General features: G+C 32.1%; 6 protein-coding genes across 11 annotated transcripts; 4 read left to right on the forward strand and 2 right to left on the reverse strand.

Annotated features, from left to right (window-relative positions):
- Window positions 1-892: 892 nt before the first annotated feature.
- Window positions 893-1,521, forward strand: LOC114185876. The gene has a single exon (XM_028073817.1). It carries the CDS (start codon window positions 992-994, stop codon window positions 1,403-1,405), a length of 414 nt encoding a protein of 137 aa, XP_027929618.1. The 5' UTR covers window positions 893-991; the 3' UTR covers window positions 1,406-1,521.
- Window positions 1,522-5,760: 4,239 nt separating this feature from the next.
- LOC114186092 (nuclear transcription factor Y subunit C-3-like) lies at window positions 5,761-9,497 on the forward strand. Of its 2 annotated transcripts, none has more exons than XM_028074110.1 (12): window positions 5,761-5,867; window positions 5,981-6,088; window positions 6,180-6,278; window positions 6,362-6,481; window positions 6,984-7,094; window positions 7,179-7,301; window positions 7,499-7,556; window positions 7,694-7,764; window positions 7,903-8,118; window positions 8,318-8,431; window positions 9,002-9,103; window positions 9,225-9,497. In XM_028074110.1, exons 1-12 carry the CDS (start codon window positions 5,769-5,771, stop codon window positions 9,225-9,227), a joined length of 1,224 nt encoding a protein of 407 aa, XP_027929911.1. In that variant the 5' UTR covers window positions 5,761-5,768; the 3' UTR covers window positions 9,228-9,497. The 2 variants fall into 2 exon arrangements, with proteins under 2 accessions (XP_027929911.1, XP_027929912.1); XM_028074111.1 differs by having other exon boundaries at window positions 8,321-8,431.
- A 17,998-nt stretch (window positions 9,498-27,495) lies between these two features.
- On the reverse strand, window positions 27,496-30,432 carry LOC114185604 (protein DETOXIFICATION 9-like). Its single transcript, XM_028073437.1, has 8 exons — window positions 30,380-30,432; window positions 30,039-30,288; window positions 29,149-29,693; window positions 28,965-29,051; window positions 28,816-28,872; window positions 28,491-28,729; window positions 28,175-28,380; window positions 27,496-27,752 (listed from the first exon to the last, which is right to left on the reverse strand). Exons 2-8 carry the CDS (start codon window positions 30,279-30,281, stop codon window positions 27,690-27,692), a joined length of 1,440 nt encoding a protein of 479 aa, XP_027929238.1. The 5' UTR covers window positions 30,282-30,288; window positions 30,380-30,432; the 3' UTR covers window positions 27,496-27,689.
- Window positions 30,433-32,189: 1,757 nt separating this feature from the next.
- LOC114185930 (protein DETOXIFICATION 14-like) lies at window positions 32,190-36,318 on the reverse strand. Its single transcript, XM_028073898.1, has 7 exons — window positions 36,096-36,318; window positions 33,697-34,241; window positions 33,508-33,594; window positions 33,342-33,398; window positions 33,010-33,248; window positions 32,524-32,729; window positions 32,190-32,425 (listed from the first exon to the last, which is right to left on the reverse strand). The coding sequence occupies exons 1-7, from the start codon at window positions 36,303-36,305 to the stop codon at window positions 32,348-32,350; spliced, it is 1,422 nt and encodes a 473-aa protein (XP_027929699.1). The 5' UTR covers window positions 36,306-36,318; the 3' UTR covers window positions 32,190-32,347.
- Window positions 36,319-38,385: 2,067 nt separating this feature from the next.
- On the forward strand, window positions 38,386-41,865 carry LOC114183756. Of its 2 annotated transcripts, none has more exons than XM_028070884.1 (7): window positions 38,386-38,470; window positions 38,602-38,793; window positions 39,030-39,080; window positions 39,761-39,996; window positions 41,084-41,197; window positions 41,309-41,368; window positions 41,443-41,865. In XM_028070884.1, the coding sequence occupies exons 2-7, from the start codon at window positions 38,613-38,615 to the stop codon at window positions 41,521-41,523; spliced, it is 723 nt and encodes a 240-aa protein (XP_027926685.1). In that variant the 5' UTR covers window positions 38,386-38,470; window positions 38,602-38,612; the 3' UTR covers window positions 41,524-41,865. The 2 variants fall into 2 exon arrangements, with proteins under 2 accessions (XP_027926685.1, XP_027926686.1); XM_028070885.1 differs by having other exon boundaries at window positions 38,389-38,476.
- Window positions 41,866-42,324: 459 nt separating this feature from the next.
- On the forward strand, window positions 42,325-54,596 carry LOC114185359 (DNA ligase 6). Of its 4 annotated transcripts, none has more exons than XM_028073034.1 (19): window positions 42,332-44,890; window positions 45,026-45,143; window positions 45,270-45,351; window positions 46,237-46,330; window positions 46,444-46,540; window positions 46,743-46,845; window positions 46,957-47,085; window positions 49,070-49,117; window positions 49,567-49,664; window positions 49,817-49,882; window positions 50,594-50,753; window positions 50,852-50,959; window positions 51,408-51,457; window positions 51,783-51,817; window positions 51,923-51,984; window positions 52,064-52,225; window positions 52,302-52,390; window positions 53,304-53,403; window positions 53,990-54,596. In XM_028073034.1, the coding sequence occupies exons 1-19, from the start codon at window positions 42,598-42,600 to the stop codon at window positions 54,293-54,295; spliced, it is 4,200 nt and encodes a 1,399-aa protein (XP_027928835.1). In that variant the 5' UTR covers window positions 42,332-42,597; the 3' UTR covers window positions 54,296-54,596. The 4 variants fall into 4 exon arrangements, 2 of the variants coding, with proteins under 2 accessions (XP_027928835.1, XP_027928834.1); XM_028073033.1 differs by having other exon boundaries at window positions 42,333-44,890; window positions 46,237-46,339; XR_003604784.1 differs by lacking the exons at window positions 53,304-53,403; window positions 53,990-54,596 and having other exon boundaries at window positions 42,325-44,890; window positions 46,237-46,339; window positions 52,074-52,225.
- The last annotated feature ends 271 nt before the right edge of the window (window positions 54,597-54,867 follow it).

The raw sequence follows: 54,867 nt of genomic DNA on the forward strand, positions 1-54,867 counted from the left end.
ATATTCATATCCAAACTTCTAGATGCACCATTTTTTTATTTTATTTTAAAGTATAGCATCCATACTTTTCTTAATTTGATTCCATTTCCACGTGATTACGATCCCTGTGTTGCACGCTACACGAACCATGAATCAAAAATAAATTCATGCATTAATAAATACTATTATTTTCTTTTTCTTTCACTATACTCAATTCTATATTTGTTACACCAATTAATATTATATATATTTGGTTTTGAAATAATAAACACAGCTTAATCAAATAATCCATAACATCATTTTTTTCCTATACGTACAATTTTCTTTCTAAGGTCATATAATTAAATATTTATAGTTAGAAATAATAATTATGATTTTAATGTTAATATGGTTATATATTACAGCTTTTATCTAAAAAATATATAAAAGGATTTTCTGTGTTCACAATTCAAAATTTCAATTTTATCCTTTAATATATAATTATTTATTAAATTTTTTAAGATTGACTGTTATTTTTACAAATTCTTTATCAAATCGTTTTTTTTTCTCTTTTTTTTATTTATCATCTGTTATTTTTTTATCTTTTCTGATATATTTTATTTTATTTTTAATAAATATAATTTTATTTTATATATTAACTTAATAATATTACAATATCATCATCTACTAATATAATATCATATATACGTAAAAAATATATAACCACAATTGCGATAGTAGTGTTGATTATGTCTTAAGACAATTTCATAAAGGTAGAAGGAGAAATCATTTGTTGGAAGAAAAAAAAACAATATTAGAACGAGATTATATGTTGTTCAATGTTCATGTTGACTTCCATAATCAAACCCACCATTTCTGGTCAAATTGTAGTTTCTTGACTTTTTCTTTGAAAACCCAATTAATCCTTTAAATACCGGAACAAGGTGCAGTTTCCAACACAAATCCAAAAAATCACTTTGGTAAGAGAAGTTATCATCATCATCTTCTTCTTCAACCTCTGCAACACTCACACATGGAAACAGATTCACTATTGCCTAAGCCAACATACGGTGGCATAAAGAGGTACTTCAGAAGACGGCGGTACCAACGCCTCGACAGCGGTGGCGCCGCCACCTTCACCGGTGAAAGGAAAACGAAGATGATTAGGTTAAGAAGAAGCCCACACCGGCAATGGAGGATGAAGGCAGTTCCAAAGCTGACATGGATGGTTAGGTCACCTTTGAAGATGTTTGCAAAGCTCAAAAATGCTTACATGAAGTTCATGTTGAAATCTATGAACACCGACAACATGTTTGGAAACAAAAACACTCTGAAGATTGATCGACAAACTTCTAAGGTTCGCAAGAATGATGCGTTCGAGGCGAGGCTCATTTTCGAGATTTCCAAGGCCTTGGTTGCGTCTCATGAATTATATCCCATGAAATAATCCTTTATTTTCTTTTTGCTTTTTAGATTTTTTTTTTTCTTCCTAAATTTCTTGTGTGATTACAGAAAATGTTGAAGAATCACCAAAAATTTGTATTTTATTTCTTGTTATTTTGACTCTCCGTCGATTGTTAATATTCATTAGTTATATACTAATGACTATCAAAGTTAAAAGTAGTTTTATGTGAATTATCAAACTTATATTTATTTATAGAAGCTAGTTTGATTTAATAGTTTTTACTTATGCAAATGGTTAAATTCCGGTTTTAATAATAATCGTAAACCAAATTATCAGATATAGTTTTTTTTTTTTGTATACTTTTCCTGAGCATGATATGGTTGATTTCATTTACTCTTGGTTTTGAAATATACATTTCAGAATTGTCAAATGCAATTTCATTTGACCAGAACATTAAAAAAAAATCCATTAAAAAAATAGTTACCCTTTGATAGATTATTCTAGAAAAAATAATTAAAATCTTTATGATAAAGAAATTGAGAAATAAATATTGCTAAAGTTTTGAATTTCGTGCCGTCACACGTATACAACCACACCCATGCAACATTTAGGTCAATTGTCTTTGTTGACTTTCTACCTCTGAGCAAATTCCTTTGAAATTTAAACGGTGTTATTTAGCTTTTACTTCATCGTGAATAAATGGAGATATATTAATTGATTTTGAGTCTAAGTAGGAATAACAAATTGAGTACAATATAATAAAAAAACATTTACAAATTTATTATTTTAAGATTTTAGATATCATATCAAATTGTAATTTATATATATATATATATATATATATATATATAAGTACGATTATATAGATATTCTCTCCTCTCAAACATTTCAACAAAGATATCAAAATCAATGTGTATCTTATTAAGATAAACAACAACATTGTTATTAAATTATTAAAAAAAATTAACAAAATCATGTCCTTTAAATAAGAAAATTTGTAAGATCATGCTTTTATTATCTCAAATTAAATGCTGAATTAAATTATTTAAAAAATGGAAAGTTAAATATTTTATCCTTCATTATTTATAAATATTTTATTATTATTATTATATGAAATTATTATTATTTTAAGACTTCTTTACTTCTCTTCGTTTTATCTTTAAGTTTTGATGAAGATTTTCTCTCTTTTTTTATTTGAACACTACAATAAAATGTCTCATTAACAATCAATTTTAGTGATCTAAAATTATTAGTCATTATAATAACTAATTTAGATATTAATTTAAAAAATAAAAATTTATTGATTACTAAAATAGTTATTACTATGAATAAATAATTATAATTGATTTCTAAATATAGCTAACAACGTTCGAGCTACCAAAGAAAATTAGTCACGTTAGCTATCAAGGTTTTTCTATTAAAGAAAATTGTTTATAAATTAGTGTCTAATTAATTAGTAATCAATTATAATTTTTTATTCATAATAGTGTTATTTTAGTAACTAATAATTTTTTTATTGTGTAAATTGATATCCAAATTGGTTGTTATAGTGACTAACAACATTTGATTATTAGAATTGATCATTAATGAGACATTTTCTTGTAGTGAAACTTCACTTTATAAGAAGTGATGAAGTTTTTATATCATTTCTATTTGATTATAATCTTAATTTGAATTAGTTTTTTTATTATAAAATTAATTAATTTATTTGGCTCATGTAAAGGTTTTAAAATTTGCATGTCGAAGTTGAGGAATATGAAAAATATGTTAATCTAAATCCATAGTTTGCTTTTTAAGTTAAGACATCTTACGACCATCTAGAAAATTTTGAAGTATTTTCGACTCATTTTCTTTTCTAGAGTACATTCCATGTAAAGCTAGGTTAATTATTATTTTAAAAGTATAAAAGTAATTGATTGGATGAAAGAAGTGAAATTCATGTGAGATTCAAACTTGGGTTATAATAAATATTGAGTTGAGTAGCGTTGAGTTTAATTTGAAATGTGTTTGGATTGAAAACTCGTTTAAAACTGAAGTTATATGAATAAACTTTATTTATACAGATAATTTTTTTTTAAAATTATCTAAAACACCCTTTTAACATTAACCCACTTAAAAATCTATACTCCTAAAATGAAGGATACCGAATATCTAAATTTGATTAAAGAAATTACAGAATCAAATATGGACACCCAAAAAAAAAAAATATATATATATATATATATATATATATATATATATATATATATATATATATTTCAGATGTCGAAATTCAATTATATAATTTTCTTAATCGGATTTTTACATCTGATACTTTTAGTTTTAAGCATGAAGATTTCTAAACGGGTAAAGTTAAAATTGTATTTTTGATATTTTTTGAAAAATTTTGGGTGTCGAAGAAATTGGGGGAGGTGCATGGAGAAATAGCCTTGATTGGTTCAACTGAAAAATTGACCGGATTCTCGTATTGGAAAGCCTGTAAAAGAATTAAAAAGATGTAAGTTTAGTCAAAATTAATAAATTTGACAGTAAGAGATATACTCTTGATTTAATTTTTTCTAAAAATTACATTTAATGCTCATTCATTATATAAAAAATGTCAGAGCATGTTCCTGAGATAAATTAGTATGAAGTTTTTCCATGTTAACCACTGAATTTGAACTTGAGCTTCTTGAATATGTAATTTAACAAGAGAAAAAATAGTTTTATTATATTGTTCTTACTGTTTCAAATAAATTATTTCACATACATTATGTCACTTCAAAGTAGACCCTACTTTGTAGTTCCACATGATACTGTAATCATATATAAAAGAATTATTATTTAACTTTTAATTAATGATTTTATATGAAACATATATAGTATGATTTTTTTATGTTAATTTTTATCTAATTGACTACTTGAATTTTTATTTATTTTAACGTGTTATTTAATACACTGTCTTATATAATATTAAAACATTTATTCAATTATCAGTTATTTGACCGTAATTAAACTGGTAAACAGTAATAATTACATCATGTATTAACGACTGATTTAATTTTCAAAATATTAATTTTTGTAATTAATAATTGTGTGGACTAACTCAAGTTTCTAAAGATACGAAGTCTCATTCTCTCACTCCATTCACACTACTAAAATATCAATTTATAATTAAGGAAAACTATTTCCTTCTTCCATTCATACTAATCACAATTTTAATATTCTAAAAATAAATAAATTTATTGTTATTGGTTTTATTTGGCAAAGATTTTCACCTATTTTTAAATTTTTTTACTAGCTAAAAAACTTGTTTGATCTTATTCATTTGTTAAATAAATATTTTGTAATAGTTTCTAATGTATTTTTTTAAACAATACTTACTAAATTCTACTGCAGATAAGTTATTTGTTTCCTTTTTTCTATTATTTTTAGCATTTTCATTTTTTGTATTGTACAGTTTATTTTAACTATCATATTATTTATAACATTTATTTTATTGATTCAGTTTTGTATTTAAAAAAAAGTATATTTTTATTTCATTTTATAGAATGGTTTTATGTTTTAATCACCACACTAATTAATATAACCAAAATATTATATCTACTTAAACTTGATTCAAAGTACAGTAAGACATAATATAAAATTAATAATACAATATATATAAAAAATATAATAATGGAAACTAAAAAAATTGTTATTGAATAATTCATCCACACACACACACAAAATCAAGAGTTAAAAAACTTTTTGAAAACAAGATTATAAACAGTTCAAAAGGTACTTTAAAGATTAAAAAAATATATATGTGGAAAAATATCATATTTTGTATATTTTTTATTTTTTATTTTCAATTACTCAAACCAAACTTGTTCTAAACACTTATAATTCAATATATTAGTTTAATAACAGTTGGCTGCCTACTATTTTTTTCAAGTTATAGGTAACTTTTTTTAGCTAGTTTTGCGAAACAAAACTATTATAGTTTATAAAAAGTCATTAACTTATTTTCCTTCTAATTTATTCTTAAATTAATTACTCTCCGCGTCTTAAATAAAATAATGTATTTATTTAAAAATGTTAAAATATTTTAATGCATGTGAAGCAACTTCAAATATAGACATTAATCCTTTAAATGAATCACTGTTGGCAAACTTCTGTACACCTGCCAATAATATTAGATGTGCTTACACATTCACACTTAGGAAAATAAATATCATTAATTAATGTTTTATCAAATAATAAATGTTTAATCAAGACAATACAATTTACATGCATTTAATATTTATGTCCTTTTTTAAACCCAAGACTTATATTCACCTTTGCTTCTTCTTTTTTCTTCACTTTACGTACTTTTTTTTTTCTTTTTCAAAATTATAATTCACAATTTTATTTAAAGAATTTATAAGTGATTTTCACTCCACAAATGAATTTCACCAGTAATTCAGCTTCACCAAACATGTTACCCAATTCTGTGTTGAGACCTTCTTGTTCAATGTCTCGGTATCTTCAAGAAGATAGAGAGGTTAAGTGATTCCATTATATACTCTTGTGACGTGTTTGTATGTATATATCAAACGCGCTTATTTTATTGAGAAGTGATTTTTCCGTTTACGTTGATGATTATGAATTAAACAGGTAAGCAATTTCAATCTGCAACCATTGGATTGCAATAACAATTCAGTTCCATCAAATTCCATGTCCATGAACCCTTATATGATGTCTCAATTTCGTCAAGACAGAGAGGTTAAGTGATTCCATTCATAATCTATTTTCTGGTTCCAAACACGTTCTTATTCCCTAAAAAATCACTTTTCTTGGTCGCAAAATTAAGCAGAGAAGCAGCAGCAGCAATTTAGTTCCATCAAGTTTGCTAACAAATTCCATTCAGAATCCCATTTATCCAATGTTTGAGTACTGTCAACAAGATAGAGAGGTGAAGTGATTATAATTAAATGCTTTAGTCACCCATTTTATTTTCTCAAAAAAGAAAATAAATTATTTTAACAAATTTCTCAGGCAAACAATTTGATTCTACCATTGGATTTCAATAATAATTTAGCTTCATCGAATATGGTATCAAATTTCATGTCAAATCCCTTTCATTCAATGCCTCAATATAACGAAGAACATAGACAGGTAAAGTCATTTCTTCTAAACCCCAATTATTCACTTTTCACTTGATTTTCACTATGTTCATAACCCCCTTTGCTTTCAACAAAAATTTATAGTTTTTTCGTAAGTGAAGAGAAAAATTTCATATATTGAATCCATAAAAAACTTCAAAATTGTGTCCTAAGATTGTAAGTATTCATGGCCTTAATCTTTTCAAAGTTTTTTGTTTTGATTTTTTAGAATATTTGTCGGGTGGAAAATGTGCACATATTATAAATCAAGACGCTTGAATTTATTTATTTATTTTAAATGGATTAGTTATTGCTTAACTCAATTTTACGACACTTTATTAATTGTTGATAATACTTAAAAATAGAAAAAAAAACATATAAATTTCATAAATGTTGAAGATACATAATGTTGATTAAATGTATAAAAATAATGTATGTATATGTATTATTATTCATTTTAAAAATGAGAAAAATGTGTTCATGCTAATTTAACGAATTGTCTCTTGATAAAACAGGGAAGTAACTGCAATCAAGCAATGGATTTCCTTAATAATTCAGTTTCATCAAATTCTATGTTAATGCCCTCTTGTCCTATTCTTCATTATCATCAAGAAAAAGATAGAGAGGTAAAGTAATTTAGTTTAAACTCCAATTGCTTTAATTTCTTAGAAAATGACTTCTTCTTTTTTTATTTATCTTGACAAATTTAGCGGAGAAACACTTTCCCTCTGCCATTGGATTTCAACAGTAATTCAGCTTCAACAAATGTGTTACCGAATTCCATTTCAATACCCCCATATCCAATGCCTCAATATTATCCACAAAACATACAGGTAAAGTTATTAACTTTTTTCTACTTCAATCACCACACTTATTTGTTTTGAAGTATTATGATAAATTGATTTTAAATGTGCATCCTATTTAATCAGGACTCTGTTTCTTTTTTTTTTTTAATTGAGAAGGGTAAATTTTGATTTCGAAAAGGGTTAATCACTGACTGCTAGGTTTCCTTTTTTTCGTGTAAGAGCAGGAGGGGAAACTCAGATCCTTCTGGGAGAAGCAGTTGTTGGATATTGAAGCTGCTGAAGGTTTTTTAATGACATTTCTTTTAAACTATCATATTATTGATGTAATGGAATAAACTAATAATGATATACTATATTTCTTTGTTCCATTGCATTCAATTGACAACTTGATTTGTATTTTGCTACGATGTAATTGGCAGCATTTAAGAGCCAGCACAAGTTGCCGCTAGCTCGAATCAGAAGGATAATGAAAACAGACGCAGATGTGCAGGTTTATAGTTCTGATTCAAAAAACCACATTCTCTGTTACTTCCGAAAAGTGATGTGTTTATAGATGTTATGTTACTGTTTCAAACAACGTTGTTGTGATTGCATTATGGATGATGGAATGTTTGTGTGGTGAAAGCAGATGGTGAGTGCTGAAACTCCCATGCTGATGTCAAAAGCATGTGAGATTTTCATCCAGGAACTCACTTTTCGTGCCTGGATGCGTGCTGAAGAGAGCAACAAGAGTACTGTGCAGCCATGTGATGTTGCCAAGGTTATTATGCAGAATAATGCCATGCAATTCCTCACTGAAATTGTCCCAGATAACCTCCAAAATTTCTGTGCTTATGGTGCTCAGGTATCTCCATTCTTTTCTTCTTTCATTTCCTTTTTAGTTACACTTTCCATTTATATTCATTCAATCACTTCCTTAGTAAACTTACTCGAATATAAAAAGATGATTGTTTAGAGATAGATTACTCTGAGGTAAACAAGCACATAGGTTGTTTATTCAGTTTTTGAAAATGTATAATTGAGTTGTGGTATGCTTGTTATAGCAGGAGGAGCGTGCTGCTGGAAACATTGCAGAAGGAATGCATTCAAGCCAAGCTGCCCTGCCTGCTACACCTGCTTTTATGGGAAATCCTATGAATGTGATGAATATGGGCAGAGTAAGTATCAAATAAATTGGATTTATAACTTCTGTCGAGTTGTTGAAAATAATACATCTTGAAAAGTTTTACATCATTTTGGATAAACAATTAGGTGTATGACATTGACTATGTAATGAATTTTAAGTTCATGTTTCTAGTCCTGTTAGTCAAAAATACTTTAAGTTTATGTTTGACATTTCTTATTCTCTTTTAGTAAAATGTTTGAGATTTGATTAAATATTTGTTTTGAAGAGTGTAGATGTACTTAAAGTCAAAGGACATGAAAGAGTTATCTATATGTTATAGAAATGTTCGCATAATGTCATCTGATTGTCATGATCGTGGTTTTTCTCCGGTTTTAGAGTTTTTACCTTATACTCTTATGTTGATTGTTGATCTTATTTATCTATTAATAGGATAATTCTTGAAAATAAAGAAGTTGATATTCTTCTTGATGATGTGTTTTTTCCCATCAACTTTCTGTTATCTGTTAAACTCAAACCAACGTGAGAAAACTCTTATTCTTACTCGTGAATGTGTTGATGTGTTTAGTTTAATTAATGGCATTTCCTGCTGTATACTTCATAGGGCTTGGAAGCAGGAAACCAATTGATTCCTCAACCCAACAACATGATCCAGCCTCCCTTTGTTATGCCTTCAGATCAATTGCCTTACAATTTTCATCCCAAGGTAAGAGGGACATTGTTAGTACTACATCATGAACATTTCACACCAATGCAAAATAATCTTTTATTTTCCTTCTTTCACATGTTTATGTCGATGTTAAGATCAATGTCTTGTCATAATGCAGTGAACTTCGGAATGCACTACAGGGTGATGAATGAAGTCATGGTGTGCTTCAGAACCTTGTGTTCTCTGGAGGAACTAGAACAACAATTTTACATTATTAATTCTCCTCAAATAATTCCTCCAACTTTTTTCTGTTTTGGGAAACATTATCCTATTAAAGCACTTGGACATCTCCATGTTTGAACATCCGATAGATTATCTTCTGAGACTATCAATGACCCTTTTGGAAATTCTGCTTCTGAAAATTTGGTTATTGTTGATGAACTTTGAATTACTTGGTCCGTTTTATACAGCAGAGTTACAAAGTGAATATTTGTGGTGGTGGTAACAAAATGTGTTCGCACTCAACGTTTTAAAAGCAGTTCCATGATTTCAATCAAAATCAAATTTATGATGCACTAAAAAAGTGGAGAAATTAGGTACATTGGACAGCCTAAAATAACATGGAAAAGAAAAATAAAAAGCAAGATAGAAGACAGCAAAAAGAAAAGAATCACTTTATGGTTGAAGTGGAGAAATTGGGGAACCACACACGTTTTAAATGCAAACGCAAGTATCCCCAATTGGTTCCCCAGAAAAGTGATTTCCTATTCTTGTTCTTCACTTCCTTTGATTGGCACCCGTTCACCAGACATTTGAACAAATTCCTCAACTTTGCATCATATTTTTTAGTATGACAATAACAAAGTGTTGATACTCGTAAATAATCACTCCATTACATCCTTAGGCCTATAAAAGAAAATTTCACTCATTACAACACTAATGAGAATTACAACACTAATGAGACCTGAGTCTAACCACATAAGACATTGACACCACTCTCAACCCAAAATCTTAAGATAATGAGTTTATGGATCTTTATTTTTATATAGTGCTCTACTTTCTCATTTCTAGCCAATATATATTTTCGACTCACACTTTCCTAACATACATGATAACAGTATATATGAAAATAAAATGCACAGTATATGTTTGATGGTAAGTTTGAGGTCACTAATTTTGCAACCCCACTTTAACCTAGATGCCTTATACCAACCATGCTTTTGTGTTGAGGGAATCTTGAAGCTTTAAGCCTTTAGCTTTACGCAAAGTGGTGTTTTGCAGAACGTGACTTAAGGGGTGAGGGTTGTTATATAAAGGAGTTAGGGTAAGTGATGAATGAGTTGTAAGATAAAATTGAGAAAGAGCTGGGAATGGAAGATTGAAGCAATCAGAAATTGTGGGAATGGGCTGATTGGGAAGCAATGAAATCATCTCAAGTGATTGTGCGTAATTTTCTTCCCAATTCCGCCCATTCCTATGATTTCTGATACTTCTTCCCTTTCCTCTGATTTGCTTTTTCCAGTGTCCTTCATCATGAACTATACTTAACACTTTTATCTGATTCTGTTATTGATGTTAGATTCTGGTTCAACACATGAAATTCTTAGTTTTGAGTTCCATGTTTGTTCATATTGTTTATACAGATACTGATAGATTACTTCTGCAAATATTAGCTATTTTGTACAATTTGATCATTGATTTTCTGGGTTTCATAACTGTGTTTTTGTTTGTTTGTGCCCAGTGAGAAGTAATTAGATTAGACTGTAAAAATTTTGGAGAAGGTTGGTTTGTTTGGTGTTATTTTCAATACACTTTTTACTGTTAAATTACATCTATTAAAATCAAATACAGAAGATATATTAAAAATTATAAATTTTTCACAATTTATTTATTGAGTTTTTCTTTTGATGATATGTTTTAAATCAATTTTAATCAATAATAAATGTTAGAAAAAACATATCAAAAATTGTGACTCTAACACTTCTCTTATTATTATGATTTACTATTTATAACCATATTTTTTTATGAAGATGAAAAAAATGTCTATTAATTTTGGAAAAATATTACGTCACAAAATATTTTCATTGTCTTTTATCAGACATGAAATACTTTTATTTTTAAAATAATAATTAAGCATTTATAAAAGTGACAATAGATCTATTAGATTTAATAAATGTTATATATATATATATATATATATATATATATATATATATTTGAAAAGTTTAATAACTATGTCTGTTTTTATATAAAATATCTATTTCTTTTATGTATATAGTGCCTACTTTAAATTAACTTTTTTTATAAAGTATTAATTATTGTATTTGTTAAAGTAGTCAAGTAGTGAAGTTTTTCGCAATAATAAATAAAGTATTAAATAAATTTTAATCAAGAATAAGTGTATTAATATTTGTATGGTTAATCAAATATATATTTAAAACTAATAATATTACCAAATATTATATTTATTAAATAGAAAGTACTTATCAAAGATATGTTATTCTATATATATAAATACAAAAACAAATACTGAAAATTTTAATACATCTTGATAGTTTTTTTTGGCTTAGGAAAGTTACTAAAATAATATAACGTCATTAATATTGTGTATCTATTATTTATTAATTATATTTTTAATATCATTAGATTGATGAAAATTTGATTAAGCGATGTGTCACTATTAGGGAGCATGCATGAGATTTTTGGTTCTATCTTTGTTGTAGCCTATAATATATTAATTATATTTACTAAATGTAGAAATATTCAAATAATATGATATGAATGTGAATATATTCAAATTATAAATGTATATATAACTACTAAAAAATTAGTGTCTTTATACATGAAATATATATATATATATATATATATATATATATATATATATATATATTAACATTAATAATATTGCTAATTATATTTCTTAAGTATAATGTATTATTTTATTTTCACTCTGAATATTGTTTTCTAGCAAAAGTTAATAAATAATTTAATGCTATTAATATAGTGTGTGCCTGTGTATGTAGTATTTGTTAATTACAATAATGATTAAGTTTTAATAATATCATCCAATTGTTTAAACGTAATATATTTATTAAATTTAATGATTTTTTTAACGTCCCATTTAATTTAATGCGTAAAATTAAAGGAAATGTCACACAGAGATAACAATATAAAGTAGTTCTGGGGTTCTAAACACGACCCTTACAAAAACCGGGCACACAACGATGCCAAGGAAAACTGAAAACCATCCTAACAAATAATGTAAAGTAGAAATACATGAAACGATACATGGGCCTTAGTCCTAAAGAAAGTATGAAGAGAACTCCAACCCAGATGGCTAAGCAGCGGAATCACCATTCCCTTGTTGGTCACGAGAACCTCGCCCATATGCTCCCATCAATCAAATTGATGATCATCGCAAGAAAGAAGAACCACATACAAGACAATCATACAACAAACAGGGTAAGCTAGAGCCAATAACATATTCTTCATACAGTCAACTATATTTTCCACCATCCAATATTCATACCACAACCAAGCATGTTACGACCTTCCAAACAATACACTACGACACGACTCAACTCATCCGGATACGTATAACTTAGTCGGATTCAGCGGATGCCTGCACTTGTGGTGGATACCTCTGCTCGACCCTGAGCTGCTCATCTCCGAGCTATGTGTTACAAGTGTTACGATAGATCAATTTTCCCTCACCACAAGGTTAGCCCTTAATGAATTTCAGGCCTCCTGCTACTCTCACCACAGGAGTCATTCTGCTCTAAGTGAGACTAACTGGCTCCTTAGAGCGTCAGGATGCAACCTTAACTTGAATCCTTACCTAGTTATACAGATGGGCACCACCATGGACACCCACTAATAGGGGCCATGGAATTACGTCCCGACCACTGAAGCGCGACCTCGGAGGTCTCACTTAGAGACCCCAAGGAATTTACACGCTGACACGGACCAACATTCATAACTCAGCAATAAGAGAACATTAAATCATATTTACATTTCCATACCAACCCCTGAGATTAATCCCTCATACGCATCATATTTCGAGTCCATACCTCTGATCATCACCACCCCATGAATCTAGGGCCTCATCTCATATCAATAACATGTTCCTTTAGTTCCAAACCACTCATTCATTTCACATGCCAAGATCATACCCAACCCGTCATACGCAATTCATAATTCATGCCAAGCATACATAATCCTCCATTATATACATGTTTTCTCATCATACAATTCACACCTAAACCAATATCAATCATCCAAGAATAAACAAGCACCCATACAACGTACTGCCTCGCCCAACTCCTCGCTCAGGCTGAAGGGTTTCGCTCAGGCGAGACGTGCTCGCTCAGGCGAGCCCCCCCTTCGCCTAGGCGAGGGTTCGATGAAGCACCCAGGGAACATCACGGGATCTCGCTTAGGCGAGACCCCTCTCGCCTGGGCGAGGTGTTCACTCGCTTAATAGTCGAGCTGGTCGCCTGGGCGACCTTTTGCGCAAAAATGATCCAGGCGAGTCCCTGTTCATCTCACCTAGGCGACACTGGCTCGCTTGGGCGAGAGTAACAGGCTTCGCCACTGTTCTTCTGCAACAGTCGTTCTCACCACACCAAAGCAACATACCAAACACATTTTAAGCACACATAGCCTCAAATCAGTCAAAGATCCTCAGTACAACAGTGAAACAACAGTAGAAGTGAAATACACGAGTGGGTTCTAGCTTCCCTACCTGGAATGGGTTCGTACAGAACGTTCGACGCGCAACCAAGGAGCACAGCAGCTCTAGAACGCACTAAGGAGCTGAAAACAAAAGGTACACGGGACACGGGCAGATTAATACTAAACCCTGACTGCGAAAATACAAGGGAAAAGCAAAAAGGGAACTCCGATGATCTAGAGGGGTACTTACGTGGAGTAGAAACTGATTCGGAGCTAGCTCGAGAGGCTTGGGGAGGAACCCTAGCAGAGCGTCCTGTGAGTGCAAGGGGAAGAAACGACTGGTTTTCTGAAAGTGAGAGCAAAATGTTCAATTAGAACAACGTAGCAAGATTTTATGTACTGGACCAACCCTTAGACTCACTTATAGGGGCAGCCCTTTTAATTTAGGGCAAGCAGAAAGAGACTAATTTGGATGGGCCTTACAATTTTCATATATATATTTATTAAATCACGACTTTCGAACTTTTCATATGAATTCATACATATTAAAACATATATTATTAAATGAAAAATAATTATAAAATAAGTACAATTATTTATCCAGTAAATATTTAGCATTGTTTAAAAAATTAGTTTTATAATATCTACTATAAAATATAACGAAAATGCACTTATTAAAGACCTTATATTTCAAAATAACGTGCGTATTACTTAATTATTTGTTAACAAAATTTATAGAAGTTTTGAATTTCTACCATAAAACCTAATTCAACAAACAGAGCATACCACTGTAGACTTAAAACAGTAGACAAAGAAAACAATTAGAAAGAGAAAAGAACTAAACAGGCTAATAAAGGAAAAGAAAACATATATACAAGACTTAGAAGTGTTACATCTCATGTTCATATTATAATACAACTCTAGCAATACTATAAATAAAAATGGTATTTTTCAATTTGAAAAAAAAAATAATTACAGGAATAAAAATCAAAATTCATCCATTTTACAAGAATTAAAAATATATTTAAGTAAATGAAAAAATATTTAATGAATCCATTGCATTAGTCGAACTCATGGCATTATTTAATGAACCCATTACAAATTGAGTCAAAAATAGGTCAAATTAACTATTTTACCACCCCTAATTATATGTATTTCTTCATGCGAAATAATCTAAGTCACGTTATTTTTTATAAATAAAACAAGTGAAATAAGTAGATTATCCACTTAACTTCGGTATTTCTTATTTAATATAAGTATTAATCTATTTTTAATTAATAGAAATAAATAAAAATGTAAAAAGAAATCATGCATCACCAACCATTTGCTGTGAAGAAAAAAGTGTAAGAAGTCCAGTTGTTGGGCCTTGTGATCCAGCAGCAAAAAATAAAGGTTTTTTTATCCTACTTTTTTTCTTCCTACACCAAAGTAAAATCATAAACTCATTTTTTCTTCCTACACCCCAATAAAATCATAAACTCACTTTTTTTCCACGACGGTCTCATCCTTCGCTAACGGCCGTTGGATTTCTTTGGTGACGTGCATGTACACGACGATCTTATCTTTGTTGAAAGTGAGAATATATATATATATGAATATATATATATATATATATATATATATATATATATATAAATAATATGTGCTTATTTCTTGCATGAAAAACAAGATTGTTGAATAATTGAATTGTAGTTGTTATCACATAAGATTTTAGTCGACTTCTTTTTCTTCTAACTCAAGATGTATTAGAATTTTTCTTAGTCAAATGCATTAGCATGCACAAAATGTTGTAATAATATATTCAATCTCAATCATAGATAAACTTATTATAAACTGATTTTTGAAATTACATGATACAACTACGATTCCCATCACATATACTAACTCATAGGTGCTTCTTATATCATTTAAGTGTCTCACATAGTTGTTGTCACTATAGGATATGAGACCAATTTTTTTTTCCTTTTTCACAAAAAAGATCGTGCTTAATGGTACCTTTTAGATATCTGAACATTTGTTTTGTTATAACCTAACGTGTTCTTAAATTAATCATGTATTTACTAATCAAACTTATTCAAAATATGAAATTTGGTGGTGTAACTACCAAGTACACGAGACTACTAATAACTTATTTAAACTTTGTAGTATTTATTAGATCCCTTCATCATCCTTTGACAATATAGTTCTTGATACAATGAGATTCAAACACATTTATGAATTTGGACGTATAATCCAAATATATTTTTCAAACTTTAATATGACTGTATAATCCAAAATATATTTCTAAATTCGAAAAATCTTCCGATCACACAACAAAAAATGCATTTAAAAAATAGGAGTACAAAAGTAATTTTCACCTTTTTATTATAATTTTAGTAAAAGATAATTCAGGATTTATTTATTCTATGGAGGTGCAAGAAAAAAAAAAAAGAGGTGAAGGAAGTAACAGCGAAAAATAAATCCTATTTTTAACTCTAATTAGGGTATGTCACACGGGACATTTATAGCCTAATCTTTATTTTAAGTATTAATATAAAAAGTTGAATTCAATTTCCCTTTTTAACAAACTTAAACAACTTATATACTTTACCTTTTGAAAAAGTTATAACTCAACAAAGTTTAGAGTCTTTAATTTTTTTTTTCGGAGTGCTGTTTATATATAGACCATGCTAGGAATCGTCTACAACTTTTTTAAATTTTAAGAAAAATTCAGATTTAAAGATATTTAACAACTGTATTTTAACACCTTAGCTTATTTAAATAAATAAATAGGAATAATATAACTATTATTGTCATATTATAATATATTATAATGTTATCATACGCTATATAGACTGCAGCTATGAAACTGAAAACCAATTATTTTAGAATTATGTAGAGGAGAAAATTGGAATTTAGAGTATAAAAAGGAAAAAGTAAAAAGTTATTTTTAATTTAGTGATAGAAAAAAGAAGGGGGGGTTGGGGGGGAGAAGGGGAAGTGGAAGAGTTTAAAAGGATACAATCTATTGAATAAACATAGTTCGAATAAAATAGTTGGAAGTATTTAAACGTATATTTTGCACGGTATATACTACAATACTGTGCAATAGATATTTTTGAATTGACAAAATATTACATTTTAAATTTTATTATTTTTTTTTTGGGTGTAGGAACCAAACACCTACTAAGAACCACTTTAATTTTACTCCTTTTTTCTCTAAGTCTCCTCTCTCCACAATCTGCGATAACTTCCTTACCAAGAAATCTTCCTCCTCGTTCGATCGGTTGAACAGACGATCGAGGGTAGCTGTCTAAAAGACTTTGATGCTTAAGTCAGGTGATGGACCGATGGGTGTATATGTATAACTGCAGTAATAAATGCGAAATAAAAATCCTCACCAACCTACATTTGGGTCCTATTTATAGTTTCCGGTGTGGGCCTATAATTAGGGTTCCTTAATCACGGCCCAATGATCCTCTAATCAAGATTATTGACTTGTTTAATGTTAATCAATCCAGTTGACTAGATCAGGTTTTCTGTTTGACCGATTGACCGATGACCACTTGACTAGGCGGGTTATCTTCTGTGAATTTAACAATCTTAAGTGAATATTTAATCTTTATGACCGATCGATTGATAATCATATGTAAGACACTACGCGAATCACCTATGGGGTCGATCGACCGATGGATCTCCATGAGTTGATGCATGATCGACCTGGGGACCGATCAACCGATGGTCATTTACGAGGTAACGCGTGATTCGTCTGTAGGACCGATCGACCGATGGTCCCTTACGAGGTAACACATGATTCATCTGTGGGACTGATCGACCGATGGTCCCTTATGAGGTTCGTCTGTGGGGTCGTTCGACCGATGGTCCTGTTTTACGGGCAAGCCCTTCTAGCCTTGTTCGATGGACCGGAGGACTGTGCGTTGTCGATCGTCCGATGGGACATACAGTACAATTTTATTTTTTAAAATATTAAAATTTAAGCTATAAACAAAGATAAAAAGAAATACATGGAAAGAGATAAACAATTACGAAAAAAAATCTACGTAAATAATAACTACTAAAAACGTTTGCATCGAAATAAAATAAAAACAATTAAATATATATATTTAGTTCCAAGATTAAGGTGAAGAAATTGGTTTCCGATCTAATGATATTAAAATTTTCGAACGAGTTAAATAATATTTTAAACTAATATTAAGAAATAATTCAAATTAAAGTGTTTGACATGTTAAAAGTATTTAACTTAAAAATTATATTTATTAATCTTTTAAATTTAAAAATTAAATTCTACAACAAAAAATTCTTTCATTTAAAAATTTAAGAACTAAAAATATGTTTAACATTTAAAAAAAGAAAATCTTATATAACACCTTGTTGAAAAATAGATATTGAAAATACTTTCATTTCTTTTTTAATTTTTATATGAAGAAGCAGAGGATGAATGAATTTTACAAACCACTACTATAATTAATGTTTGTACGATTTGTTTAACTTTAAAGAGGATCGATTAATATGTTTTTGTTCTTTTACAATTTTTAGGAAATTAGGACCCTGTATTTTTCAATGTTAAATACTACTTTATTTCATTTTAAAAACCATGAAATGTTAGATAAGATGGGAGCAATGAAATAAAGTTGTATTATTCTTGTGGAAAAAAAATGAAAATTGGGAAATAAAATAATTTAAAGGTTTTGGGAATAATTGGTTCATGCATTATTATCTGTCAGCAACATGGCAGACAATACCTAGAATTTTCCCATTTTGGAGAATACCTTTTATGCATTCCATATTTGGGAAGAAAGACCAAGAGGACACTAGAACACCCTTCAAAATTCTCTTTAATTTTCTAAAGCATCCATCAAATATTTGATTATATATATTAATAAAAAAAATCTTAGTAAAATGTGTTTAGTTTTCTTACTGTAATTAAAATAATTTACAGAATGATAATCTCTAATCTTGTATATTTTAGTTATATATATATATATATATATATATATATATATATATATATATATATATATATATATATAAATTTACAACAAACAGTTTTTTTTTTTATTTCCTTAGATTAAATTTAACTTTTTTTAATTGCTAAATATACTTTTGCACCTCCACACAATACTGGCTAGTTTTCTCAAAAACATCATGAACAATAGGGGTTGAAAAATTGAAATGGGGGCAAAAATATAAATGCATTGCTCAAATTAAAAAACTTTAGTATTTATATAATTATTGTACAAAACTAGTGTAAAAGAATATCTTTTAGATCTATGGTATTATACCCAATATAAAAAGTGATCATATCCCAGTATTATAATGTATAGAATAAGACTTTTTAAATTGGAAGTGAAGGTTTATTAATTAATGCTCAAATATTCAATTATATTTTTTAGAAAGCATTTTATATATATAATTAAGTTATTTTTTCTGCTACTATTTAAAATTTTTCATATATGAAAATAAAATCGAAAAAAGATGACAGGATTTTAGAGAGTTCACTTATAATTAATGCTCTACTTTTGAACATTATCAGCAAATTATTCATTTATATTAATATTATTCTTTTCTAATAATCAACTTTATCATTATTTAATACAATATATTTTTGCTTTATCTTGTGATGTGATGATGTGACCCTGCCCATATTGCATGGTATGACAGTATAGAAAAATAATGATATAGATCTTGATATATCATTAATAAATATACATAACTTGGATGATAAAAATACAAATATTATTGTTAATATTTATACATTTTTTCTTTTTCTGATGCGACCCTGCCAATAGCATGGCATGACAGTATAAAGAAAAGTAAGAAAATTAAACAAAAACAATGAATACATAAGAGAGTGGGATATGAGTGTGATCAAATAATAAAATAAAAGAGTAGCAGAAGAAGTTGAACAAGTTGAGAATGAAAAAGAGATAGGAAAAATGATGAAGATGAAGATGATAGATATGGCAGAGGAAAGTGAAGCAATGGGGTGCTGACACGTTACTCATTCACCACTCACATCTCACATGGCACATGTCACATGTCACCGCCCCATACTTCAGATCAAAAAGATCACATCTTTCTATTCTTCTCTCTTCATGCATCTCGCCAACTTGCATGAATCCTTCACCCTCTCTCTCTCTCTCTCACTCATTCTTTCTCCATTTTCAATTTACACCAGCTGTTGCTGTTACACATTATTACAAATTCATCTGCTTTTTAAATATTTCATACACAGACACACAGATATACTTAAAACATGTTATTGTATGATATTACTCATCTGCAGAATTTGATGAAAATAATTGGGTGAGAGAACATAGAGAGCAAGAGAATTCTTTATTCTTTCAACCATTAAAGTTTAGCTGAGAATTTTCTCAATGACTTGAACTAAAGTACAAGTGGGGTGCAATATATATTCTTTGATGCTTATACCAATAATGGCAAAGAACCGAGAGTGAAGAAAATCAATCAATAGATTCCCCCGTGCTATGTCATTCATAAACTGTTCAACAGAATACAATCATAACTCCTACATTGACCACATTTTTATTCTTTACCAAATTGTGACTTTGAACTATTTAAATGTTCTAGACCAATGTAATAAAAAACCAGTGCCAAGATATTGCAGCAATATGCCATATGCTAGGGGTGTTGCAGAACTGGAATGTGAATATCAGAATTAAAGATATGGATCAAAACTATAATGACTGATCAGAAAAAGATATAAGTCAAAAAGGGAATTTCATAAAATCTTATAAAAAATACTTTAATCATATTCTCCCATTGGACGTAAGATCATAAAGACTCTGGTTTTGCATGGGTGAGTACATTCCATAAGGATATATAACACTGTTTGTCCTCTACCATTTGTCCTTTTCTTTGTGTATATCAAGCTAACACAGTGATTTACAGATCCATTTGACATGACCCCAAAGGTGATAATATACATGGTTTTATTATTAATATCCATTTAGTTCTTGTAGGAAAGAACGGTTATAAATAGAGCCATCTGAGATGTTGGAACTGTCTAACACTATAGGTCACGCACACACACAATATTATAGTTATTGCAACTATAAAAGAAACAAACAACTCTTTGATTAATTTCAACACTCCCTCTTAATCAAAGAGTCCAAACACCTTACACCCAAGAACTCTCTCAATCTTTCAAACCTCGTCTGTTTGAAAGATTTTGTGAAAATATCAGCAACCTGTTCTTCAGTACCACAATGCACCAGTTCAATTCTACCTTTGCTGACTTGATCTCTCAAAAAATGAAATTTGGTCTCAATATGTTTACTTCTGCCATGGAAAACTGGATTCTTGGAAAGACATATTGCAGATTTGTTATCTACAAACAACTGCACAGGTCTTGCACACTTCACCTTAAGTTCATCCAGTAAATTTTCCAACCACAAGCACTGACTAGCAGCCTCTGCAGCTGCTATATATTCAGCCTCACAGGATGACAAAGCCACCACGTTTTGCTTCCTAGAGCACCAAGAGATTGGTGCATTTGCATATCTGAACAAATAACCATAGGTGCTCTTTCTCTCAACCTTATCTCCACACCAATCAGAGTCAGAAAAAGCTTCCAGATTAACTAAAGTGCTTTTATCCCCTTTAGGAAACAGTAGACCATATCCCATTGTACCCTTTAAATACCTTAGTATATGTTTAGCTACAGCCATATGTGGCACTCTCGGATTGTGCATGAATCTGCTAACAAGACCAACTCCATAATTGATATCCGGTCTACTGTTGCATAGGAATCGAAGAGATCCCACAATTTGCTTGAATAGAGTTACATCTACTGGTTTTGCACCTCGCTCCTCAGTCAGCTTCAAGCCTGCCATGACTGGTGTGCATGTAGGGTTACAATCCTCCATGCCAAACCTTTTTAGAATCTCACAAGTGTATCTCTTCTGGTGCAAAAATATCCCTTCACGACAGTGTACAAATTCAAGACCGAGAAAATAATTCAGAGTGCCTAGATCTGTCATTTCAAACTGTGATTTCATGTCTCTCTTGAAATTTTCAATGTCTGCCACCAAATTCCCAGTAACAACCAAATCATCTACATAGAGGCAAACCAGTAAAAGATTTTGTAGTTGCGTTACCTTCACATAGACTCCAAATTCCACTGTGCACTTGGTAAAACCTTCCTTGAATAGAAAAGAATCAATTAGTTTGTTCCAAGCTCTAGGGGCTTGCTTAAGACCGTATAATGCTTTCCTTAGCCTGTAAACTTGTGATTCATGACCCTTTATTTCAAATCCAGGTGGCTGCTTGATGTAGACTTCCTCCTCCAAAGGGCCATTAAGAAAGGCTGATTTCACGTCAAGTTGACATACTCTCCAGTTGTTAAGGCTAGCCATAGCAATCACCAAGCGTACAGTCTCCATTCTAGCTACTGGTGCGTACACATCAGTGTAGTCAATACCAGGCCTTTGAAGGAACCCCTTTGCAACAAGTCTAGCCTTGTGTTTGGCTATAGATCCATCTGGCATAAATTTAACTTTAAACACCCATTTAACATCAATAGGATGTTTGTTGAGAGGTAAGTTTGAAAGCTCCCAGGTTTTGTTTCTCTCGATAGCTTCAATTTCTTCAAGCATCGCACTCCTCCATTCTTTGATGTTAATAGCCTGCTTCCAATCCAATGGTTCAGCACCCGCCATAAAAGCAAAATGGGCCATTTCTCCATTATCTGCTATCTCAGAATCATTGTAGACTTCATAATCAGAAAGTCTGGATGAAGGAAATCGTGTTCGATGGGATCTTCTAGTGTCATCAGCTACAATATCACCACTAATAAAATCACCAGCAGTATTAGGTTCTAAAGTCACCACTTTGTCTTCCAGAACACAAGGAATGTGTAGGACTGCATCAGTTTCCCAACTCCAAGCTGCTGCCTCGTCCACAACTACGTCCCTGCTTATCACTACCTGTTGTTTCCTTGGGTCATATAACTTGTAGGCTCCTGTTGGGTGATAGCCAATCAAGATAAGAGACTCACTCTTGTCATCTAATTTCTTCCTCCTTTCATCCGGAATGTGCCTGTAACAGATTGACCCAAAGACCTTCAAGTGTTGGACAGATGGCTTGATTCCAGACCATGCTCCCTCTGGTGTCATAGTTTTCATTTTCTTCGTGGGACACCTGTTCAAGAGATAGGCAGCGGTGCTTACTGCCTCACCCCAGTAGCAGTGTGGGAGTTTTTTTGCTTTTAGCATGCATCTAGTCATGTCTAGTAGGGTCCTATTTCTTCTCTCTGCCAGACCATTATGTTGTGGTGTGTAGGGTGCAGTTATCTCATGTACTATTCCCTTTTCTGTACAAAAGTCACAAAAATCCTTGGAGTTGTATTCACCTCCACCGTCTGTCCTAAGGATCTTTAATTTCTTTTCTGCCTGTCTTTCAACCAGTGAACAAAATTTTACAAAAATTTGGAACACTTCACGTTTTTCTCTTATCACATATAACCAGATCTTCCTTGTGAATTCATCAACAAAGGTGACAAAATATCTGCTACCACTGAACGAAGGTGTATCCAAGGGCCCACATACATCAGAATAAACCACTTCAAGTGGTTGTCGTGATCGGTGTTGAGCAACAGTTTTAAAATTCTTCCTTGGTTGTTTACCTACTAAACATCCCTCACACGGTTTCGTGGGAGAACGTAATGATGGCATACCACACACCATCTGACTGTTGCTTAACTTGTTCAGACTTTTGAAATTAAGGTGGCCAAACCTATAATGCCACAACCAACTCTCCTCCTCAACATTAGTGGCAGCCAAACATTGAATTGCTGTAGCATTGAGGTGCACTTTAAACGTTCTATTTCGGGACAATGGTGCCTTGATCACCAGTCTCTGCTTAGAATCATAAATATCTATATGATTTTGCTGCATGTTCATCACATACCCCTTTTCCAGCAATTGTCCTAAACTAATAAGATTATTCTTCATGTTTGGGACATATAACACGTCACTCATATACGCTGTTTTCCCATCATTCCGAGTAATCACAACCTTGCCAATCCCTTCAGCAATTATAGTGCTGTTGTCTGCAAACCGAACACTATTTTTCACATGTGGATTAAGATCAATTAACCAGTCACGATTCCCAGTCATATGATTGGAGCATCCTGTATCAAGATACCAGGATGTGCAATCTTCATCATTGTCTGTGGTTGCCATTAGCAAGACTGGATCTGAATCAGACCCTTCTTCCTCTTGCACCAAATTTGCCTCTTCAGTCTTCTTCCCTTTCTTGTTATCATTATCTTGCCAACACTCAAAAGAGTAGTGACCCCATTTCTCACAATTGTAGCACTGGATTCTCCTCTTGTCTACAATCTTCTTGTTATCTCTTCCTCTTCCTCTATATTGAGTGCCTCCTCTCCTGTCACTGCTAATGTGAGAGGAACGGGAAGTAGAATCATGATTTCTGTCTCCACTTCTGCCTCCTCTCGATCTCCATCGACCTCTTCGAGTCCAACCACCACGACCTCTGGTATTTTGGCCAATTTTGGCCTGTAACGCCTGTTCGACTACTTTCTCATTATTCTTCCTGTCAACAACTCTGTGTTCGTGTGCTTCCAATGAGTTTTGTAATTCTTCAATCGACATTGCCTCTAGATCCTTGGATTCTTCGATGGCCACAATAATGTGATCAAACCTTGGGGTTAGAGTTCGGAGAACCTTCTCTATGAGTTGAATGTCCGTTACATTGTCATCGCAAACACGCATAGAATTCACAATGGTTTGGATCTTGTTGAAATATTCCGCAATTGAGTCTTGATCAGTCATAGAAAGGAGTTCAAACTGTCTTCGCAACGATTGCAAACGCACCTTCTTAGTTTTCCCTGCGTTGCCATATGCTTGTTTCAACACATCCCAAATCTGCTTTGCTGTGGTGGCCTTGGAGATTTTCTGGAAAATGTTCATGGAAACGCATTGATGTAAGAGAACTCTCGCTTTGCAGTCCAACTTCTTGTTCATTTTGTATGCGTATGTTTGATCGTCCGTTGCATTTTTAGGGAGTTCTTGAAAGCCCTCTTTTACAATCTCCTCAACTTCTTGAAAGCCAAAAATCGCTTCCATTTTCACACACCAATCTTCATATCCCTGCCCATCAAACACAGGCAAGTTCCCTGGTATGATACCTGCAGTGGTCATGGCTGCACACTCTAACAATTATGCGCCCTTCTCTTCTTTCACAACAAGGTTCGTAATAACCGTGCTCTGATACCACTATGTTGGAACTGTCTAACACTACAGGTCACGCACACACACAATATTATAGTTATTGCAACTATAAAAGAAACAAACAACTCTTTGATTAATTTCAACATGAGACACATATTTCCATGTCAAATAGCTTCGAGGAACGAACCATATATCTTCATTCTTTCTCTCTGAACTTCAAAAGCAACCCTATTTGGAGTTTTCATCTTCATTTGGTTTTCTCTGTCACCTTTTTTTTCTTTCTTTCTCTGATTATTCATTTTCCATGAACAGAGGAGGTGTTGGTGATGCTGTTGACAGAAGATAGAGAGCACAGATGATGAAATGCATGAAAGGAAATTGCATCTCGCTCCTTTGTGCTCTCTATTCTTCTGTCATCACCCTTATACCTTCCCTCCTACGTTATTATTTCATTGTTATCTTTTCTGTGCTTTGATTACTTTTTAACTGTCATTATTTCCTTATTTACATCTACTGTGACATATAACAGAAGATACGAGGATTGAGGTTGTGGTTTTTTGTTTTTCATGATTCCTTTTTTTCTTATTATTTGAACACACTTCTTCTAGCTTGTTCTTGTTGCTGTGTTGGTGATGCTGTTATATATGCATTATTACTTGCTTTCAGGGAGACTTATCAAATACAGATATCACAGTGGCAATGGCAAGTAAGAAGCTGAGGAGATAGACTACAGCATCTGTTATTTCTTTTTTTTTTTTGGTTCAATCCATAATTATAATTTTATTTTAATTTTACTCTAAATGAAAATCATCACTGATGTAAATTTTACTGTTGTTAGTAAAAAAGTTATATTTATTGATTTTTTTCTAATGTATGTAAGAAAACTTTGAAGGTAATCACAATAACAGATTTATCAATTGGACTGCATAATGAATGTAAGAAACAGAAAACAAATTAAATTTTCATTAAAATAAAGTAAGTAATTTTAATATTATGGAAGTTATTTCATATCATTTCTACAAATTTTTATTTTCAAATGTAAGAAATTTATAAATAAATGTTATATATATATATATATATATATATCTTTTAAAATGCTTACGAAGTAATATAGCAGCATTATCTATTAATACTTTATGAAATATTTTTAAGGGTATTCTAAAATTTTAATATTGAACACCGTGGTTCATTGAAAATCAGATAATGATCTAATATTTCTCTTATGCTTATCTTCTCTGTTATGTTAAAAGATTTATAATATGAGTAAGTCATTACAGATAAATGGATTGATTCAGTAAAATATATTATGTTTAGCTTAATGATTTCATTTACAATATGAGTTAATTATTAAAGATCGTTCCAATATATATGAACTAATTTATTTGAGTTTCAATATATATAAAAGTTATCATAAATTTAGAATTAAATAGTAAATGGTCGAGAAACCAAATTTAAACATGTTTAATTCGCAAATTAAGTCAATAAAACTTAGTTTAATTATTAATTGACAATTTTTTTAATCCAAATTACACGTGGATTAATTATAATATTTTTTATTGACAGCCATATTAAGAGACTAATTAGAACCATATTGTCACTCTTAACTATTGAGATATATACTTCCTCTATTTAAATTTAGCATGTTTGTCATTTACTCTTTTCAATACAATAGTTATAATTTTATTTTAATTTACTGCGAAGACATATTATAAGACTATAATGTAGATTATTTAATTGTTAGTAAAAAAGAATAGTTATTATTTTTAACATATGTAAGAAAACCTTGGATGTAATCGCACTCCTACCATATTTATTAACTGGACTGCTCAATGACATAATCCTATCATATTCTTTTTTAAGAAAAAGAAAATAAATCACCTCTTCAATAAATTGAAATAATTAAACTTTTAATAAATTAAAGTTAATTCACGTATTAGCTTATTTGTAAAAGTTATTTCATATAACTTTTCTTAATTTTTATGTTTTAACCGCAATGTAAGTTAATTTAAATTTGTGTATAAATATTTATATTTTTATATTTTCACTTTTTAAAAATTGTATAAAAAAAAATTCGACGAAGCATTCTCTACTACTATTTAAAAAAATAAATAAAGTATTCTAAACTTACAATATTAAACACTGTTGTTTTGTAGATCACTTGTGAAGGTATACAAATCTAGTAACTCCATTTTTATTCTTAAGTTTTTTAATATATACAACACAGATAAAATGTTGGCCATCATATATATATATATATATATATATATATATATATATATATATATATATATATATATATATATATAATTGTTTTGGAGATTAAAAAGTAGTAAGAACGTGCCTTTAGTTACATGCACCGATATTTTGACAAATTTTCTTTTATAAAATTTAACAAAATTTATTTTTCAACAGACACTAAATATGTTTTTTCTATTTTCAAATTATATCAAACATTTATTTCATTTGAAATGTTATCACGAATGGATTTTCAAAACTTTTTTAACAAAACTTCGTCAAAAAGTAACTTTTCCAGTGACATATATCTGCAGCATGCCATTGCCATATATAATTTATTGATGGTTTCAAAATCAATCTCATACACACAAAAATATATATGTAAAATACAAAGTAACTTTTGCCTGTTTACTTCACCGAAATAGAACCGATTGCAAAACAAAAATGTGAAAAAACCAGGTACCTTCCTTTTTTCTTTTACTATTTATTTTACTCTTCTACTATGTTTAAAACTTTCATACTAATCCACTGTGAGCTTCATTTGACTTCTCAAATATTCTCTCCCTTGCTTTTGTTGCCTGCAATAAACACGAAATACAATGATTTAGAGTCTCCTCCATTAACACACATCCATTTAATTCAGCAAGCAAAAGAAACAAGTCAAACTTTGGGAAGAAAAAACTACTGACTCAGACAATTATTTTCGGTGTTCAAAGTTTCAATAATAGACAAGACCTCAAAATTTCACTTTGCCCATTTTTTCAATTAAGTTACACTATATTTTTATGGTTAGAAATTCAAGTATTAGTCTAAGTTCTATATTCGCTAAAAATAGAAAGTAGAGCATTATATAAAAATAAAAACCTATAAACTTCTTAAAATTTTATTTATGTTTAGGTCTTTTAGTGTTTGTATCTTCCTAATAAAACCTTTTCTATAGATCTAACAAATGATATCAGAATCGATGGTTTTCGGGTTTTATCAGTGTAAAACTCCCTACCTCTTTCTGCCAATCTGTTGTGGCAGTTACACAAGCCAGGATAATGACTTGTAGAACAGACCCTGTAAGACTTCCCATCCAGAGTCCTTTGGAATTGAAGTGTAGGACAAAACCCAACAACAATGCCAAAGGAATTCCCACAAGATAATAGGCTCCAAGATTCACATAAGCCCCTATTTGCTGAAACCCTCCACCTCTTGCAACCCCTGCACAAACAAATCCATTTTTATCTTATCATAATTTTGTTTCATTGAAGATGCTGGTGATTCGGTATAAGCTAGAAGAACAAAAACCATTTCAGAAAATACAGACATACCAGAAAGGGCTCCTACTAGACTATCAGCAGTGAAGGACCCACAGAGAATGGGAACAATGTCTTCAACATAATATACAACTTCCTCGTCATTGCTATAAGCATATCCTAATACATGCCTAAAACAAAAGAACAAAGTGCTGACAATAACCCCATCCACAATTGCAAGAATCACAACGACACGAACAATGCATTGTGCTGCGTTTGGATTCCCTGCTCCTAATTCATTGGAAATGCGAGTACTATAAAGCAAAATTCAAAGATCATTACAACTGTGCAGATTCATTGATCTTGTGTATAGAAGTGAAGAAATAGATTTGGACCAAACCTTGCAGAGGCACCGACTGCATACGGAATGATGTAGTGCATCGTGGTTGTGTTAAGGCTGAAAAAAAATTGAAACATCAGAAAAACCTCTGATGAGTTATTTGAACAAGTAATGCTCTTTCATAACTAATAAAAAGGTATTACTCTCACCAGATAGAAAGAATTGAGGTCTGGAGTTGTGGATTAGGTAAAAGTCCAGCAACTAAGGTAAGTAGCTCAAATGACCACATTTCAAAACTATGAACAATGAAACAGTAAATAAGATCAAATAGAAGATTGAAAGGAAACAGTAAACTGAAAAAAAAGAAAACACTGCAATTTCATAATACATTACCAAAACATCAGTCCAGAAGGAACAGCAAATCGACAGAACTCTGGAATGCTGAGTAAAGCATTTAAAGAAAACACAACCTTGGTGTTCTGACATGCTGGTGAGTACTTCATATAAATCCCAAGCCCAATCACATTTAACCAATATGAAATTGCAATAGAATATGCTGCTCCAACATGCCCTAATCCCAATTTGAATACCAAACCCCAACAAATAGGAATATGTAAACACAGAACAGCAATTGAGCTGAAGAGCATGGGAAAGATAATGCTCTGAGTCTGGAAGTAGCGAATCTGACATTGAAGAACAGCAAAACCATAAAGTCCAGGGATGAGACATATGCAGTATTGGTGAGCTACACGGCAAATTTCAGGGTCTTGACCAAATAGTAGAAGGATTTTATCCACGAAAATCCACAGCAGAGTTATGGGAAGACAAACGAGAAGCATAGTGACAATAGCACAGCAAGTGTACTTTCCAATCTCTCCAAATTCTTCTGCACCATAGGTTTGGCCACATAAAGTTTCCAAGGCACCAGCCATTCCCAACTGCAACCCATTTAGCAATCTAGTAAGAGTCGTCAAGAATTCAGAGTAGAAATTGATGCAGAACTATACACGCAATTTTAAAGTGATTAAGGCTGAACTAGAAATTTGAATAAAAGGGACTTTCAATTCAATCGTTTATGCAGATCCTAAGTAAAGTTTTCTAAGCTAAATCAAGCATGAAACAGCTGAAGCAATGTTATATTATATTTGAGGAGAAATCTTGCATTGGTTACAGTACTAAGTAAAACATGATTCATAGTTAACTAAGACAAAGTGAACCAACTAATGTTAAAGTTATCAAAAATATCATTGAAGAAGATGAAAAAAAATGAAAGAAGAATTTACGATAACACAGAAGCCGGTAACTTCAGCAAAAGAAGTGGCAATGGCAACCCCAGAAAAGGAGACAAGAATCCCAAGATGTCCCACCATCATCAGCGACACAACTTCCAGAGCATTCTGAGACGCAGTCGCAGCCACCATTGGAGCTGCCATGGACCATACCCTTTTCAGCTCCACCAAAAATGAATCCTCTAATGCTGCAACTTCACTCTTTCTTATCAGTCTCGTTGATTCCTCCATATCCATCGTTTCTCTACAAAACAAAAACGCTCATGGAACAGATGAAACACAAATATAGTAATATCAAAAGTTCATCCTATAGAACAAGTAATAAAGTTCCCCACACAAAGCAAGACAAATCCAATACAAATTGATTACAGCTACCAAATATAGCTGCGTCTATATTTTCTGCTAATTGGGTCACGTCATTTTATAAGTACTATTTTTTTTACGTATTTCTACTTTAATTTTGTCACTACTTATATCACTGGAGTGTCAAATACATAATATATAATGGTTAAACTCTATATCTGATCCTGCTAAAAATTGTATTTGCATAATGTTTACAGACAGAAAAAAAAAAACGTATATAGATTATAATAATAAAGAGAAAACGTGTTATAAAAATACTTGATTAAATAATATATTCTGCTGAAAATGATGAGTCAATATAAATACGTGAGCTAGAAAAATTCTAATAGAATAATAGAAAAGTTTAATAACAAGGAAAATGAAGCGCAATATACCTATATTTTATCGATATAGAAGGTGACATGTGACATTAACGTAAACCATACCATAGAACAATCTATGGAGCTACTCTTTCTTTTTCTTTAGTACTATTATCATGAGCAATGCATGAAGACTGTTACTGAACTTTTGATGTATATTTTCTTCATAGAACAGAAGAATATTACTAATAAAAACCAACCAAAACACATCATAAAAGGAAACATGTACGTTTCAACAAGAGAACCACATGTCATGTTTCAGTGTTTTGCATGGATTTCGATTGGGGTTTAGGTTTGGTCTTTGATTATGTTTTTTTCTTTCTTCTTTTTCTGATTTGTCGTGTCAGAGGGTTGAGAAAAACCAAGCAGCCTACATATCTTAGAGTCTTAGCTCCATGAATAAGAAAAGTTAACAAAGTTATCTACTAAGCTCCTCATGAAGTCAAATGGTCAATGTCTGTTGCCTCTGATGTACTCACATCACTTATTTAATCACAAACATCTTTCCTTTTATAAAATATATTTTTGTTTGAACATATTTCTTTTCACAAAGAATATATATATATATATATATATATATATATATATATATATATATATAACTTAATAATTTTATTCAAATAAATAAGTATATATTTTTCATAAATAAAAAGCTTTTAAGACTAATTGCTTTAATATATTAAGGGTTGAATATGATTTTGTCTCTCAAGTTTCGGTGAAATTTGAAATTAGTTTTTTTTCGAAATTTTTGATCAATTTAGTCATTATCTTTATAAATGTATGGATTTGGTCTTTTTAATAAGATTTTCTTAAGTTTATATAATGTTTCAAGCGCATTTCATGATAATATTTGAATTGTTTTATTTAGTTTGACCAATTTTCGCTTAAAAGCTAACTCAAATATTATCATAAAACGCGCTTGAAACTTCAAATAAATTTAACAAAATTTGATTAGAAGAACTAAATCCACGCATTTCTAGAGTTGAATGACTAAATTGGTAAAAAAATTCAATGAGGGACTAATTCTAAATTTCACTTAAACTTGAGGGACAAAAAACATAATTAACCCGTATATTACTTATATTTCTCCACTTTTTCACTAAGTAGTAATTGCAATATGCATGTTTTATTAATTTTTCTTAAGATTAAATGGAACATTGTACTAAAGAAATTTAAATCTCCGATACTATTCTTTAAACAATGTATCCTAACCCAATAAGGTATTTCGACACATTTGGTTTGTAATCTAAATTAGAGTTAATCTTAAACTAAACTAGCTTACTCAAGAATTAATTTAATTTTCTCCCTTATTTGTTTTTTTATCATTAATCAAGGTTATTAGTATTTCTCGTAGAATATTGATCAATGGACAAGTTGAAAAATTACTTTGTTTATATTTATGTTTATGCTTCTAATTTAGCACTTTACACAGAGTTATAGATACTTTATTACACCCAAAAACTCGTTTAACACGTTCCATATTTCATCTTTCTCTATTTTTTCTTGTCACATTACATAAATTTTCGCTCAATTATTTCTCTGTCTCTCCGATGTTGGAACATCTCTTTGGGAAAACCATAATTAAGCACTGGTGGTGCGATTTGATCCATTTTGATAGGGTGGTGTGGCTTCAAATATTCTCTCCCTTGCCATCATTGCCTGCAAAACAAACATTTAAAATTTGTGTTTCTACAATGCAAAATAAAAAACATAATTGGATCTAGTTAAGGGAAGTATGAAATTTGTGAATTGTGAACCTGTTTTTTCCAGTTTGTAAGAGCAGTGATAAGAGAAAGGAGAAAGGATTGAAGAATGGAGCCAGTGACTATTCCAATCCAAAGCCCCTTTGCTCTGTAATGTGCAACAAAACCAAGTAGGGCACCCACAGGAATTCCAACCAGATAAAATGCTCCAAGATTCACATAGGCTCCAAGATGTTGCCACCCACTTCCTCTAGCAACACCTAATTTTTTTTTTTTAAATAGGATCATTGTATCAGGTTAGCAGAAGAAGAATACAAATTTCTAACAACATATGTGTTTTTATTCGGCGTCTAAATCGATTCTCCAACGTAGAAGCAACATTCGATGTGAATTTTTTACTTAGAAACTAAACACATATTGATTCTACGTTAAAAAATCAATTCTAACCAATTCTACATCACTTTGACACAAAATCAAACACACACTAAGTTAGTGGATCATGATCTAAAATATATCAGTACTCAATGATGCATAACTAACCTGAAAGAACTGATTGTAAACTGTCAGTAAAAATGGAGAGACAAAGAAGAGGGGTCATAACAGCCACGTAATGAACAACCACATGATCATCGCTATAGGCATAACCCAACACATATCTGCAACTGTATAGCACTGCACATACTATGAGACCTTCTGTCACTGCAATCAACATCGTTGCAGAAACAGCCATTCGAATTGCTTCTGAATTCCCTGCTCCTAGTTCATTCGAAACTCTAGTGCTGTCACACACAACACAATTAATTGTGTCACTTTTTTGTTACTATGCTTTCACTGCATGTCAACATTATGGTTTGATGAAGTGAGAAACAGACCTAACAGCAGCCCCAAAGCCATAGGGTATGGTGAAATGCAATGTGGAGATTGTCAAGCTTACAACATTATAAAAGAAATCAAGTTAGAGCAATTAATTTACTTCGTTGTTTCATCTAAACGATCATGGTTTCTTTTCTGAAATATATATCAAATTGAAAACTATACCATATAGATAGAACTGATGTCTCCAACTTTGGGTTAGGAAAAACTCCAGCCAGCAGAACAAGTATCTCGCAGGCCCACCATTTAAGACTGTAATCAAGACATCAAGATAATGAATGTGCTGGAAAAAAAAAATCAATTTTAAGAAAATGTATGGATAATTCATATAATTGAAACATGAAAACCAGTTACCAAACCATGACTGCTGAAGGGACAGCAAAGCGAAAATACTCTCCAACGCCAAGCAAAGCTTTGTTGGAGAAAGGGATGCGTGTTTTGTCACAAGCTGAGGAAAACCTCACAAAGGACAACAGCACCATCACATTCAACCAAACGCAGAAGCTGAAGGATATTGCGGCGCCAACATATCCCAACTCCAATTTAAACACCAGAATCCAACATGTTACTACGTGGAAGCACAGAACTAGAGCAGAGCTGAGAATCATGGGAAAAATCAAACTCTGGGTCTGGAAAAATCGTGTGAGGGGTTTGAGGATTGCAGAACCAAACAAAGCAGGTATGAGCCAAAGGGCATATTTACGAGCATGGAGGGCTATTACTGGGTCTTGGTGTAAGAGGATCAATATTTTGTCCATGAAAATCCACAGAATAGTGATTGGGAGAGAAACCAAAGAAAGGGATATAATGGCAGTGTAAGTGTATAGTCCAAATTTTTCATATTGTTCTGCTCCAAATGCTTGCCCACATAAAGTTTCCAATCCACCGGCCATCCCTGACTGCAATATTCAGACAAATTATCAAACAACTCGTGCGCATGATTATACTGCAGACAATTTAGTCTTCAGATTTTGATGCACTTATTTTATTCTAAGAAAATTATTAAATATCTTTTTCGTCTCCATTTTCCTAATATTTGTCGTGAATGATACTCATGTTGACTGAATATTTAAAATGATTCTATTTTTTATTTTTATCAAATGTTTAAAATGATCTTTATTTTCACCATTTATGATTTATTTAGTCCTTTTTTGTGATACCGTTCAAATCAGTAACGGATTACCTGTGGAGTACACCTAACACACTCTGATACAACATAATACCAACAATGTCACCTGTATAGTGCTCTGTTACTGATTTAAACGGTGTAACAGAAAAAGACCAAATAAAACACAAATTGTGAAAATGATGACTATTTTAATCATTTAGTAAAAATGAGGACCATTCTAAACATTTTGTCAAAATGAAGATCATCCGCAATCAACACTATGGGAACCAAAAAGGTATTTAAACCTAAGGAAATAATTTAACTTATTAAAGTAAAAAAATAAAAGGAGTAAACGTATCTAAAATTAAAATTTGAAGGGCAGTTAATTTTTTTTTTTTTGAGAAAACGTTTATTATTATTTGAATTGGAAAAAAATAATGATTATTTTATTTATTTATTTGTAGCTAACGCCAATTACTAATAAGACAAGATTTTTATTTATTCGTAACTAACGCCAATTATTAGAATGCAATCAGATAAACAATTTGATTATTTAGTTATTAAATAAATGTTTATTATAAAAACTAAAAATTGGTTTAATATAAATTATATGAACTATTATTTACTGAAAAGTTAACAGGAATAAACTAATACTGATTTATAAACACATTATACTACATTTTTACAGATAAACATTTTATAAATTCTTCAGAAAGACATTTCTTGATCATAAGATGGTAAACATATTAAAGTATTAAAAAGTGAAGTATGTTTTTATTTCCTAAAATATCTATAGTTTATTTTCATTTTAAAATAAATATTCTTTTAGTCTTTCTAATTTTGAAACACATATTTTTTTTGGTCTTTTAAAATGGTATCCAAAATATTTTTTTCTAATAAAGTGCTAAATCATTCAAATTGAAAACACTGTACTTCAAAACTAAAATTTGACAAAATAATTGGTAGAAACAAAACAAAATTTTGACAAAATAATTCGTAGAAACAAACAAATTAATAATTTTCAACTCTTTTATGTATTTTAAGAGTTCAATAATGAGTTATGAATGAGTTTGAGAGGATCGAAGAGAAAAGAAATAGATTAATTGTCGAGTTAATAATGAAAAAAAGATAAAAGGTATGGGTTACATTATCTCATTCATTGACTACAATAACTAAATGAAAAACAAGGTATTCGGACCAAAAAACAAAAATAAAAATTAATGAAACAATTTTCTTAAGATAAAATTTCATTTAAAATACCTAAATATATTATATTTTTAGACACCCATTTATTCGATCATCATTATTTTGTTCCATCTCATTAAAAACATCACTGGACTAAGTTACAATTACAACACATTTATTTTTTTTTGTCCATTATGGTGTAGATCATACAAATATACACATAATTATCAGAAGAAAAATATTTTTTGACTACAAAATTTTAACAACTTTTTCTTACAATCTTAGGTGTTATCTTCTAAGTGGTTTTCTATTTTTTTTATTCTTAATATTCAAAATTCACTTAAAAGATAACATATCAAGTTATAAGAGAAAGTTGTCAAAATTTAGTAGTTAAAATATGATTGTCCTTGTCAGATTCATCACTGTGAAAACCCTTGATGAAATAACAAAAGGTACTTACCAAAACACTGAAGCCAGAAACATTGGTGAGAGAGGTTGCAATTGCAACACTTGAAAGAGAAAGCTGGTTGAGATGACCAACCATTATGAGAGACACCACTGGCACAAGATACTGCAACACACTTGCAACCACCATTGGAGCTGCTATTCTTCTCACCTTCTTCATCTCCTCCCTCATTCCTCTCTTCCATGAACCTCCTTCTTTCTCCATTACTTCCTTTTTCATCATCAACTTTCCCACACTCTTATATATATATATATATATATATATATATATATATATATATATATATATATATCCACACTTTCAACCCTTTGCCTCCACTTTTGTCCTCTCTTTCCTATTTGAGATATTTCAAAAATTAGAAACTGGTTGTACAATAATAAACACTAATTTGATTTTTTTTAAATATTTAGAAAAAACTTAAAAATTAAAGTACTATACTTTTTATGTTTAACGGAAAACGTCAAAAAAATTCAATAAAAATTTTTGAATCCACTTTCCCTCTCAGTCAATCATATTTCTACAAACTAATAAACAACACAAACCATGCCTATAAAATAAGTATGCGTGCCCCATAATGCAGATAATTTGAACGCTATAATTGATGTATATCAAGATATTCTGAAACAAATCAGCATATAAAATTAGTAAACAGAATCCGTGCCCATAAATGCAGATATTTTTAACAACACCTACAACGTGCATAAATGAGTTTTAATCGTAAACATTTAATATTTTTAATATTCAAAATTTAGAACATTTGAACACTATAATTGATGTATATTAAGTTGGCTAAAGATAATATATATATATATATATATATATATATATATATATATATATATATATATATATATATATATATATATATTAAAAACTTATTTTTTAATTACTAAATTTTAACAACTTTCTCTTATAATCTTAAGTGTCATCTTTTAAATAATTTTATATATATTTTTTTTCATTTTCAGTATTTCAAAACCATTTAAAAAATTACACATCATATTATAAAAAAAAGTTGTCAAAATTTAATAGTCAAAATATCATATATTATATATATATATATATATATATGAACATGTATATGTGAACAACCCTTTATGTTTACGATGTACACGAATTAATAGCAACTGATAGGACCTTCAGCTACCTCGGTAGCCATTTTCATCTCATATATATATATATATATATATATATATATATATATATATATATATATATATATAATTTATATTATTCTTTTGTGGGACCAATTTTAGCCATTTTCTAAATTCCAACAAAATTCGGATTAAATTAAATAAATTAAAATTATAAATTATTATTATTATTATTTATATAAGTTGTGGTTAAATTATTTGTAATAAATGAGCATAAAATACCTTTTGGTAAACAAAAAACGTGTCAGATTAAGAAATAGTTTTCTGAATATTCTCATGCATTATTTTAATTGATAACATAGAGATTCAATGTTACAAAATCTTAATAATAAATTAATTACCTGGTTTTTTTTCTTTATTTTTAGGATTCTTTGTCTAATTGCTCATCCCAAACCTCACTTTCGGATTATTATTTCACAGATCACTAAACACTCAAAAATCGTTTGGGTTGACCTCTCATTAACACTAATTTTCTGTTTTCACGTAAAGCCAAACTCCACCGATTGCAATTAATCGCATAATAATCATATTACAAAACCAAATTATTTTATAACTTTTATACAACTAACAAGTATATATTTTTCATAAATATAAAGCTTTAATATATTAATTATACTTTTCCTCCATTCTTTCACTAAGCAGTAACTATCACATGTATTTTTTATTCAACCTTTTTAATATTAAATGGAATAACGAATTTGAACCATAGTAATTTAAATTCTCTGAAACTAGATTATTCCTTAAACAATCTAGTTTGATTTGTAATCTAAATTAGAGTTAATCTTAAACTAAACAAGATTACTCAAATCTAATTTCATTTATTTATTTTGAAATCATTAATCAAGGCAATTATGATTTCTCGTATAATTTTGATCAATCAAAAAGTAGAAAAATGATTATATTCTCCTAAGATTACTAAGTATCAAGGATTTGGCCATAATCACTTGGTCATGACTTTCACAAATTCGATAGGGGCCAAACTGTCAACAAAAAATATATAAAAAGATGTGCTGCAGAAGGAGAAAGAGGAAGTGCGAAAAGTAGATGTGATCTCATGAGTATGGGTCTACAAGGCCCAAAAGGATATCAAGTTCTAGGCCCATTATTCCTTTCAAACCCGGTTTCAAACTTTCGGACCTATGCCATTGGTTTCGCCGTTTCGCCACTTGCCAACGCGTTTCTCTCGTCTCTTCCCATTCTCGCCGTCGCTGCCAAGTACGTGTAAGCTCTGTCCCTCTGTAGCAGCTTCGTCATTCACTCATCTATGAACTATTGCTTGCGTTTGTTATCGGTGAAGTGTGTTTACAGTGTGAACGAGCTGATTGGTTTAGTAGTTTTGTTTACAGAATAAAAAAAAATGATAAAGAGGAGGTTCTTCAAGCTCGACCACGGTGATAAAGATGTCTCGGATCCGTCGTCTTCTTCTTCGGACTCCGAGCTTGAAGCCGAAGCAGAAGCTACTGAAGAAGAGTCTTCAGAGGATGATGCTACAGTAGAAGCAAAACCGAACGGTGATGAAGCCGTTTCAACTTCTTCTGGTTGGTTTATTGATACTTTGTTAACTAATTTTTGTTTCCACCAGTAAAATGTGTTTAGTAGTATTAACACCAACGAGATACGTAGAATTGCTGCTGGTGTTACTTTTTGATTACGGAATCGTAGAGTTCGCTGATAGAGCGACATGTATTAGTTTTTATTATAACAGTGTTTGTCTTTTGTTAATGTCAGTCGCTGTTCTTGACACATTATTTGTGTTTGTTGTTGGCATATTCAGGGTATGCAAGTGAGGATAGTTCTGCGAATGATGTTGATGTCGACTCAACAGGTAGGTTTGGTTGAATACACATTCTAACACAGAATTGTGTTCTATCAGTGGAAATAAGTCATGCTAATGTACTCTTTCAACTTATTTATGTTTCGATACTATGAACGGAATAATGGTAACAACTATTTGTTAGGATGTTAGGAGAAGATGAAGTTAATTAAGGTAGTTAAATATTAATGAGGTATTTAGTTAGAGGTGTTAGTTGGATGTAAACAAGGGAGGAAGGATTAGATAGATTCAGATTTATTGACATTGTAAATTGACTCTTTGTGGAAGGGGAAATCCAGGGAGGAAATGTTTTCCTCTTATTCAATAAAATTCTTTCTCATTTCTTTTATTGGCTCCTGACATCTTATCTTAGGCTTTGACCTTGTATTTGTTTTCCTTTTCACAATATCAAATTCAATGAACAACTTTTAAGGGATATGTACTCAAGAAAAAACCTTTATGCAGAAGATCTAGTTTGCCACTAGGGTTTGATTTGTGCTGTCTACTTGAGATTTAAGTTGAGATTTTGTACTGTTCAAAATTCTTTTGTTATTTTACTTTTGTATGTCAAGTAAATGTCTATTTATGGGATAATAGCATTCATTGTATTGGTTATTTCTGTAACTTCCATTGCTCTGTTCCTTGGGAAAGAATCCTTTCATGATTGTTTTAACATTGGCGTAAAACATCAGGTGTGCTATTCAGTGAAGATGATGGTGGAGCTATAAATGAAAGAGACATGCTTTTTAACAAGGAGTTCCTGAGTAAACCTGACACTGAAAAGTCTAATGTGATTGCTGAAAAGGAAACCGTACAGGCAGATATGCCAGATTACGTTTTAAAACACAAATCAGTATTTAAGTGCAAGATATGTCCCCGAATTACCTGTTTATCTGAAGGCACTTTGAGGGATCATCTGCAATCAAAGGTAACATTGTTTTTTCTTTTGTTGGCTTATTATGCTTAAGAAACAGCTTATACTTACTATTCATAGTACTTTATTTTTGAGAAAAGATTCATAAACTTCTATCTATTTATTCTTTGTCATTTGCTGTATATATTAAATTATTGTATACATTTGACTGGAAATTGGTTATGGGAGCTCTGCTTTGATCTGGGAAAGGAAACAACAATTAATTACATACTCTAGGATAGAGCCGGCACACTTTGGGATCCTACATTGCTACATTTTTTTATACAATCCTTGTAAAAGAGAGCTCGTTCACCATTGAGTGTATATCCGATAAAAAGGATGTTGAACTATATTGACGGTAACAAGTTTAGATTAATATTATAATACAATGAGGATAAATGTTAGTTGGGAAGGGAAATTATCACGGGACTCCTTTAAGTGAGTGACAGACAGTATATAACCGGGTCAAAAAGGTGGGGAATTTTCATCAAAGGATGTGATGAATGCAAGTGTAATTTATTAGAGTATTTATTTTTTATCGGTTGAAATATTTGTTTTTCTACACCGGAGAAAAAGAGATGACATTCTAATGAAGCACTGGAAAGACAAAATAATCTAATCTCCTTCCCTTCTATTTCTTAGCCACGATACCATAATAAGTTCAATCAAGGAGAGATGGATTACTTTTTTCCCCGAAAACCGGCAATTTTTTGCTCTGGTCTAATATATACCAAAAACAAACTTTATACATGTGGTAATGTCACCTGTTGGTGGAGGACTTGCTTTTAGTTTGTGTTTGCTCAGATTAATAGTTCATTCCAAACTAAACCACCTAGGTGGAGAAATTTCCCATGATGCCACTACTCATTAAATATTTATGGATGCACAGCAGTATCCGGTTAACTGTAATGATAATCATTACCTAAGTCACAGGTTTAATACCCTATGAGATAGGATTAGCCATGAGCCAGACAGAGGGTAAAACTAGCATTTCATTCAACTCTCGACAATATGATCAACTTCGAGAGGACATGTAGCAACTTTTTCTTGTCATTTTGTAAGGCTTCTTATTGATGAAATGATGATTTTGTAATTACTGCAGAGACATGCTCGATCTGTAAAACTACTCAGTGAGGGTAGACTGAAGGTTATGCTCAACAGTGATGGTGAGATTGAGAATCAAGAGATAGCAGATGTACCATCTATAGATTCCGAGGTTGGTTCTTCAACAGCTCAATCGCAGTTTACTGCAACTCAGCTAAATAAAAAACTACTTGTTATTGAATTGAACATGCTTGGCAAACTTAATCATTGATGATATTTTTAGGATAACGCTGAGAAGAATCACGAAGCGCAGAAGCAGCAGAAAAAGAGATTCAGAAAGAAGGTAAAGAACACCAGTGACAGTTTAATTTGAAAATTTGAAACTGTAAGGTTTATGGAAATGTTTTTGAATGGCAGAAAAGTGGCATAGCAAAGACAAAGAAATTCCTTTCAACGGAAGGACCAGTCAAGAGAAGGCAAAAGAAACGACAAGTCTAATCTGTAGTAGTCAGCATTTTGTAGAGTAAATTTTGCCACCACTGACAACTGCCTGCGAGTGCAAAGTCTGCGTAATCCGATATATGTACTCTACCGAGGGTGCTTCTTGAGCCCCCTACCCGTTTTGTTTAATATTTTCCTTTTTTCTTTTAATTTTTGCTTTGTTGCCCTTCCTACAGTGTCTGAAAGTATTTAATTTTTTGCCGTCTGTTTCCTACAGAGTCTGAAAATATTTAATTTTTTTGCTTTTCCCGTAGCATACCAATATTTTCGAAATTTCTTTGTAAAGACTTGCCAGTAAAGATTATTCAGATTATATAAGGTTAAATTTGGCTGTGTTTATTTTCTTTCAGAAAAGATTTAATTGTGTGTACATTAAAGACTAACTGTGATGCCATGCCTCTGAAGAATCAAAGGGTAAAAATTTAATCTTTAGCTCCAGCGTCGAGGCTATATGCTTAGATCACTTTAACTTTTGGATTGTCCCGGTAGGAACAAATTTATAAAGAAAAATAAGTCTGGAAAGCTATAGCTGTTACTTGATAAAATGTATGAATCCATCCACATGATAAATTGTGAGATAATTTAAGTTAATCATAATCTTAAGTCTCTTGTTAACGGTTCAATAAATCATAACATTCTAAGTTTTTTAATAAAGTGAATATGTTGTGAAATCGGTCACTATATCAATGGATTACATTTAAACTAGCTATAAAAAATAAAAAAAAAAATTCTCAATTAGATTATTCTATTACATGCCACTAATATAGTTCCCTCTTATAAGTGAATCTCCAAGCATCCTTTCATGTCAAAAATAAAATTATGCCTGAAACTGGAAAATTTTCGCCTCCGAACCTAAAAATTAGACTATGAACCTGAAAGCAACAAAATGTGGACGTCCTCATAACTTGCATGTTAGTTTTGGCGCCAGACACAGTCACTGTATCTCATAAGCACCTGAAACTAGTTTTGAAAGAAAATACCATTCCATTTCAGATTCCAGACCCGAGGATCCTCTTTCTTCTTCCATTCCCATTTTTTCTCCCAATGTGATTGATTACTCTTCCAACTTTCATGGATTCTGAAACCCTAGACTCCACCCAGCTGTTCCTCACAGCCCTCAAAACCCTCCAACCCGAGCTTCCTCCTCCAGCCTCCACCTCCACCTCCACCTCCCTCCCCCCACTCCCCTCCTCCCTCCCTCACTCCAAACTTATCCCTCACACACGCTTCCTCGTCGACGCCTTCCGCCACGCCGGCCCCTACTCCCACTCCTACTTCCTCTCCCACTTCCACTCCGACCACTACACCGGCCTCTCCGCCTCCTGGTCCCGCGGCGTCATCTTCTGCTCCGCCACCACCGCCTCTCTCCTCCGCAACATCCTCCACGTCCCCGCCGCCCTCGTCGTCCCTCTCCCCCTCCGCCAACCGCTTCGCATTGATGGCGCCCAAGTCACCCTCCTCGACGCCAACCACTGCCCCGGCGCCGTACAGTTTCTCTTCGCCATCCCCAGCGCCGATGGCACCGCCACCCTAAGGTACGTTCACACCGGCGACTTCCGCTTTTCTAGCTCTATGGTTTCGGAGCCCGCCCTCGCCTCCTTCGTCGGTGCCGATGCGGTTTTTCTCGACACCACATATTGTAACCCTAAGTTCGTTTTTCCCTCGCAAGAGGAATCCATTGATTACGTTGCCAGTGTTGTGGAGAGGATTGAGCGTGAGTGTGGTGATAGTAATGATAAAGTTCTGTTTCTTGTTGCTACTTATGTTATTGGGAAGGAGAAGATTTTGCTTGAGCTTGCACGTAGGTTTAAGAGGAAGATACATGTTGATGCTAGGAAGATGGAGGTTTTGAGGGTTCTTGGGTATGGGGAGAGCGGTGAGTTTACTGAGAATGGGTTGGAGAGTAATATCCATGTTGTTGGATGGAATGTGTTGGGGGAGACTTGGCCATACTTTAGGCCTAATTTTGTTAAGATGAAGGAGGTTATGGCTGAGAGAGGGGGTTCCTACTCCAGGGTTGTGGGCTTTGTTCCTACCGGCTGGACCTATGAGGTGAAGCGCAGTAGGTTTGCAGTCAAGTCCAAGGATGCATTTCAGATTCATCTTGTGCCCTATAGTGAGCACTCGAACTATGACGAGCTCAGGGAGTATGTGAAGTTTTTGAAGCCAAAGCGTGTTGTTCCGACTGTGGGTTTGGATGTTGAGAAGAGTGACAGTAAACATGCTGACAAAATTAGGAAGCATTTTGCTGGGTTGGTCGATGAGACTGCTAACAAGCATGAGTTTTTAAGGGGCTTTTGTGGCGGCCTTGGTGAAGTGGGTTTCAAGGCTGAGAAGGGTGTTAGTGATGTTCTGGAACCTGGTCAAGGCATGGACAAAAAAGTCATTCCATTGGAGGAGATAAAAAGTGATAAGAGTATTGATCCAGATGTGGCTGTGGGTTTGCCTTCTTTTGTGGGAGATACTTGTACTGAAGATCCTACTTTGCTGAGCGACGAAGAAAAAGAGAAAATAATTGGAGAACTTAGCTTTTGTTTGCCCACATGGGTCACCCGAGACCAGATGCTGGATATGATCAGCATATCTGGGAGCAATGTCGTTGAAGCTGTTTCTAATTTCTATGAACGTGAAACTGAATTTCATGAGCAAGTGATTTCCTGTCAAACTCCTGTTTCAACATCCAAGTGCTGCACATTAAATGACACTGATTCACTTGCAAAACCTAGCCTTAATAATGCAAACAGCACTAGGAAAAATATTGACATTTTTTCTAGTCAAGACTCTAAATCAACTATCCTGAGGCATAAAGTACCCAGTCCCATTTCTCCTGCCAAAAGGAAGAGAAGTAGTGACAGTAAGCCAAACAAAAAAGGCAAAGTCAAAGCAAAATCTGAGCCAAGTGGTTCAAAGCAGTCCACGCTTACAAGATTCTTCAGGAAAGTAACACCTGAGATTCCTGGTGGTACTCAATCTGATAATTCTGAACCAAAGCTTGAGCAAAGCTCTGAAGTTGAAGACTTGTTACCAACTGATGTTGGACAAATGTACAAGGATGAAATTGATCAATTTTTGCAGATAATAAATGGGAATGAGTCATTAAAGAACCATGCCATGACTATAATTAAGAAGACAAAAGGAGATGTCAATAAAGCACTTGATATATATTACTGTAATTCTGGAAATCTTACCGAAAATGAATTATCAGTTCAAAAGGAGAGCAAAATTGATAAACCATTAGTAAAGAAACATGCATCAGAGGAAATAAGAATTATGCCTGATATTTCTGGGCAGAAAGTGTTAAAAGATAATGTAGATGCTACTCAACTATCTCTACCACCAGAGAAATACAACCCTATAGAACATGGTTTGTTTTAGTTTTTATTCCCCTGGATATACTGGTTTAGAAGATTTTCAGCCCCATGCTTTTACTTTTATTTTTTACTTTGTATATTCATGTTCTGTCTTGTAACCTATGTATACAATGGACATAAATGAGCAGCATGTTGGAGAGATGGACAGCCAGCACCATATTTACATATTGCACGAACCTTCAACCTGCTAGAGGGTGAGAGAGGAAAGATTAAAGCTACTTCACTGTTATGCAATATGTTTAGAAGGTTCACTTGTTACTCGTCACACTCTTTGTATCCATTGCCACTCTCCTTTTTATGGAATAATGAAATAGTTTTTCCCCTAATTGGCTAATTAAAGAACATTGTTTGCATGCGATGTTTCTATCACAGTTTGTTGGCTTTATCTCCAGCAGATGTGCTTCCCGCTGTGTATCTATGCACAAACAAAATTGCTGCAGACCATGAAAATAAGGTAGGTTTCCTGGTCTTGACAATTTGGGCTTATAATCTTTATCATTGATGAGAATGAAAAGGCAGTTCATTGATGAGAATGAAACGGCAGTTGGGTAATTTGAAAAATAAATGAATAAATCAAAGTAAAACATTTATCCTTTCCTTTGCTCTTTTATATGTGCTGTATAAATTTTTTAAGATTAGGACCTAATTCCTTGGTGAACACATTGACACTTTGTTATATATGGCATTTTTGTCCTTTATTGTTGCTTGAAGGCGACTGTTTGTATCAAAACTAGCCATTTTGTATCTAGTTTTTCTTTGAATTTCTATTCCTTTTTCTTCAACTTTTTTTTGGATAACAAGGAGTGTAACCATGATTTCAACACCCTAGTTATTTATTTATTGTTTTATGATAAAAGAGGGGAAAAGAGGCACTACGGGCCTCTATTTATTTATTTTTAAGATTAATTAATTCAATAACATAAATCGGTTGTTTGCTGATACAAAGATATGTGTGGCTTGAAGATGTAGTTATAAGAATAAATAGAGAACTATGGAGGAGGGTATGGGGGCAAAATGGAACACAAAAATGTATACACCAAAGACTCATATCCCCTTTATATATAGTTATAAATAACATGTGAGCATGAAGGAAGCGGGGTCCACTATGTCACTCTGCATGGGTTTTCTTCCCCCCTTGAAGCGAATAGTATCTCTAAGTTCTTGATTAAAATTGACCACTAATATCTATCAGCCAATTTAAAGATCACTTTATTCATACAATAAAAATACCTATCTGCAAACAACATTACTTGTTTAAGTTTGAATGAGAATAAAAGTGTAGAGTATTGCAATAAGAGTGTTATTATGCACTAACAAAGTTCCTTACAATTAATGTCAGGAACTAAATATTGGTGGAAGTTTAGTCACTGCAGCAATTGAAGAGGCATGTGGAACAAGTCGTTTGAAAATACGGGAGATGTATAACAAATTTGGTGATCTCGGTTGGATAATTGTTTTCATAGTTTTTTTAATGTTTACTACTAAACCTGTTCCATCTATGAGGATTTTGAATAACTGAAATAACCTGCAATGGTTAAACTTAAAGGTGATGTTGCTCAAGAATGTCGTCAAACACAGAGATTTCTTGCACCACCAACACCACTTCTAATTAAGGATGTTTTCTCTGCACTACAAAAGATAAGGTATTAACAACAGCCTTTCTGTTTCGTATGGTGAGCTAAGATCACACAACGGATATTATACCTTCCAATTGTCTGTTCTTCAAATGTTTAGTTAAAGTCGGTGCTAGGCTTAGGGTCATATGTAATTTCAAATGTTTGTAGTGCTCTTTAGTTAGGTAAACTTTTAGTTCTGCTCTACATTATCTCATGTAGTGTTCAACAGTGTACAAACAGGCAGTGGAAGTATATCTCGCAAGAAAGGAATCATTGTTCATCTCATGCACTCCTGCCGAGAGAAGGAGATGAAGTTTCTTGTTCGAACCTTGGTAAATATCTTAATTTTTTTTTGCTGAATAGAAGTTTGGTGGGAGGGAAGCTTACCCTATTCTGTATCCGTGTTTGCTTCAGTCCAAGTTTGAACTCTGCTTCATGTGTAGGTCAGGAACTTAAGGATAGGGGCCATGCTTAGAACTGTTTTGCCTGCATTGGCTCATGCTGTTGCTATGAATTCTAGCCCTACTTTTCACCAAGGAGGAACTGCAGAAAATTTGAAGGAGAAACTTCAGGTGCATTCTGCAGTCATCTTCTTTTACCTATGTCCAAGTTAATGTATTTATGTGCTATTTTGTTTCCCTATTTGCTTTTTAATGGTTGATATTATCTTTTCATAATAATTAGTTTTCATCAGCCATTTTATATGTAGAGGAACTTCCGTTTAATACGATAATAGGAGATAAGATTATGTTAGTATACAAGATAACCTTATCCAAAAATACATTCAGTAAAAAACATGAGTAACATATAATACAAGGACTTGTTAGAAGTAGTTCAACCATCCAATGCTAAGTTACCTTGCCTCACGTGTTATAATCCTAGGGAATAATCTCCAGTAATTCCTGAAGAGTCTATGTACATGGACTATATGCAAGATCTATACATTACATTCTACAAGAATAAAAGCTTTCCCTTCTATCAGATTAGGTTCCCTATCTTTCTAAACGCCCTCCTTCCAAATTCAACAGACATCATCAATATGATTGTTGCTTTAAACCCCTGAATGTCTAGCAAAGGAACAACCAAAAATTTCATTTACATTACTCAGTATTAATACAATAGAAAAAATATTCTCGGATAAGAGGGAGAGAAAAAAGTGCAGTGGCCGAGGATAGCATATCCTTCACAGAAAATTAACTAACGTGCAGGCTACTCACTAAGTAATGATATTAGGGAGGGTCACCATACATACTCTTATCCTTATATATGCATAGAGGGTTTTTCATATTTGAATCATGATCAATTGGTCATCAAGGTGCAACTTTACTGCTGCACTAGGATACATTCTCCATAGGGAAGAGAAAAGAAAATACCCAATGAACAAACTGAAAGTATATCAGTTGTGTAAAGCTTGCCAATGCCTCACATTCTTTCTATTTTGTTCTTTACTTGTTCTGAAGTAGCTGAAGCTGAAGAGAATGTTATTTCGAAGGTAAATGCTGGAACCGTTAGACAAAATGACATTCTTAGACACTAAATTTCAACCCCAGCATTTCAGTCTGATGGGAAATTGGAGAACAGAAACTTCTTAAATGTTCGAGCATTATGCTCTGACAAAGTAAAAGCATAAATAGTGCATCTTCACAAGACCTTTGTCTTTTACATTCCAGCTAAATCCTGTAAAACTTGTAGTGGTTTTCATCAAATCATAGTGAACCTAGATTTGTGAGAGCCAAGAGGTCTATGTGTCATGTAATTAGCTTGTAAATTATGCAAAAATGGTAGTATAGTAATTTTCAAATTTCAATGTAACTTTAATGATTTAGTAATTATAGGCTTGCTTTCAATTCTAGCATTCATGATTCCTTTTCTTTTATCTATCATTTCTCTTGGCTCAAACTTGGAAGTCTTACCCTTCAATCTTTTGCCCCTTTAATGTTTTTTTAAAATCTGTCACATATAAGTTATAACGGTTGGAGGTCTTATATCGACTAAGAATATGATCAAATCATAATATATAAGGTGGTGCAAACTTCACTTTGCAAACTGGATTTTGTGGTTGAGTTAGACATGAACACACTTAATAAGATGGTATCAGAGCTATTTCAAGCTTATCCTATGAGATTTATTGGACCTATTGTATCATCCATTGTGGAGTTGCTGTCAGACTATCCACAAATATCTAATTCTACGTTTGAGATGTTCATTTCTCAGCGTGAATTGGTGTGTTGAAGATCCCATATTAAAAGGGAATATGGCTAAATCATAATATATAAGTAGAATGTAAACCTGACCTACTAGCTGGCTTTGTATGATTGAGTTAGAAAAAACTAACTTACTGAGAATAACTATTTTCCATAACAAGTTTTGTGAAACTGTGTGAAAAGATGATGATACATGCAAGGTTGTGTATTTATTTGGGCTGCAATTCTTAATTGGATTTAACACTAACAATTTGTTACAGGTCAATAAGGTTCATGGGGCTTGTTTTGTTACAGTCTAATAGTAGAAGTGACAATTTATATCTGTCACTAAGTAGTTTTCCTCACTCCCCAGGTTCTTTCTATGGAAGTTGTTGAAGCATATAACATACTGCCAAATCTGGTAAGTATTATATATTTGAATTGTGAGTCTTGCGTTGAGGTAGATTTTCTGATTGAGACCACAGCATTATTGCATTCATTAGGCTGCTGTTAAGACTCTATAGTACTCTACTCTCATATGGTAGGAGATAGGAAGCTTGGCACTAAATATTTTCGTGTTTCTGAGCAGCTGTTGTTGAAAGTGAGAAAGTATAGGCTTTATAAATTTGTATCTACTGCATTGATTAATATGATCAAATACTGATAATGCTTGATATACAATTTTATCAGGACTTTGTCTTTAGGTTCCAATAACTTTTTCGAAGTTGTTCTGATTTTTTCTTGATTGTCTGTAATTCATATTTGTTTGTTTTAAGGTTGATTCATGAAGGATAATCTGCTTAGTTTTGACTCTAAGCATTAAAGCAGTCTCATGATGTTAAAAAATTTCGTTGTCATCTACTTATGCAGGATCTAATAGTTCCATCTCTCATGAACAAAGGCATTGATTTTTTGGTTTCAAGTTTATCGATGGTTCCAGGCATCCCTATTAAGCCTATGCTAGCAAAGTATACACTATTCCATATATTGGCCCTTTCCTGAAACCTTGATGATTTGATTTCAAGTTTCTAGAACCTTTTCTCAACTTCAGTAGTCTTCACAAGTCCTCACGGATTTTATTAACTCCCAATTGATTCTTTTATTTTCCATTTCTTCATAGGATCACCAATGGTATTCCTCAAGCACTGAAGCTATTTGAAAATAAAGCATTTACATGTGAATATAAGTATGCCCTATTCCTTAATTAGTTAGTTGTTTCCTTTTATGTTCACTTCTCTTTTGACATCTCATTGCATTCAACGATGAACATGAAGAAGCAAGTTGTCATTTAATATTTTGGTGGGATATATTAGCTGGGTCATATGAAGTTTCAATCACAACAGGTTGCTTGTTAGAGCATGTGCATATTAAAATAGTAATTTTATCCGCAATTCTACATCACTTCATTTGTCAAATTTGTATGTCAATGCTATAAAACTTATGGGACAATGTGCTGTTAAGTTTCCTTGACTGTTAATTCTAAAGTTTTTTCCAAGTTGACTATTAAAAAGAAAAAGAAAACATCTTTTAGTATCAAAATTGAACATTTGAAATTTTTAATATTCTAAGTTTCAAAATTTGAAATTCTAATCTGATTTCTATCTTTTACAAAAGTTTTCTAAAATATCTGTAGTAGCGCAGAGATTACTTGCACTATTGTACAAAAGAGAGGTAGTAGTAGGTGCAAAAATGTCAGATTGCTTCATGTATAATCAGTTTTATGTGAAACTTGAAAAATTTGTTGGATAGATAGTGATCTTGCGTGTTTATTAATACCTTTCAAAATGGTGATATTATTCAGGGTAAACATCCACTTCGGCATTACTTGTCTCTTGTTCAAGATGAATTTCCTTTTTATTTCACATCACTTGTTAAATTGAGTTTAATTGAATCCCAGGTATGATGGTCAGCGGGCTCAAATTCACAAATTAGTTGATGGATCAATTTGTGTTTTTTCAAGAAATGGGGATGAAACAACTTCAAGATTTCCTGATCTGATTGACATAATCAAGGAATCCAGCAAGCCTGTTGCATCAACTTTCGTAATGGATGCGGAAGTACAAAAAAGATTCTTGTCGTGATATTCTTTATATTTGTTCTTATTAACTTAGCTCCTAGTATTCACTCATAATTTTATGGTTCCTGTACCTTTCAGGTTGTTGGTATTGACAGGAAAAATGGATGCAGGATTATGTCTTTCCAGGAGCTATCATCACGTGGGAGAGGTGGAAAAGATGCATTAGTTACTGCAGAGAGCATCAAGGTTGGACATTTGCATTTGGCCTATAAAACACTTTATTTTTATTAATTCTATTCAGTACTACAGTTCAAAATAAAAGACTTGACCTTAGTTGATACTGGTTTGTTCTATGGACAGCATAGTTATTTAATTTCAGGTTGTAGTTAACTTAGATACAAACCAATTATTTAACAATCTTAGGAAAGTTACCTGACTCGGTAACTTTTAGAAGGGTTTAGTAGGATGAAGTATTAAAACATTTGTTTAATTGTGTTGATATTATGCTCTTTTCTTCTTTTTCTTTCGATTTTTCTAGTCAGGTAATTTTGCTTTGCTTTGGTTCCTTTGAATTTGACGTGGTTTGGTTTTGCTCTAGTTCTTGCAGTAGTATTTCTTGTCTTTGTACTTCTCTAGTTCTCTTCTTCAACTCTATTTGCAGTTTAATTCTGATATCTTCTCTTGGTTCGTGCAGGTGGATATATGCATCTTTGTTTTTGATATCATGTTCGCAAATGGAGAGCAGTAATTATCTTTTACTCAAGCTTAATATAATATATTTGGTGATGAGCTTAGAAAATGGGGAGTCTTCTGTATTAAAGATGTTTTACCCTAACTACTGGATAAGACTTGATAGTATATTGATTATGGGGGAGTATAGTGTGGGTTGTTTATAAGATGGTGCGAACAATGCTATCTGATGTAGGATGGACAATTGTGCAGTTAATCAATGATGATCAAACATGTGAATCTCAAATTAGATGCAAAGTATGTCTGTCTGGGCAGTTTTGATTTGCTATATAATGAGACAAATTGTCCTTAATCAGTTGATTTATCCTACAAATTGCAGGTTATTGGGTTTTCCTCTGCGCCATAGACGAAAGTGTATGCATCTAATCATCTGTAAATCTTCTGCATTTTCTGAGGCAAATTGTAACTTGTAATTACACTTTCATATTAATCCTTTTGTTTATCTTGGAAATTATACAGATCTGAAGGATTTATTCTATTATGAGAAACCTGGGTATTTTGAATATGCAAAGGAAATTACTGTAAGTGCTTCAGATTATTATTACTATTTTCTACTGAAATCTATTTATAAAAGGCATATATATGAGTACTTAAATGTAGATTGAAGCAGATGATGCTTGCTTAGCTTGTGAAGCCACATTAACCAAGGTAAATGCTTTCCTGGAAGAGGCAATCCAGTCTTCTTGCGAAGGAATTATGGTGAAAACATTGGATGTTGAGGCTGGCTATTTTCCATCAAAGCGTTCAGACAAATGGTTAAAAGTTAGTATTTGTCCTGCAGTACTATGGACATTTTAGGTATTAAATCTGTATCATATTCTGATCATTCATTTTGTAGGTCAAGCGAGATTATGTGGAAGGATTAAATGATACTCTTGATTTAGTACCGATTGGTGCTTGGCACGGAAATGGAAGGAAAGCTGGATGGTAATTTTAATCATCGTACTTTTTTCTCTTAAAATCATTTTAAGATGCTGCAATGAAACTTGTATTAACTTGAAATTATTTTATCTCATTTTTAAAAAATTAGTGTGCATAAGTATATTTTAAAAGCGCAACAGAAAACAAGACAAAAATATTCAGCAGAAAATCCAAATTTGTGACTGGACAACCAAGTTTTACTTGAGGTTAGGTTGTGGGAGCAAGGGGCTAGGTTATTAGAAACCCTTACATTCAGTAGTTAGGGTAAAACATTTTGAGCAGTGAACATATAATTGGGTTAGGGTTTTTTATACTGAGAAGCAACTGTTTGTGTAGGCCTAGTGAATTTTGCTTTAACCGTACATGTGTGTAGGCCTAAACTTCTCAGCGCATAGTGCATGTCGTTTCATTCTCAGATGCTTGGAACAAATCAAAAAATGGCAATAGTTTGTTTTAGTATGAAATTTTTGGGTGAAATATCTATGTTAGGTGCAACCAATAAAGCAATAGTCATATCTAACAATTATAAAATATGGAGTATAATCAATAACTGATGCATTAGAGTAAGTATAAATCACAAAAAGTCTGAGTGGCACTTTGGTTTGAAAAAGGTGTTTTAAATATTATGATCCATGTGATTGGTAAAGAATGAACATGATTATGTCGAGCAATAGGCCAGCCTTTGTAATTGTGATAGAAATTTGTGTGTATAATATATAGTAAAATCATGAAGTTTTATTATTTTTCTCACTGGTTGATATGCCATGCATGATTACTTAAGAACTTTGTTAAAACAACAAATGGAAAATGAAGTGGCAGAAAAGTGTATGCATTTTCTGCACCAACACAATGATTCTATTTGTTGTACGAAATCGATTTACTTTACTGCTGTTTATCTCTGGATCTTTTACTGTTGCAGGTATAGTCCATTTCTTGTGGCGTGTTTCAATCCTGAAACAGAGGAGTATCAAAGCGTATGTCGTGTGATGTCTGGTTTTTCAGATTCATTTTATATAGAGGTATAAATTGTTGACTTCAAAGTATTCTGTGCCATGCGAACTAACTCGAAGTACCATGTACTCCCTCATCTTAAGTTGAGGATGTGATCCGAATTATTTTTTTCCTAACCCTGTGCTTGAAATACGAACTCTTAAACATCTATGTCGGATCTATGGTTTCTTTTTCTTACATAGTTGAAGTTCATAATAGTTGATTGTTAACCCTTCTATGCCGACTTCTGCATTGGCCATTCATATTCTGGTAAATGATATTCGAGGACACTTAAAAACAGTTTAAACCTTGAAGGACAGCGAAACAATTTTTTAAGGGTGGGGTAGACAATTTTGTCTTGCTACAATCAGAATATTAAAATCAAATGAATCCTTTGTATTAGCAGAATAATAATGTATTGTAGTGTCCATGCACGTACAATTTGCATTTTGAGAGCAATCTTGAGTACTTTGTTCGTATTAACTAGTCCAGTTATTTAACATTGCGTAAATGGAGGTGCACAAAGGACTTATTGCTTTCTTTTTCTTTTTGAAGTTGTTGTATTGGTGGCAACATTTTTTATCATCACTGACTCGAAATTACATTCCACTACAGATGAAAGAATTTTTCTCTGGGGACAGAGTCTTGTCCAAAAAACCGCCATATTATCAAACAGGAGAGGCACCAGACATTTGGTTTTGTCCAGAAGTCGTTTGGGAAATAAAAGGAGCAGACTTTACAGTATCCCCAGTTCATCATGCTGCAATTGGTTTAGTTCATCCATCTCGGGGCATTTCAATCAGATTTCCAAGATTTATTTGCTGTGTCTCAGACAGAAACCCAGAAGAATGTAGCACAGCTTCCGATATAGTTGAAATGTTTCATTCTCAGACTCGGAAGATGGATGTCACGGCTAAATAGTGAATGTATATAACCAGTTTTTGTGTAAATCATGTAGGTGTCAGCTTATTGAAGGGTTTAACATTTTGCATGTACATAGTAGAAATTTTAACGGCAGATCCCTTGGCTTGTAGGACTCTTTGTAGGCCACTAAGAAGTTACCATATCCCACTTATTTTGTGCTAGCTTCTTTCTATTTGACCAATGGATACAGTCCTCATCATAAAACTTTGTACAGGTTTGAGATACTTTCATATTCAACAAACAGTCTACAACATTAAATGTGGGGTGAAACCAATATACGGATAACTAGTTGGTTGAATCTTACGCATTTTCTTTAAGTACCCTCATAAAACTTTTGGACATCTCATTCATTCCGGATTCCGGATTGTAGCTGTATATCATGGCATTAATCACTTGTTTGTCACAACCTTGTTTGACTTTACTGTTATTTGTTTGGTTGGTCCACATGAAAAAGAAGAGAGAAATAGATTATATTCTTGTGAATGCCACTATTCCTCCGAAGGAACAAGAGTAGTTATACTTGAAGTAAACCTATCAAATTTCTTGATTGAGGTATGCATAATCTTTCA

The sequence above is a fragment of the Vigna unguiculata genome, chromosome 5 (genome assembly GCF_004118075.2).
Source record: "Vigna unguiculata cultivar IT97K-499-35 chromosome 5, ASM411807v1, whole genome shotgun sequence".
Classification (NCBI taxonomy): Eukaryota; Viridiplantae; Streptophyta; class Magnoliopsida; order Fabales; family Fabaceae; genus Vigna; species Vigna unguiculata.

Coding starts and splice junctions, on each gene's coding strand:
- LOC114185930 (XM_028073898.1), bottom strand. CDS start 36,305: ATGGAGAAAGAAGGAGGTTCATGGAAGAGAGGAATGAGGGAGGAGATG. Junction 34,242..36,095: donor TTTCTGGCTTCAGTGTTTTG/GTAAGTACCTTT, acceptor TGAATATTGCAG/TCAGGGATGGCCGGTGGATT. Junction 33,399..33,507: donor ACATCAGTTCTATCTATATG/GTATAGTTTTCA, acceptor TAATGTTGTAAG/CTTGACAATCTCCACATTGC.
- LOC114183756 (XM_028070884.1), top strand. CDS start 38,613: ATGATAAAGAGGAGGTTCTTCAAGCTCGACCACGGTGATAAAGATGTC. Junction 39,997..41,083: donor GGGATCATCTGCAATCAAAG/GTAACATTGTTT, acceptor TAATTACTGCAG/AGACATGCTCGATCTGTAAA. Junction 41,369..41,442: donor AAAAGAGATTCAGAAAGAAG/GTAAAGAACACC, acceptor TTTGAATGGCAG/AAAAGTGGCATAGCAAAGAC.
- LOC114186092 (XM_028074110.1), top strand. CDS start 5,769: ATGAATTTCACCAGTAATTCAGCTTCACCAAACATGTTACCCAATTCT. Junction 6,089..6,179: donor AATTTCGTCAAGACAGAGAG/GTTAAGTGATTC, acceptor AAAATTAAGCAG/AGAAGCAGCAGCAGCAATTT. Junction 8,432..9,001: donor ATGTGATGAATATGGGCAGA/GTAAGTATCAAA, acceptor TATACTTCATAG/GGCTTGGAAGCAGGAAACCA.
- LOC114185604 (XM_028073437.1), bottom strand. CDS start 30,281: ATGGATATGGAGGAATCAACGAGACTGATAAGAAAGAGTGAAGTTGCA. Junction 29,694..30,038: donor TTACCGGCTTCTGTGTTATC/GTAAATTCTTCT, acceptor AATGGGTTGCAG/TTGGGAATGGCTGGTGCCTT. Junction 27,753..28,174: donor CAACAGATTGGCAGAAAGAG/GTAGGGAGTTTT, acceptor TGTTTATTGCAG/GCAACAAAAGCAAGGGAGAG.
- LOC114185359 (XM_028073033.1), top strand. CDS start 42,598: ATGGATTCTGAAACCCTAGACTCCACCCAGCTGTTCCTCACAGCCCTC. Junction 45,352..46,236: donor CTGCAGACCATGAAAATAAG/GTAGGTTTCCTG, acceptor AATTAATGTCAG/GAACTAAATATTGGTGGAAG. Junction 46,846..46,956: donor AGTTTCTTGTTCGAACCTTG/GTAAATATCTTA, acceptor CTTCATGTGTAG/GTCAGGAACTTAAGGATAGG.
- LOC114185876 (XM_028073817.1), top strand. CDS start 992: ATGGAAACAGATTCACTATTGCCTAAGCCAACATACGGTGGCATAAAG.